This window comes from Ammospiza nelsoni, chromosome Z (assembly GCF_027579445.1).
Source record: "Ammospiza nelsoni isolate bAmmNel1 chromosome Z, bAmmNel1.pri, whole genome shotgun sequence".
Classification (NCBI taxonomy): Eukaryota; Metazoa; Chordata; class Aves; order Passeriformes; family Passerellidae; genus Ammospiza; species Ammospiza nelsoni.
In genome coordinates this window covers 74,805,181-74,877,047 of record NC_080669.1, presented here as the reverse complement: position 1 = coordinate 74,877,047, position 71,867 = coordinate 74,805,181, and the positions used below count along the sequence as shown (strand labels likewise).

Sequence of the window (71,867 nt, the reverse complement as noted above, 5' to 3'; positions counted from 1 at the left end):
CCTGCTAGTTTAAGTGTAGTAAACTAGGAGGTAACTAACTAGCATTTGTGTTAGTGGGAAGATCCACACAGTGCTAAAGCTTATGGATGATAAGCTTTATGATCTCTCATAAAGAGAGATCATGACCTCTCTAGTCAGTGGAAAACTCGGAAATGAATCCAACACATTTCCTGTGTACAGTATTGTTAATGGATTGATTATCTGCAGGTGTCAGCATAACAGACTTGTACAAGTGTACCTCATCAGGCTGGAATGCACTCATTGTGAAAAAGAAGAACACAGAATGCACCAAACTGGATGAACTGCTACGGACTTCTTCAGGTAAATGTTCAGTGGTGACTCACACAGTTGTTGTGTATCCATCTCTCATCTCATCCTAAATTGCTGTCAAAATGAGGAGCAGGTGTTGATAACTTTGATGAATTCTGTCCTAATATGCTAAACCCAGACATCAAGTGTTTGGTTTAAAAGGCTCTCTGGCACTTGTCAATTATTGCTAATGCTTTCCCAGAAAATAGCACTTTTCTGAATACCCAAAGTTAGAGCTGCCAAGCCACCTGGAAAAACAGATACCACCTATATATGATCATTGTAGGCACAGGTGGTTGAATTGCACCAGTGAGTCCTTTCACTACTTGCTAGCAGAGTTTTTGTGTGCATTGTTTCTATTTCCATTTGTAAACATAGCAACGCCTACATTTTATCTATTCCCCATCCTGAATCTGCAGGAAGCACTGGCAATAAAATTAAAGGAGACCCTTACATAGAAGGAGGAAGCCCAGGTGCTGTTGCTGGCCTTAGTTATCTAGACCTGGGTAATCCTGCTGGGAACAGTCGGATGTACACCTTGTGGGCTGCATCAGTGACAGACTATCCCAGAGTAATTAAAAAAAAGGTAAGGCTATTTTCCTGAAGCAGAGGTGAGTAGATGGGATCACCTCAAGGGGAGAAATTAGTAAGCTACAGTTGGTGATTAATCATGCCATGATCTACACTCATTTTGTTTCCAGATCACTTTGTAAAACAAGGAAAGTGCTCAGGAAGAAAATGCTGTGAAGCTAATATGATCAGGTGCATGACAAATCTAAGTCCTTTGGCAGGTCAATACCTGTCTTCAGTGACTTAAATGGAGTTCTAGTTAGGACTAGAGGGTCATGTTTGCGTTGGAGAAAGACCGAATTTGAGAGAGCCCCTTTCCCAAAATGCATATGGGCATGTCAAGGAAGTTGCTTCCACTTCACTTGCCGACTTCTGCATATTTCTTTTACTTCTCCTCCTTCACTTTGAATCCAGAAGTTTAGCATAACTGGAGATTCTCCAAGTCAGACACTTCAGAGCTGGGCATGGCCCTATTCACTGCTACATTGTCTATGTCCCTTTTGGGAAACACCTACATATTCAAGAATGGTATGAGTCCCAAATATTTCTATTGGGAAGTTTTAGCTAAATGTAAAAGCATATAATATCATAAAGTAATCAATTCAAAGGCAAAATAGTTTCAATTTCTGTTACCTTTGATCACTGGCCAATGAAATGCCATAGTGGGCTCACAAAAAATAAATGTGTTTATTTTTTATGTTTGGAACATCAGGGAGAATTCAAGAATTCAAGTTCATTGGTGGTCTGTGTTGTACTTTTATGTCAGCTGCATCCTCATAGCTCAGATATGTTTAAACATGACTGACATACCAGTAGCTTTAAAGGATGCTTTTATGCAGGACTGGCTTTTCCTAAAAAGGCTAATATTAACTGCTGAGATAAGATTTTAGCTAATTAGCAAATTAGAGCATCTAATGTACTAAATCCCATGTGCAGAAGCAAATGTCACAAATTATTTTGCGTGATGAAATGTGCTTATAAACTCTTATATTACAGTAATAACGATTTAATATGAATGTTTTCCTACTGTGTGTAGCTAACACCATTATATGAGCTGGTAAAGGAAGTGCCCTGCTCCTCAGTCAAAAAGCACTACTTAAAACAAGCCATTGAAGAATATATGGCTGAAAATGATCCCTGCAAATGTCAGCCTTGCCAGAATGGTGGTGAGGCGGCTGTGGAAGGAACACAGTGTGTGTGTTACTGCAAGCCTTACACCTTTGGAGTGGCTTGTGAGCTGGGAGCCCTCGTGCAAGATCAGCCAGGTCAGCACTCTTTAAACCCATGAGAATTCAGAAGTGGCACAATATGTTCTCCTGCTCCCAGAGTCTGTCTGTCACACTGCACACCCATGCAGTGGCTGCTGGGGTGAGACATCACTGCGAACAAACAGCATGGGGAGGGTCGTGCCAAGCCTGAGTCTTTGTTTAGCATGTCTAAACAGTCCTCAGCCAAGAGCTGGTTTTGTTATTAGTGTTAAACACAGTGGACAATACTAACTGCTCAATGCAACCACCTATAAGTAAGTACATTACATAAGTAAGTAAGTCCTAAATTAATTATCAATGACTTAAAAAAAAAATTCCTTTTTAATTTTATACTTAGTAGTAGCTGGTAGCTATTTTTATTTTCTGTCAGGCACTGATAATACACAGCCTCTGTGGAATAATACCTATGTCAAAGCTGAGTAAAGATGGAAGATTGGATTATTACAATCTGGAATTTTCTGTAAGGGCACAGTTGGAGCCATCACTAGCTTTGAGCAGCGCGTGACTTTAAACCCTCTCAGAGAGAATGCTTTAATGAGAGAGTGGTTTAAAGAGAGTGGTTTTCACGTTAAACCAAACATTGCCACAGGTGTTGTTGATGGACACTGGAGCTGCTGGTCCTCCTGGAGTCCTTGTTCAGGGGGAAGGAAATCAAGGACTAGAACCTGCAACAACCCCTCCCCACGTGGTGGTGGGAAGGCCTGCCTGGGAGAGCAGCATGAAAGCAAAGCGTGTGAAGATGAAGAGTTGCAGCATCTTCGGTAAGTAATAAAAGATACTTGGATATAACTGCTGAAAGATTTAAAAATTTGTTTCCGAGGGGTGCATAAACTATTGAATTCAAGGAGATCATGTACTGAGCTTTAACATTTAAGTTGAAAGAAAATGAAATTCAGAAGCTGTGAATGTCATAGAAGATAAGGCTAGAAAATGGGGTAAGAGCCAGTAAACTTGACAGCATTCTATTTACCACTCTCTTGGATAGCCTGGCAGCGCCTGATTTCAATATAATCGTGATGTAAATGTACGCATAATAGTCTTGAAAATGGGCTTCACTGAGGAGTGTAGCATTTTGAAAGGAAAGAAAACTAAATTCAAACTAAACTGTACTTTTGTTTGCTTCACAGCTTGATTGAACCACACTGTTTTGATTTATCCATAAATCCTACAGAGTTTTGTTCACCTCCTCCTCTCTTAGAAAATGGATTTGTTCAAGTGAGTTATTTCTATTGCTCTGTTATCTGTTCTATCCCTACCTGCAATGTCTTTTCTACAGTTAATATAGATGTTCACTTGCAAATTTGTATTTCTCCTGGCAAGCTTAGTATCTGACCAAGTGAATAGCCCCTCTTGCAGCATTTTTCACTGTCTGATGTTTACATGACAGTATCCAAAACTATTCAAACTAAAAGTTAGATAAAAGCAAAAATGCCCCACCCTCACAACCAGAACAAGATCTTTGCTTCTCTGGACCATGGTACCTATACAGAAAAGTCATCTACTTGTCCTTTATTCCATATATGTATTAAAAATTACTGAGCCACATGGATTACACATAAAATCACAACAAACTAGAGAGAAAAATGCTCAGTCATTCATGAGTCCATAACAAAATCATAAACAGATTTTAGGAATCTTCCCTCTGTAACTCACTATTGTGCTTTTTCTGGTGAAATGAAGACCTGGCAAGGTACTTGGTTCACCATAGCTTAGGCCTATTTTGACAAGGGGGACTAATTCTTCCCTTGGAGGAATGGATTATGCCTTCTTCATATTATCAGGCTGTCATAAGTCTCTTTGCTCAATAAATAGACAAAAGGATTAGTTCAAAATTCATTAGTTCTCTCTGCACAACTGCAACATACAGCAAGATCCAAAATCTTGCCCTCCTTCCTTTGCTAGGGTTTTTTTTTTTTTTTTTTTTTGCAATGAATAGTTGTCTCCTACATTGATATTTTTGGTTCACAAACTAAAGGTAAAACCCTGCAATAGTCTCAGTTTTTTGTAAGATCTCTCCTTAGAGGACAGTGTAATATAAAATGAGAAAAAAACTGTATATTCAAGTCCATGTTAACCTTTAGAAAGCTGATAACATGCCATCCTAAAAATTTGCAAAACCAGCGCAGTCACTATGATCTCCCCCCAGGCCAAGGCTGTTCAAGGTCTTATCCTGCCCTGCTAACGTTTGATAACAGCCATTATTGGAGTTTGTTTATACATCATTAGGAGAGCACTGTTCCATACCCCTTTTCATCACATTTGGTGACTTGATAGCCAGGATTGCCCCCAGTATTCCAGACTCTCTCATCACTTCATTGTAGAGTAGCAATACTACTTCTCACTGTCCTCAGATACTGCATTCCAGAATCAAAGAGTGCTGCTGGTAGTTCTTATATTTTATATCCAAAATTTCACCTGTTTATTTTCTTTCAGAATGCTGAAAACTCATACCCAGTTGGGAAAAACATTGTTTATGCATGCAAACATGGATATTCTCTTGTTGGTGATCCTGTTGCTAAGTGTAGCAGTAATTTACAGTGGCAAGTTGGAGAGAGATATTGCCAGGGTATGTCTAACTGATTCTTGTTTTGAACTACAACTCCATTTCTGAATTCCAATGGAACATCTCAAAGCATCTGCTTTCCAGCTACAATGAGGAGAAAAGACACACCTGTATTTCCCATTTCCCTAGACGTAATCAAGTCTAAATTGACTTCTAGTGTGAATCCAGGTATTGTAATGCTGCATTAGAAACACATTCATAAAATCTAGTTTTAAGGCTATCTAGATGTGTACCAGGACATGTTCTTCCAGGATCCCATATGTGTGATATCTCTCTACTAGAAAACTGTTGCCTAGTGGGAACTGTCAACAGAAACATGGGTCATAAGGAAAGGGAAGCCCTCATAAAGCTAGGCTGCACCTGCAGGCAGTAGGAGAATACATTGTCTGTGTGTTCCTAGTTTTGCATGTTTGACTGGTGTGATGAGTTCATATCCTGACAGGTTTCTACAGGAAAGTCAGCTAACCTCACAATTCAATTTTTTATGGAATTTTTGAGAAAATAAAGTATGTGACTGCTTTATGCAATCCACTGATTTTCTGTGGCTGTCTCAAATGCCTCCATCCACAGAAACTGCTTGTCTCCTGCCTGAGCTGGAGGGAGGTTTGCAAGGAGAGCCATGGAAACCTGTGTACGAGATTGGTGAGAGAATAACTCTGTCATGTCCACATGACATGCACTTGGAAGGGGCACGCTCCATTTTGTGTGAGCCCAGCCTCAAGTGGTCTCCTGATGTGAAGACTATCCAGTGCAAGAGACCAGGTAAGCCACTGCAGTCCTCAAGTACAATGCAGGAGTTTCTTTCCTAAGCTTAGTGCAGGTTAGACATATAAAGAGCTATTCCTGAGATAGTGATAGAGAAGCCATACTTACATTACCAGCAAGAAGCACAGAAAGCATGGGGGTGTGTTTTCTGTGGTCTGTCCAAACAAGATGCCTGAAGGCATTTCATTGAAGTTTCATTAAGGCTTTTTGCTTCCCACTCCCCTATTGCTATCTAGTGTTATCACTAACTGTTTTAAGAGATTGCCTGGGATTTATGCTGTCTATTCTGCCACCCAAATATATTTCACTTTTCACACATTGTGTAACACTCCCATCATGTGAACTACATCTTAGAGTTTTTCTATCTGGAAGCTGTTCAGTGCACCAGAGCCTCTTGTGAAAGAGGATGACAGGGCTGGGTGACTGCTTTTGCTGATCTGGCACTCAGACAGCTGATACAAAGGAACTGGAAGCAATGGGAAAATGCTGCTTTCAGTTCATGCTGTCTAAGCTCTAGTTTGATATGGGCAGGTAGTGGCAGAAAGGGAAATAGCCTATAGCTTCAAGCAGCTCTAAGATATCTTTTCCAGCTGTGGAAGACAGACAAAAATTTCTCTTGAGCACTGTTGTGATGCTGATCAGTGACACAGAGGCACCCAAGCAGCTTGTGCTTCCAGCATACCCACATCTTCACCTGAGGCCCTACATATTCACCTGGGGAGACCCTTGACTGGGGACTACAGGCACTGCTGCAGCAGACTAGGCACATCTCCTACATTTTTTTCTGTCCTCTCGTTATCAGCCAATGCTGCTGACATTGCCTCAGCTGCAAAAAAAGGAAGGTGACAGTCAGGCTTAGACTTAAAAAGGCAGCAGTCCTGTGAGATTCCTGGTGTAAGTCATTTGCTGTCATAAACACATCAACAGAAGGGTAGTGATTTCTGAAGGAATGGCATAGGTGTACATAAATGACTTGCTGCTGCTAAACTGCCAGAGCAGCAGTGCTGTTACCAGTTACTTAGGCTTAGCCTCAATGACTGATTTTCATTTGGTTTTTGGTTTTTTTGCTAACATCAGGTTCTCAAATTCCAGCAATAATTGGAAAGTTTCAAATGCTTCCATCAGAAAGAAAAACAGCTTCTGCTTGGCTGTACAGAAGCATTGTATTAGTTAAATAAATAAATAAAGAAAAATAAAATAAAATAAAGAAAGAACAACAATTGGATTAATAACAGGTAGAAACTCAAGGAGTATGAGATAAGAAGGGTAAAAATTATGAAGATAAGTACTCATAGACACAATGGCATACATATGTTTGGATGGGAGTGCTTAGTCACTATGCAACCAACTGCCCAGGGGATAAAGAAAATGCAGTGATTTTTGGTGAAAATTTCTCTTCTGCAGGAAGACAGGGTTATGCTTGCTGTCTGTATCATAATGCACTGAAATTCTTACTTTTTCTTTTTTTTTTTTCTTTTTCTCTGATAATTTTTCTGTTTTGCTTAGCAAGTCTTAATCTCTAAGGGAGCTATTTTTTTAGGAAAGGAAATCTGTAGTACTAAATTTTCATGTTAGCAGACACACAATCTGAAAAAAAATCAGGATAAAACCTCCTTGGAAGCTGTGTGGATATGGATTTCGCAAAGTCTTGCTGTTAACATGCTACAGAAACCTACAAAGAAATGTTTAGCAAAATTTGGAGTACAACTCTCTACTTAAAAAACGGTACACCTGTGATCATGAAAATTTCCCAGTCATTTCTATTATTTTTATTTTAAAAACAAACTGAGGACTGATGATGGAACTTGTAATTTTCATTACCATCAGTATATAAAGGTATTTGGGTTCACATAGGGTTTTGGATCCTTAGCTTTTCTAGTGAAGTCAATAATTCTGAAACCCAATGACAAAACTGTTCCCAGCTATGATTCAGCAGTGCTAAATTTAGCAGAAACAAATAACTGCTGCAGAAATGAGATTAGTGTTTAAGTTTTAGTATAATACCTGTCTCTTTCCATCTGGCTGGTGACCCATGGATAAATTACTGAACAGTAAATTTGCAAAGTGTATCATATCTTTTTAATATTGTTGATTACTTCCCTGTAGTAGATACTTTTAATGACCATGTAGGATGTGACTTTATGTCATGACTATATAATTCAGTGCCTTTTAAACTCAGCTAATAATTTCACAGCTGATCTTGTTTTTCTGACCCTTTATATCTGTGTGTTCTTCTACTTCAGTGACCAGTGTGAAAACAGAGGTGACAGAGCCTAAATGTCAGCCATGGGAGAAAGTACATCAGTCACAATGTGTGTGCAAAATGCCCTATGAGTGTGGGTAAGTTCAGGCTCCATTTGGCTATTAGATTCTCACTTCATTCAAGACCAATTATATTTCTTAAGTTTTCAGTCTATGATAAAGGAGAAAACTTTACTTACATGAGGAAGAGACATACTCGGTTTGCTTTACACCTCAATCAATATCCTCTTCATCACTTACCTGCCTTGTCAGAACTGTCAGTGGGTTTTAGCAGTGCTAAAATTTGGTTGGATGACAGAAAGTGAAGGCATAATTTTGCTTGATCTGTGAAGCAGATGAAAAAAGATAAAATTATATTTTCAAGATTTAGAGGATTAAGGAAAAGTTACAACAGAGGCCCTTAGGACACAAACCATCAAAGCAATAAACTAGTGAAATAAAGCATATTTATTTTCACTGCTGAGAGACTAGGGGGTTATGAAAGACACAATAATCTAATTCATCTCACATTTACACAGCAGTTTTCACAGACCAGTCATGTCACTTTTCCTGACTTTATAACTTGCAGATTAGAGTTTGCTGTTTCCTGTTTAATCTAAGCCTATATTCTGCAATAAGCAATGCAGAAGAAATAATGTAAGGGAATGAGTGAGTCACTCAATTCTTTGAGAGACACAAAAGGAAGAGAACAAAAATGGAGGAATAACAAGAAGACACCTGAGACCAAATAGTGCTGATGAGCAGATGTGCCAATGAGTTCAGCACTCCAGCATCTGGGCTGGTTTGCATAGACTGGATGATGTTTCCCATCAAGTCACTCCTATAAAGTGGGTGTGGGCTCTAGATATGAAATCTGGCCAGATTTATGTGACTGAGTTGAGTAGTTTGGAAACTTCAGGATAACAGACCAAATATGCGTTACCCATATGTAATAAGAGGAAAAACTGTGAAAATATTTCAAGTGATTTCAAGGTAGAGCTTTCAGTGGAGCATGGGTACTTCCCATCAGGCACATAGACCAAGAGTGCTCTCCATGATGATTCTGATTTTAAGAGAAGATTAGCACTCTGAACATCTCAAAATTAAAATTGGTGAGCTTAGTTCAGATGCAGATGCACTGCATAGTTCCCTAGGGTCAGAGGCCATTGACCTGTGTGCAAAGGTAAGTGCCAGGTTTGTAATAACTCTGCAATCCAATGCTATTCCTCTGCTTAAACACCTAAATGCTGCAAGTAATCTGGTCCTGCTCTTTTCTCTCAACAGTTATTTAAAAGAATCAGCAACTCCTTTTCTGGTTTATGTATGTGTTGAGGTCAGTTACACAGAATACAGGGGAGTCAGAGCTAGGGAAGGCTCTGGGCAGAGTCACAATAACCTTGGTGGTTTAAATGAATTATATTTAGCTATGCATTGAAGCTTCATTTGTAATTAATCTACTACTTGCCTATTTCTATTTTTTTGTAATTGTGCTTAAAATGGCAAGAATATAGATAACAGTCATTTTGGTTACCTCATGCCCTCTTTTCACTGTCTTGAAATAATGCATCTGATGATGGAGGGATAAATCATCAGCTGTCAAAGCAGACTAATCTTCCAGCCTGTTATAAGGCCGTAGGAGTAAAGCATGTAAGCAGATCTTGGTCCAATCTTTCCTCAGAGAGCAGAATTAACTTGCTTTGTTTTGTTAGTGACTTTCAGCAGTAGCCTCTTCTCTGAAGAGTGTTTGGAGCAAGAAGAGTTCATGTAGTAATTCAGGAACACCACAGTTTCAGACCTCTCCCCCATCCTTTCACTTTCCAAGAGACTAGCTACAGAGGCTGCCCGTAACAGCACAAAAACCCTAGAACAGGCTGGTGATTTGTCCCTCTTGGTGGGGTGCCTTAGGCTACATCTGTCCTCATCAGTGAGAGCAAGGCAATGATCCCTAGGCACCAGAGCAGCTAAATTGGTACAGCAATTCTTGGTAGACCTTTGACAAGAGCTAGTTCCTGTATAATTCCCAGGAATGGCTCAGGATTAACCAGGATGAGAGACCATTCCAGTTCTGATGTAGTCCCCATCCTCTGGGGCAAAGAGGGACACCAGCTACTCTTTGTAAATTGTCCCTAACACATGGAAGGAACCAGACCGTGGTGTGTTAATACAGGCAGAACCTCAGCCTCCAGTAGCTGAGACCTATCTGCACAGTGAAACATGAGCTTTGATAATTTTGAAGTACTATCCTCTCTTTTTTTCTTCAAATTTGTTTGCAAAACATCTATGTCTCTCCTGTGTCACATTAAAACTTCTCATCTCAAATGTAATTCCAGGAAGTTAAAATCATTCCCAGCATGATGAATTTTTCACCAAAAGTTTCCTACCTCTTTTTGCAGGTGAAAGGTAGTGAAAGTAATTAGGGACTTAACAGATATTATTTAATCTCTCACAATCTTTGCTTTAGTAAAATATTGTTCTTATCCTTAACCTTATTTTTTCAGGTAAAAAGTATTGAATTTCTCACATTCACTTTGCACAAGGATTATTCCTTGCCTCTAAAAATTTTTTATTGCAATGATGTGATATTCTCAGCCTTGGGAAATATCCTTTCTCAGCAATGAGTGCAAATTATTAATTTCTCTTATGAGTGGAGATTCTCCATCCTTTTTCGTATGCATCTTAACATGTTGATTTCCACTGTCTTTCTTCTGCCTACCCAGCTGTAGTAAATATGTAAATCACTCTCAAGACAGTGTGAGGCATTGAACTCTAGTGAGAGTTTGGCAACATGGTTCCTGAACTCCTGGATTCAAACTTTGGCAGCTGGTTAAATCATCTCCGGTTCCTCTTTTGGGTGTTTCTAAAGTGGTGCAAAGCAGACAGATTAGTGCAGATGTCTGATATTAATTAAGCTGCCTTCTCTGCAAGATTTTGATCTTAAGACTCAGATATTAAGATTTATCACTTAGGCAAGTAAAAAAGACATCTGAACAATTTTAAATATAATAAAAAATTGAATTACAGATTAAATACAATTGCTTCCCCTGGAACTCACTTTGTTCTTTAAGATGATATATAAACAGGGATTTTTACTTCTGTCTGTAAAGAAAACTCTCACATAAAAATCAGGGCCCCACTATCTTAGAGACTGTGCTGCCAGATGACCAAAGAGTACAATGCATACAAGTGCACCTGTTTCCTTTATCAGGTGCCTCCTGCTATATATCCCTTGGTCTGTTCTCTTGTGCCTCAGAATAAGAGGGTTAACATCATTCTTTCTATTAAAAAAAGAGGATCAAGGAAAATTCATGCAACAAACTTCATTAGGGATTTAGTAGCTGTCATTTTGACCCAGCGCAGCAGTTAAGGGACCTCAACCTGTGTTTGAGGATGCTAACCTAAGTGGAAGATATAATACAGTTCATAAAAATATTTGGTCACAGGTAGATGCACCAAACTTTTCAGACTCAGCTAATGTACTCCATGCTATATTTTAAATACCTTAAAGATGCACTATGCTACAGGTATTTTAAATTTTTTGTAAAGCTAGCTCTTCTACAAGGCTTCAAAGTCATCTTTTTAAGAATCTCTTTAATTCCCAAAGCTTGGAGAAGGCTCTTTTCCTTAGTACCTTACTTATAGATTAAAACCCACTTCCTAATTCACAGGAAAAAAAAAAAAAAAAGAAAAAAGGAAAAGAAAAAGAAAAGTTATCTTAATGTCTGACTATTAAGTCAGCAATGTTTGAGTTCTGGGATTCTTACTAGGCTTTTCTCTTCCCTCCTCCTACAGGCATTTCCCTTCCCTTCAGTGAGCCCCATGAAGCTCATTAGGGCCATTTGCTTGTACCTTATCAGCCTCTTCTCCCCACCAAGCCCCTGTTTAGCTGAGGTTTATGTTCTGAACTGGCCTATTAGACACCAAAGGTTTCAGTGGAAGTGTTTGCGAGCTTAAAATGAGGAGCTGTGCTGAAGATTGGGCTTTGGGTCTGAATTTCAAAGCTCTCCATCCCCTGGGAGCCTATCTCTGCTCTCTGGTACCCTGTGAAGTCCCTTCCCCATGGCTGTAAAGTGCGTGCAGGAGAGCACGGGCATGCTCTGCTCCAGATGGTCACTCTTTTGTTCATTCCACACAAATACTGCTGATTGCATTGAGAACAAGTGGAGAAGCTAGGAGTTCGAGATTAAAAGTCAGAAGTAATGGAAAGGGTTTTTTTCCTCCTCTCCTACACTTGGAACATGAAACACAAATAATGACAGCTTCTTGGAATTGAAGTAATGAAAGGGTTTTTTACTCACCTCCTACACTTGGAACATGAAACACAAATGGTGGCAACTTCCTGGAACTGTCCCCAAAGCAAACACCATTTAAGATTGCCCAAGAATTGTTATTACCATTTTTAAAAGCTCATTTATGTGGGTGTTAAAACTCTACCTGCATTTCAAGAAATAAGCAATTTTTTGGGTAATTTTTTTCTTAAGATTTCTGTGGAGATGTATGTGTATTTCCAGAAATATTTTTGCTTTCTGACGGTCGATTATAAGGTATTATTTAGTAAAAGCTGAGCATTTGAAAAGATAACAGAATACAAATCTTAAAGTATATTTGAACACCTTAAAATTAAGAAATACTTACAAAATATTGTATGTGAATGTTTGTATATGTCATATATGTATAAGAAATGCTTTCTGTGTGTGTACTTATGTTCATGCATGTGTCATAAATTAGAGAATAATTGAGATCTGAAATACTTTTAACTAAAGTCTCTCTCTCTGCTGCTGGGGTCAATGGCAAAAAGATGGTAATATCCCTGTCTTTCAGATGGGACAGATCTTGACTCTGCTGAGCATACTGTAGAAAAGGAAAAAGTCTGGACTGTGTCTATGTTTTGAGTTCTTTACTGCACTCTTAGGAGATACTTAAGTGAACAAAGAAGTTACTACTAGACTCTGAATGTTTTCCAGTCTCTCAGCTGTTTTTAAGTTACCAAGATAAAGCACATTTAAATAGTGCAATTCCTGCCTTTGTTTTCAGTCCTTCTCTGGACACTTGTGCTACTGATCAAAGAACCAAGAGAAACACACCTTTAACTGTTTGCAAGATGCATGCCTTGGAATGCATGGGCAGAAAATACTCTCTGACTAATGCAGAAAACTGCAAAGTACCCCAGGCAGGTGAAATACCATGTGGATCGTGCCGCTCATGGGAAAAATGTAATGGTAAGAGAACTTAAAAACTGTAAGCAAAATTGTTCATATGCCGAAAAGGATATCTTTATCGCTACTTACTCATTAGTAGTTGGGCAGTTGGTCTGTCCTGGTATGGCATCTGCAGTCCCTCCCAGAAGCACCAGGCACTGCTAAGCTGGCTCAAATCATTAGCCAGGTCTTTGGTATCCAAACACCAAGGCAGGAGCCTCCACCAGGGAAAGAGAACCCTGCAGGATATTGCAAAAAAATGTACTATGTACAGGAAAAGCTTATTCCTAGTCCCTGTTAAGTGAATCATCATTTTGGTCCACTTTGTCCTCTGGGTGAAACCCCTGCCGTAATCTTTTTCACTGTATCTACCTGTTCAGATTCCTAAAAACAGCAATTGCAGGAACCCTTACTGCCCACGGGAGTAACTAATCCTCTCCTGAAATTTGCCAAGCAGTCTCCCCAACAGGATCCTGTGGTTAGGAATTAAAAGTCTTATTGTATGGTAGATGGGAAAGCCAGTTACTGTTGTAGGTTTGTACAGTTTTGTTTACTGTCTGTCCCCAGTTTCTCGTATGATGATTAAAGGTGAGGTCTCTTCCCTCAGAGGAAATAGTTCCTGTTTTTTGTAATCAGTCTGCAGTGGAAGTTTTCAAATCGCTGATTTATTTTCTTTGAGTGTTCTTCGCTGCATTGCATTTAATGAAGGTTGCCAGGAATGGAAATGTGAACTAATAAATTAGGGTTTTAGAAGTGCCCAAGCTAGAGGCATGGTTATTGTCATAATTTGAAAAGAAAAAGGATTACTAGATAGGAGTTAATCTGTTTTGTCTAGCAGGGTTGAACAGACAAAAATAATAACAACCACAAAGTCAAAACTGTCTGTAGCTTCAGCAAAGACAAACATAGGCAAAAAATTGTATAAAATACCAAAAAAAGGCCACATTTATGAAAAATAAATATCAGGTGGAATCTTCTTATCTGAATGTCACTGATATAGCTACACATATTTATTTATAGGAGTAGATCCTTTGATCTTCATGAAACTGTCTGTATGAAAATATAGATACCAGTTGTAAGGGTTTGCATGATCAGCTTGTTAATGTCCAAAGACAGATCTCTCATCTTACAAGTTATCTGAGCTCTAGAGTAGTAGATCCATGGACCAGTTCAAGAAGTAACATCAGAGAAAGCTTTGAGTACAGCATCTGAGATAGCTTGAGTAAGCTTTTCCCACAAGCATGATCAGACTCTCCAAGCAGAGGAAGCCCCAGCAGTGCTCAATTAGTTTCCACTTCTAGTTTTTTTCACTGAACCTGAATATCAGCTAATGTTACTGAAAGAATTAGGGAATTAGGTTAAGGAAAGAATGTCAGGAAGCTTTGGGTTGGAAGGGACCAGTAAAGATCCTCTAGTCCAACCCCCTTGCAATGACCCCGGATGTCTTCAACGGGACCAGGTTGCTTAGAGCCCTGTTCAACATGGTCTTGAATGTTTCTGGGGTGGGCCTTAGCCATCTCTCTGGCCACATTGATCCTGTGTTTCACCACCTTCATCCTAAAAGTTTCTTCTTCATATCTAGTCTGAATAATGGTCCCTTTTAGATTAAACCCATTATCCCTTGTCCTAGCATTGCAGTCCCTATTAAAATGTCTGTCCCTATCTTTCTTATAAGCCTCCTTTAGGTACTGGAAGGTTTTATAAGGTCTCCCCAAAGCCCTCTCTTCTCCAGGCTGAACAATGGCAAGTCTCTCAGCCAGTCTCCGTAGGAGAGGTGGTCCAGCCCTCTGATGATCTTTGTTGTTGCCTCTGATCCTGTTCCAATAGGTCCATGTCCTTCTTGTGAAAGCTGACCACCCTCCAGAAAATTGCTTTCGGTCTTACAGATTTCCTAGAAACGTTTTAGTCTGGGTTTTTTTTTTTTTTTTTTTGTAACTTTGTTGCTATGCTGAGTGTTTTTCCTCTGTGCTTTTGCTTAGTGCCATCCAACACCTGTGTTTGTGATGAAGATGGGCTGTGTGAGGAGGGAGGTGCCCAGCTCTGTGCTGAAGTGAGTGGCTCTGCTGCCCGTCGGACCATGACCGAGTGCGAGGTTGGGCTGCTCAGGTGCCGGGGGGAGACTGTCACCCTTGTCAGCATAAGGCCCTGTGACACGCAGAGTAAATAAGATATGTTACGCTTTATTTTGCTTATTGCTGAAGGATATGTCAAAATGTGTCAGCTCTTGGTCAGGACATACTTTGAACCTTGCTCTGCCAAATGTAAGCTCTGCTGTGAAATCCATCACAGCTGATGCGACTGTGCATCTGGTCAGCTCTGAATCAAGGCCTGAGGCTCTCTGTTAGACCGAGATACACTTGCCACGACTGCTCACAGCAGAGCTCTTGCTTAGGCACCAGCCTTTCCACTGGCAGATTTACTTTGTATTTCCATCAGAATTAAAAAGTATTGCTGAAGTGTGATTGCCAAAGTAGCTATTTTAGTGATGGATTGCTATGTCTGACACTGTCAATATGTTTTTCTTAAAGTCACACAAGCATATGGTTGCGATGAGTAGATTTAGATTAGCAAAACATACAGACTAAACTTTACAGAGTAAGTGGTATGATCCTTCTCTTTTAATAAAGCAGCTTCTTTCCACCATACGCTACTCAGCTGAGCAAACAGTCTGCACAGAACTGAACATGCTGTTGAGCCTGATGCACTCAAACACCAAAACAATATGCATTAATAGTAAAGCCATATTAAAGTAATGAGAATACATCTATGCTTGAAGATTCTTATACACAGAACCACTTCATGAAAAATCACCATTTTACATTGTCATTATTAATATTATTATTGTAATGATCTACACCTCTAAGCACAGGTAACTCAGTTACATTTGTCACATGCATTTTTGTTTGTGCCAAGACTAGTTTCTTTACAGACACTTGCACAAAGAGGCCTTCTGCCTTAGCAAAACTTTCTCAAAGGCAACTATTAGAGAATCTTTACAGCAATGAAGATGTTCTGCCTGCAGTCCCCTCGGAGATACCACTGGATAATCTTCAAAGACTATTCCTGAATAAAAGAAGTCTCCTACACTCTTTTCTTACAGAGCTAAGCATTCTGTCTGGCATAGTTGGACCATGACAATTTTGCTTACATATTTCAAGTCCATTCGGATATCCATGCTAGCAGTCCTATCCCTTCGAACTATTCTTGGATGCAAAGAAGGATAAAGGGCTGGATAGCAAGTGGGTGTTCAACCAAGGGCAGTACTATCAGCATGTATGATATGTATGTATGCTTTCAAAGCAACAGATTTTTTTTCTTACTATCAGTAATATAGTAAGATTAAACATCTCTCTTGTTTATCATGTTTCTACCAGTAGTTTCCTTGTATAAATCTTACCATCAGCTGGATAAAGCTTTGCTTTCTTTAATGCTGTCAATAAAGAGTGAGCCAGAACAGGAGTGGCTTTCCTTGGAGACTCTCTCTTGTGGAACCATCCATCTTGGAGGGGAAGGTTGCCACGCACTAACTGAAAGGACCTCCTGGCCTTTATAACCTTTTCCAGCTGTCTGGAAAATAATATCAGGTTGTGGGTTTTGGTTATTTTTTCTTCTTGAGCAAATAATAAATTTTTGTGAATAGCATACAGATGAAAATTAGTAGAATAAAATCCACATAAATTTAGTCATCTATTTTGTCTTTATAATTTGCCATGGAGTAGTAAGTAATGGTTTGTAGAGCACCCAAATGTTTGCTTACTTGATTACTCTCAAGTCTCTTGTCCACAATTTCTAACCTTTTTCTTGTGGCATTTGGCACAACATGTGATTGGACCATGAGTCTACTGGGTAGCAATAGCTTCCATATCTGCTCAAGGCAAGAAAAAAATCACCTGGAAATTTCCTGATAGATAGCACAGAGATATGGTGACTTGGTGATTCATGTCTTCAAACATAGGGGAAGGGGGAAAACCAGCACAGCACAAGAAACATTGATAATTCCTCTTTCAAAAAACAATAAAGTTGCCAGATAATCATCTCAATACATCAGCAGGAACAGCTCTCCATGTCCATAAAATAAATTAGTCTGAGATAAGGCAGCCAAAATATTAATGAAGCCTGCATTTCAGATGTGGTCCCTGACATCTCACTGTTTATCTGACCCATCTGAATACTTTTTCTCTCTCCTTTTTCTTTCTAATTACCCACTTCATCTTTCCCCCTCGTCCTACCTCTAACCCAGTCAGCTCCTTCTCTGTGGGCTCCTCACAGACACATTTCCTCCTCCTGCTAGACTGAAGGTGTCCAGCAAGGATCTGCTTTTTGTCCTACTGTGGTACCACGTTCCTTTCCCTGCCTGACTTGTGATTTCCCTGACACATCAGGGGCATTTCAGTTCCATCACCCCTCCTGAAAACCTGAATACATCTTACAGCGTTTTAGAATAGATATTATGGGTTTTTATTTATTTTTTAACCAACTAGCTAGCTGCCTATTGTTGTACGAGAGGAGAAGTAAGATGAATTGATAGAAGTTTTCTTCAAAGGAATATAACTATTCATTGAAAGAAAAACAGGTTCATGTTTTGTTTTGAACACTGCCCAGTCACACAGTCTGTCCAGTGACACAGTCATTCCTATGGTACGTGTGTCTGCTGGCCACACTTTGTCCCTTTCCGTACAGAAGCATCTCCAGTCACTGTGGTCCACCATACTGATATTAAACTGACAAATAAATGCAGGACATTTTTTCTCGGTAAGAAACCAAAATTACATGAATGAGTGTCAGATGAGGGGAACAACAGGGATTGTTCCATGGTACCATGGAATCCATAAGCTTAGCAAAATTACCTGGCAGAGAGTGGTAAACCTCTTTGTTTTACCTGAATTAAATGACCATGCATTTTCCCTATGACCATGTATCAGGATACTTGGGAGGAGGAGTTTGATGTTAGATGACCTGAGCTTTGAACAGCTGTGACTGATTAAATTTAACTCAGATCAAGGTAAGCTAAACAGACCTAGGTAGGTAGGGTAAGCTTGTTATCCACACTGCTAAGATCATCTGAGACCAGTGATTTGGAAGATATCACAAACTGCTCAGTAAAAAGACTTTAGAGAGCAGTAGGTACAAGATCAGAATGGAGGGATCTCTATAAAACAGGAATGCTGAAAAAATTCCTCCTAGTTATCACTATTTGGTAAACATTATCAGAATGTGGGATGAAATTCAGCCTTTGTTGCTTTCTCACAAAAAGGTGATCCACTAAACAGCAGCACTATTAAACCTTGGTTTTCTAGGAATTTATATTTGGTGCAGATAATCAGAGTAATAGGAAATAAGTCTGCGTTGTGTCTGTCCCCTTGGGGCAGATATAGGAGACATCTTCCTCTCCCCACCTGCCTATTTTCATGAAAGATAATGAAGAATCTATAACTTTCAGATCTAATCATGCTTTATCTGTTTTTAAAAGATGAACTACAGATTCATATACTGTTGAAGGGACCACAAAACTAGACTTCTGCTCAAATAACCATGTGACAGGCTCCCTTTGTGAAAAATGACAAGCTGAAAAAAGAAAGGGGTGCCCTAGAAGTGAAGGTGGGAAGGATACATCAGGACTATTACACAGCAGTAGTGTCTGCAGGTTAAGCATAAGATGTGGAATATTTCCAGGCAGAACAGCCAAAAAGCTAATAGAAACCTAAGAAGGAATAAAACTCTTCTGATATATTTTTTCCTAACCTGGGAGCAGAAAATAAACATCTGCAGAGTTATAGGAAATTTGTCTGCCTGTACAGTGACATGGGAAAATCTTCCCAAATTCCTGCCAGATGGGAGTTCACCTGCATAGACAAGATTTGGGACCAGTGTATATCTGGAGACTAACTAAAGAATAGCATTTTGTGTGTACCAATCTGCTGCTGTTAAAATAGTAATAGTAGCAGCAGTAGAGTGAGGTATCCTTTGCAAATTTCTTTTTCACTGGAGAATATATTTCCTCAGTGTGCATCTCGTGGCTCCTTGGGCTCATCCCCTGAGACCCATAGGCATCCTTTACCTTACGGAATGACAGATGCATGAAGCAGGATGCTGTGATTCCCAAAGCACTCTCTGATTTGCAGCCCTGGGCAAGACCCTCCCAGGTGAAAACAGATCAGCAGTTTAGTGCCCTGCCAAAAGCAAAACACCATTAGCTGAAAGAAAAATGTTTTGAGGTAGAACATAACTTGGAAACATGAAAAAGCTGTCAAAAATAACATTTACAAGATGTATTTTTCCCCACCATTGAGAAGTCCCCTTTCTCCCTGTTCTCTTAATATCTTCTTTAGACAGCTTTTGCCAGTGCACTTCCACTCTTCCATCTCTTCTTGCAGGGCTTAACTTGCTGTTTCCCCTCGCTTGCCAGTCATAACCTGACAAAACATCATCGCAATTTCTCTAGACCTGACAATTTTGCCAATTGCTTTCAGTCTGAGAGCTGTTGTATCACTTCTTCGTTCATTCTCTCTCCAGCCCAAATTGAATCTTATTCAATAACCTCTTGCCCTGGTCTTGCTACCACCTAAAGCCATTGCATCACCATGTTCATAACGCTATTACAGATCACCTCCTTTTCCAGCACACTCTGGCTCTGCCGCATTGCTCACTATGATGAGCTGCCACTGTAAGTAACAGCAGAGACATTACTGTGTTTGACAGGGGCACAGGAACATAAACTGCTATTGATTTCTTTCTCTCTCTACTGCAAAACACAAAGGAGTTGTTTCTGACCAGCAGAAGGATGCTGTTGGCACACTGGATCTTCTGGCTTGCCTCAGGAGACGTGCTGATTGCTCAGAGCTCAGCGCTCCTTAGGTGGCTCTTTTCACTTCTTGTGGTCAGGGGCCCATGAGCAGAGTTCTATGCCACAGCACGCAAGAGAAAACTATCTACTCACTTTAGCACTTCTCTAAATGGACTTTTATTATGGAGCCTCAAAGACCTGTATCGTGTGAATATGCAAAATGAACTTCAGCAAGAGATAAGCAGTGGCAAACAGCTGCCAGCAGTGCTTTTGGTCAGTGATTGTTTAACAAGACTTGATCAGTAGCTTCTGGTAAAGCAAAGCCACGGTTTTACAATTTACTGTTGACATCAATTACACTGAGACTTTTAAAGTGATTGTGTTACTTGCTTTCTGAATAATTAAGCTATTTATGTTGATAGCTGAACTTGCTCATACTACAGGCATTACTGATTCCCACAGACAGCTAACCAACACAAGCAATGTTCTTTTATTTTGGGAACTAATGCTCTGGTTATCAAATCTTATGATGAGGAGAGCTGTGTAAGTATTGGGAGGTACATAAAGCTGGCTGTAGCATTCTACTTGTGCAGTTAGTCCAGGCACATATAGAAGCAAAGGCTGCTGCAAATCCTCTCCAAACAGAAAAAGATGCCAAAGCTGGCATTTCCTAGTGAGAGTGAGTTTATTTACATAATCTCCCAGGACACATACATGTTGATACTGACCTGAAAACAGGATTTTCATCTTTTTTTCACTATATACCATTGTTCCCAGAACACACATACTGGATATTGTCTTTCTCAGTAAGCGAAGCTCCCACCAAGATGGGAGCTGTCAAACTACTCCTGGTCCTTTGAACACTGGTTGTAGCAAGAGGAAGAGGTATTGTGTCTCTCAGATGGAAAATTTAGGAACATTATCTACAGAATAATTGGGCTTTTATTCTTTTTCTCTCACTACATTGTTTCTTCTACCAGATTTTATGGAAACTCACCAATAAAGTCTCATTCTGAGACAACTGGATCCGTGGGAATCCCAAAGACTGTTTTAGGCCATGCATACCAACTATTCCTGCTCTTTACACTGTCTAGACAAGACAGCCTGGTCTGGAAACCGTGTAGCTGCATGGGGGAAATACATTGGCTAGCTAATAAGCACTGAGGAGGTTGGAATGGATTAACATGAACACTAGGCAGCGCTTTGAGACTTCAGCCATCTTTAAAGCTGTTAAGAGGTGGCACAAATAAAGAGCTGGGGCCAGGACTAACTGCAAGGAATAACAAGGACTGACAGCTTGTGCTGCTTTGCTGCTGCACTCAAGGTTTTTCTCAGGTCTCATTGATTTTAGGATGATATGACAAATATCATAAGGCTAAAAACTAAGCCAAGACACTAAGACATGTACTGGTGTTGGCCAGTGCTAAAGTGTTTCCAGTCCCTCCAGTAAATGTGCAGTTTTGCACCTGTGGGCACACCCATCAAACCAGTAAGGAATGCAGCCACTACCCAGATGTTTTCAGCAGAGCCCTGCAAGCTGTGTCAGCCAAGAAAAAATTTACATTTACGGGAAAACTCACTGCTGGTCTCACCCTGTTACACAGCAAATAAAAGCATTGCACAACAAATGTTGACACAGTAACTCTCAGAGGAATTTCACAGACAAAACAACCATGTGTTCACAGATGCTAATCCAATAACCCAGGATTTCACATGTATTTATTAAGGAATTATTCCCTAGCAAACAAAACCAAGGATATGAGGTGATTATAATCTGATACCATCAGCTATTGTACCATGCAGGTTTTACTTAAAAGAGCTTGAAGACACATAGGGAATATTGCTTGAGGATTTGGTCAATACTGAGAAGACATCGTGGTTTCTTAAAATTTCTCAGCCCCTCAGATGACTGAAACACTATGTCATGTTTAATTTATACTCCAAAACCTGGAACATTTCTCTGGCCCTGAACTCTGACCCTTTGGACTGTTGTTTGTCCCTAATGGACTGCTGTCCATCCTTAATGCATGCTAGGGAATTTCATAACAGTTATGGGCATGTGGATAAAGTAAATCAAGTCTAGGAATTCCTGGGAAAGAGAAAATAACCAGTGATTGTAACAGTAAATAAAACTGGACAGGCGTCATTTTGCAGTCCCAGAGGCAAAGGGATGTAGGTCTGCTCACATCCAGCCAGCAAACCCCACAAAAACTGTTGTATTGCTGGAAACAGTCCCTGGCCCATGTGAGTGGTTTAGTTGGCCTCAAATGCTCTTTTGGGAGAGAACCAGTTAGTACAGACCAAAATCACATTAAATAATTCAACAGGAAGGATAATCATGTGCCACTTTCTGGACCCCATGGCCTGGTCCTCTTTCGTTTTAGCAGCACAGATACTACCAGGCTGCTTGACAGAAGAGAGAAATGGCTGCAATGTTATGGTGACCCTTCTCTGCTACTTCTGGGAACACAGAACAAAACCCACTTCTCTATAAAAGTATCCTGAACTTAAACAAGCAATAAAATCTTAACTGCTACTGCTTTATAAAGTAACTGTTCTGAAATACTTTCAGGAAATTAGGCCATTGCTGAAGTCCAACTCTGAAGTGCTATTTATTTGCTCAATACTTTTTTAGCTCCCAAATTGATTTCATGAGAGGTACTTATTTGTCAGGCTCATTTCTACCTTTCAAACCTTTGCAAATGAAATCAGCAGGTCATTACATGCAGTACAAAGCTTTGTAACCAGAAATCATAGAACTTTTGTTAATCCAAGGACTGGCCATCAAATTTAGCATTGAAAATGTGGACCTAAATCAAGGCACTTGATAGTTATACAGAATCCATTCCCCAGTGGTAGCAAGTCTCCATCCAATCTTCACTAAGACTTTCTCTTTTCAATAGCCAATTCATATCAATGTCACAATTACAAGGACCAAGATGGAGAAAGAGAGGTTGTGGGTCATTGAGACATTTTCAATCAAGTATTGAGCACCTGGCTTCATTATCTTCTATTCTACAGCTCTGACAAGGACACAAGTGACTCTAGAGCTCTGTACTCCCCAAACCTGAGAGAAGGCCAGCTTATTTTTACCTTCTAAAATCTGAAGAATACCTGTTGAATCCAGCAGCCTGGCTGGTGTGGGTCATGGTTCTTTGTTCCTGTAGTCCTTGGACAAGATGTGTTTTTCTAATAGATCTTTTTCCTGGTAAACCAAGATCACCACCTTTCTGTAATCTTCTCTAGCTGTGCTGGAGGAAGCATTGATGGGCTTCAATGAGGTCAGGGCCTTCGTCAGTCCTGCACCCCCAGAGTGGTTGGTGGTGTGTTCAGTGACTCATTTCTGGAAAAAGGCTTTGACAGTGACACATATGCCACCTCCTTAATATAACCTGGATCTTCCTGATTAGATGTGCCTCATAAACAGCAATTGTGGAAATTGAGAAAAACAAAAAATTAAGTGCTTTCAACTAGTCATGGTTGATTCTGCTATAAGTTTCAATTGCCTCTAGCTGAGCTGATTTCCAGGAACAGATCTCATTTCTGTTTATTGCAGCTCTCTCTCGGGACTGGTAATATGAAGCTACAGATCGGTTGCTTTACAGTGCTGTGTCAGAAAGCCTTCCTGAGATGCACATAAACAGCCAGTGAACTGAGGAAACTGCAGATAATCAGCTTTATTTTCTCCCTGAGTGGGCTTTAACACATGGGTCACATTGACCTTAACACATGGGCCTGAAATTCACACTTGGTGCCCAGTTACCCACAATCACTTGTGTGATGATTTTTTGTAGTTGATTTCTCTGAAAATTGAAGTATCACGTAAAAGCTAAGGCTCTTCTATCATCCACACAATTACACTGTACTCACAGAAGAATCTAATAAAAGAGGAAGACTGATTCTATTATTTAGCAAGGTCTCAGCAGTAGAGAACATGAGAGGAAGAAAGTCACTGGTAACCAGGTTATATGTCCAGTAAAGAAAATATCATTGTAAGTTTGCTCTTGCTGACATGTTTTGGATTTACAGATAAATGTGCACTTCTTCATCTTGCTGTGTGCCATAGGAGCAGTGTCCCCCTAGGGACCCCCATGGCAGCAAGCAATACCTGGTGGCTCAAACCAATCATGAAATCATAAAACACTTGTCGTCGGAAGGCCCTTTAAAGATCTTTTAATCCAGTCTCCATTACATGGGCAAGGATATCTTTCACTAGACCAGGCTGCTCAAAGTCCTATCCAGCATGAGGTATCCACAATTTCTCTGGGCAACCTGTTCCAGTGCCCCACCATATTCACAGTAAAGAATGTCTTCCTAACATTCAATTTAAATCTGCCCTCTTTCAACTTGAAGCCATTTCCCTTTGTCCTACCACTACATGCGCTTGTAAGAAGTCCCTCTCCAGCTCACCTGTGGGCCCCATTTAGATGCTGGAAGGTGCTATAAAGTCTCTCAGGGGTCTTCTCCAGGCTGAACAGCCCCAACTCAGTCTTTCCTCATAGGAGAGATGTTCCAGGACCTGATCACCTTTGTGGCCTCCTCTGGGTTCATTCCAACTGGTTCACTCCCACCCCACACCCTGACAGCCAGGCAGCCCCAGCCCTAGGCACCTTCCAGAGAATGGAGACAAGCCAAGGCCAGCCTGGTTTATTGGTCCATGGGCAGGGATCCCAACCAGCAAGGTTAACGACCAGGAGGATCAGGACCTGATGGCCTTGAGAGGCTGAAACAGTTTGTGACGGTGGTCACAGGGGTCTTATATATTTCAGAAGGCTTAATTTATTATTTTATGATATATATTACATTAAAACTATAATAAAAGAATAGAAGAAAAGGTTTCATCTCCATCTTAGAAGGTTAGCTAAGCTAAGAATGGAAAGGAATGAATAACAAAGGTTTGTGGCTCGGACAGAGAGAGAGCCAGCTGTGCCATGATTGGCCATTAATTACAAACAAGCACATGAGACCAATCAAAGATCCACATGTTCCATTCCACAGCAGCAGATAACCATTATTTACATTTTTTCCCTGAGGCCTCACAGCTTCTCAGGAGGAAAAAAATTCCCAGGAAAGGATTTTCATGAAAAGATGTCTGTGACAACAGTTTCCCGGGCCATGGATAGATGAGGAATTCCCATGAGAAGCTGGTGTGGGCCATAAGTGTGCCTGCAACCCTCATGTCCTAATGCTGGAGATACCATATGTGCTCTGAGTAAATTATTTCCCCAGATAAGGATGATGCTAGGTGAAAGACTCTGCTATCCTACAAATTACGGGAGTAATAGCTTCCAAAGAGAAAATGCGAATTTTTAGCAACAAGGCTCAATTAAAAAATGAACAAAGTTTAATATAAATTTCTGTCTGCTCTGGGCTTGGTTACTGCAGGTCCAGGAACAACCCAGGGCTCTCTGGGTGATGAGCTGGGCAGGATGCACAACAGCCACCCATTCCCTATCCGTGTTCTGCCCATGGCTGCTGCGTCTCATACAGACACCTTCATCTCTTCCACCCATGTGCAAAGAACTCTGTCTGGTTTCTGGTCGACAGAACATGTGAAGGGAAGGATGCACAGGCACCTCGTTTGGTGCTCAGCACCCTTTCAGGAGCCAGCCTTAAGTTATCACATTGCTGAACCCCACAACAGCTTTGGTCTTTTGTGGATGGAGCCAGTTATTCCCGAAAAGTGATAATAAAAATAGTGCTGATCTGGAAGACAAATAATTTGGTACTGGAAATAAGGTATAAATTAAATATCTTAAACATATACTCTTTCAAAAACAGGAGTAGGAAAGTTTTATCCAGTGTTGGAAATCTATAGCATAAATATTTGTATTTGTCCTCATCACCCCCTACCTTCCTTCAAAGTCAGCACAGGAAGACGGGCATCATTAGGGCATGACTCACCCAGCTTGAGATGTCTAAGACAGAAAGGGTCTGTTTCTTTCCTCAACTGACTAAAAGGAGAGCCAAAGATTATTAACTTGGGTGCAGCCATACACCTTTAGGGGCCGTCTCATTTGTGATAATCAAGGAATGAAAATCAGCTTGTTCAGATCAGATTGCGTTGGAAATCTTCATGGCAACCCACATATGAACACACAGCCTAGGGAGCTGTTCAAACCCCCCACCACCCTTGTAGTAAAATTGACATCTGTGAGTAAAAGTTTCAATAATTTAGTTAAGTTTTGGTTCTAAAAACATGCTGTTTGTGGCATCTTTATTCCATAACCTTCATCAGTGAGACAGAATTGTTTCTGTTACAGATAGAGTTGAAGCTTCCCTTTTCTGAAAAAAATAGTCAAAGCTTACTGCTCAAGGACATCTGGGTGAGGAGAAATGTGAGGGACTTTTGCTCCCTCTGAATACACAACTGAGAATGTTGAGCTGGAGCTACCATGAGTGCCACAATTTATACTGCTGCTGGAGATGCATCCCTGCCCTTTCTGGAGTGCAAACCTGAGAGTGCAAACTTGAGCATGCACTGGACCGCAATGGCATCTGCCAGAACTTACTGGAAAAACACTGGCTGAGACAGTCTCTGTTTTATCATTCACTGAGAAATTGTTACTAGCAAAACCATTGGTGCCTATTTTCTACTGTCTTCACAATGTCTAGCAATTTTGCATTTAATAGTTTTATTTTGCAGCAAAATCTTAAATCAAGAGATAATTACCACTCTCACAGCATCTGAAATATAAAGCCACCAGGATACAAACACTTAATACCAGATGTTTTCATATTTGCAAGAAGGAACAACAATTGCTATAACTAAGCCGTGGGTCATTAGCAAAAGTTTGGCAGTTGATATTTAAACCTATATATTTGATTTACCTTCAAGCCTTTGAAGAAAACTCTGGATTAGCGCCGTCTGAGGTTGCATAAGGATAAACATTATAACAGACACTATTCAGTTCTTTTCTATGTTTTCTCAAATTTTGCATTCTACATTACAGTAAGTATTTATACAGAAGCTGGGGTGAGACAAACAGCAGTGCTACTTGTCCAGCCATTGAATCATGCCTCAGCTGTCGCAGTCCCTGGTAAGTGTAATCTATACTCATTACATACACTCTTGTGCTAGTGAAAAATTAGGTATGTTGGAATTTGTATGGATAATTGTGTGGAAATGCTCATTATATTTATTTTGAATGATGCTTCCTCTCTAATGTTAAGACCAAATAGATGGGTTTTTTCTGTGCAGTTGAGAAGCTGCATTACCAAGAAAGATGTCCTTTGAGAATTGGCAAGGTCTCTGTGACCTAGGTTACCCTGACAGATGCACTTCAGGTATGCTGTATCTTCTCCAATTATAAGTTATGGCCCCAGGAAATGGTACAAGAAGCCAGGTATGTTACTTGGAACTTACAGTGGCAAAGGAGGGATGGTTGACAGTGAACCAGAAAACTATCATTACCTGATATAAGTCATCACTTCTAAGAAAAAGACAGATACTGGAGGAAATATTAAAGAACTTCAGTCCTTGATCTAAGGATTGGGGACCCCTGTGACAGAGCACAAGAGCAAACCCAAAGTCCTTGTGAAGTGGAATCCTGACCCTACTGAAGCCAACAGTAAAAATCCCACTTGCTTCAGCATGCTGAAAATCCTCTGATTCAGCATGCTGAATCCTCTGGATTCAGTATATGGCAGAATCACCCCCTTATTAGTGAGGGGCAGGTGATGTCTCCATTCTGTGCTGTAATGCTCAACCGCAAAACAGAAATTATGAGAATAATCCCCATCAGCAAGAGAGAGCAAAGGAAATCTCACTGCAAGCACTTGCACAGCATACAACCACTCTGAGACCAGAGGTGATGGAGAAGTGGGGGCAGTCAGAGAGGACCTGGCTGCCTTCTGTTTACCAGAAAATAACTTCATCTGACAATTTATCATGGTGAAAAATATCAGGGATAAAAAATTCCCTTTATCAGAAACTTTCCAAACAAACTGGAATCAGAAGCCTGTAATGAAAGGTTAGTATTAAGGTTAGAGGATCAGGAGCAAGAAATTGTTTGTTGGTGGTGCAGAGAGCGTACACAACCATTCTGAATGATTCTTTCTCCACAGAACGCAACCAGCAGGAAGAAACAAGGGCACTAAAAACCAATCTAAACATAATTGAATTTGCAACTCACTCCTAGGTCACCACTACGGTATTATTATAGATTTTCAGCTGGAAGAAAGAGCTATAGAACTGCAAAGAAAAGACTATCTCAGGCTTTTATAATAATTTTTACTATAAATTTTAAGCAAGAAAGCATAAATTTATTGTATTTAGCATCAGGATTAATTTCTTCTTTTTCTTTATTAATTTCTTCTTTTTTCAATCAAGTTGAGACTAGCTGCTGCTTTAGGGAGCTTGACAACATCCCAAATATGTTTCTTTGTAGGGAAAGATAACCACTTCACATCCAGCTCTCTCCCAGCTCCCAGGTGACTTTGCCCAGCCCCTGGCAAGGTGTGACACTTACACATAGGGCAGGTTGCTCAGTAATGGGCACTTCTTGGGCATCGTGCGCCGGGTGAGCAACTGGCTGATGTGTCAGATGTAAAGGATTGTAGTGAATAGAGTCACATCAGAGTGGCAACTGGTCACCTATGGGGTTCTTCAGGGCTCCATCATGGGCCCTGTCCATCTTCAAAAGCAACTTTGGATGCAGGACTGGAAGGGATACTACATCTGTAGATGATACTAATTTGGGAGGAGAAATCCTTGTTGAAAGGGCTGGTCAATCACCAACACTATGAAGTTCAACAAGGAAAAATGTTCGATTCTGCACCTGAGACAGGGCAATCCTGAATGTATGGACAGACTGGGGAAGGAGGTGCTGGAGAGCAGTGCCATGGAAAGGGACCTGGGGCTCCTGGTCAATGGGGAGCTGAACAGGAGCCAGCAGTGCCCTGGCAGCCAGGAGGGCCGGCCCTGCCCTGGGGGCATCAGGCACAGCATCACCAGCCGGGCAAGGGAGGGGATTGTCCTGCTCTGCTCTGAGCTGGGGCGGCCTCACCTCGGGTGCTGGGGCACCTTTGGGTGCCACAACATAAAAAAGGCATGAAACTATTAGAGAGTGTCCAAAGGAGGATCATGAGGATGGTGAAGCATCTGGAGGGGAGGCTGTACAAGGAATAGCTGAGGGCACTTGGTCTGTTCAGCCTGGAGAAGGCTGAGGGGAGACCTCACTGCAGCTACAACTCCCTCATGAGGGAAAGAGGGGGCACACACTTGTCTCTTTGTTGTGACCAGTGACAGGACCAGAGGGAATGGCTTGGAGTTGTGCCTGGGGAGGTTTAGGTTGGCTGCTAGAAGGTTCTTCACCCAGGTGGTGGTTGGGCACTGGAACAGTCTCCCCAGGGCAGTAGTCACAGCACAAAGCTGAGTCCAAGAAGCATTTTGACAATGCTCTCAGGCATATGGTGTGATTCTTGGGGTGTCCTGTGCAGGGCCAGTTGGACTTTGATGATCTATATGGGTCCTTTCCAGCTCAGCAAATTCTATGATTCTTTTCTATGGAGTTTTTTCCTGATTGTCATTGTTTTAATGTCTGTTGGTAAAGAAAGAAGCGGAGTTCAGTTTTCCCCTTCTTAAAAGGCAGATTTATACTCAGATTTGTGAAATTCTGCGTGCTGAAGAGAAAGTTCTAGTTGCAACTGCTCAGAAATAATTATTTGTGACCAAGGAATGCCGGGGCATGGACTATGGCTGGGCTGGGGTGCCCCATACAATTGCTCTCAGGTTTGATGCTGATGCAGGTATATGCAAGGAATCTAATTGTGATGTATTTCTGCAGACTCCAAGTACAATCACTCCAAGTAGAGCCACATATTGCAGTAGGACTCTGCCCAGTGCATTGCTCATTAAATATTTATTTTATATTTAGAATACAAACATTCTTAATTCATGCTGAGGGGTACTATAGAAATTCTCCAAGTTTTAGGCTTCAGGGTTTCTGCCTAAAGCTGAAACCCAGTGAACAAACACAGAAAGCAAACACCTCCTCCCTTCAGCCACTCCAATTAAAAATCACATCATTTTGATAACTTCACTCAGTCATTGTGTAATTGTGGTTTTCAGTGTTTGGTTTTGCTCCTTCCATTTGTACCATGACTGCAGGTAGCTTCCTGCTACCCCTTTCCCATTTGATGTCAGAAGTGGTGCTGAAGTGCTTGCTCTGTCTGCCTGTGTGATTCAGCCAGTGAGACAAGAGTGAACAGCAGTCGCAAGCACAAGGACAAAGCAACAAATGGCTGAGGAAAGGAAAAGTCTCATCCAGCTCTAGGGGAGACCAAAGGCAATATTTCTTTTTCTCCCTTTCCATTTGTTCCCCTCCCTTCCTCTGTACATTTCCAGAGGTGCCAGCAATGACACAATGACAAGTTACACCCTTATACCCCTGAGCCCAGGTCATTTTCAGACAGAAAATCTCACTGCCACCCTTCTCGCAAAAAGCTGTTAAACAAGCTGGATTATTTTTTTTTCCTCATCCTTTTGTTCTGATCCACTTCACTTATCCTTTCGTAATCAACCAAGCTTTTCTGTGGGTGGCTCAGTTTGCATTTGATGCAATGATCATGGTGTGTGCAGAGAGCAAATGGGTTATTGTAGGCAGCTCCCCTGCTCCAGCACCTGCAGTTTGACGCCAGCACACTTCATGGCTGCCAGCATGCAGTGACTGACCGTCCTCCTCCTCCCTGTCGTCTCCATTTGGATGCAGTGAGGGCGGATCTCTCCTTTGGGGCACTGGTAAGGCATCAGGCAGGAGCACTGGGTCTTTGTATCTGGGAACGAATGTATGGAAATATAGCAGCCAATGTGATGACTAAAGCCAGATTTTATGCTTTGATGACATTTCAAAGTCCAACAGGGAAAAAACACTAGTGGATGTTTGTGATATATTAGTTACGAAAAGCCTCACTAGATGGTTGGATATCAGGAATAGAGGCATAATCAGCTTTATGTAACTGTTTTTTCAGCAATGGCCCATACAGAAGGAGAATCGATTTAACTATTTTTACCCACTGGCTTTCCCTGACTTTTCTTCTAAACAAAGATATATTAAGTTGACTTTCTTTTCCCAATTATCCTTGAACACAATCTTGCTATGAAATGGAGTCTTAAGGTCCATATTGTGTCAGCTCCTATTTCATTAAAGCTCTCTTTATGAATACTAAGCTACCTACTTCTGGCCTGTGGTAAAGCTCTGTCCTGCTGGTTATTTCATTACCTATTTCTGATCTAATCAGGTTCTGACTCTTTATATTCTTTCCCAGAAAGTCCCTAGGCAGAGTTTCTGCCTTCAGTTTTTTAAAGCATGAAAAATGTGTGCTTTCTTCCATTTAGCTTCTTTCATGGTACTGCAGTATCTTCTCTGCAGCATGTTCTGTCCCTGTATTGATACCTACTACTCATTTCCAGGGAAAACAAAATATTAATTTCCTAAATATTTGTGCACACTCATGAAAAGTGGACTTCTGTGGAGATGGTAAAGAGTCCAGTTCTAATCTCTTGAGCACCACACTGGCAACTAACCTTATTTCTTTTTCTCCACCTTCTCTTATTTTTCTGAACAGAGCCCCTCTGTAGGCTTTCCAGAGAAAAACACTGAAGTGCTGGCACAAGATCTAGCTTGAAGACACTCGCACAGTAGAAGCAGAACTAGGCCTCTAAGAGGGTCTGGAATAAGTAATTTTTTTAAAAAATACCAGCTTTTCCCCAGAAGCCCATGGAACCTAGAGGTTCCACCAGAGCATGTCCATTGATGGACACACCTGGTCATGCCCTCTGCTTGAGCCCACAGGGGACAGCAGGCCATGCAGTAATTTTACACCCATATTTACTTCAAATTCTCTGCTGCAGAAATCTTGCATCTTCAAAACAGAGGGTTAGGATTGCTGCACACTGCTGTTGCTTTGTTTGTCATTAAGCAGACCAGGTGTGATAAGAATCAGATTTGTCTCGGGCAGCAAGGGACAGGGTGAGTGTGTCTGTCACTCAGCCTTTGCCTGGCAAACATTTGATATGAGCAGAGCCAGTCAGCTCCTGAGACATTTACAGAAAAAACCTACTGCTCATGTCACCTGGTTACATAGTAAATAGCCAAGATGCACAATGTTGTTTAGAAAATAATCCTCTTAGGTTTTTTTACCAGCTTAGCTAGTTCATTAAAATTCTTGATAACCACAGTTTTCACATGTGAGTGTTTGCAAATTTTGCCATTAAAATCCCATTAGCCTGATGGCTCCAGTCTTGCTTTTGAAGTAGTATCATGATTTAATTTCCAAATTTAATTATATGTTATAGAGGGTGTGGCCCCAAATTAATTCCTGAAGTACAAGCTAGGAGCTAGTAGCCTTACAAGGAATGGGTGAAAATGTTACAAACTACATTTTTTGTGATTAAAGATTCAAATATTAATTCTCCTGAAAAAGTTCTCTTAATTTCCAAGTTCCTCTAGTGCCTTTCTAATGGGAAATGACAACACTACTAGTTGTGAGTAAAGGGAAAAGGTACATGTCTAAGTGTAACCCTAGGTAGCATGGACACAGGACTGATCACACTTTCACACTCTGTGTGCCCAGAAGGACTATGACATCTGTAAATCCTGTTCTTGGAGCAGTGAAAGTCAGCACATTTTACTTTCAGATCCAAAGGGATGGCTGAACCTCACCATTCAGAAGTCATACCTTGACAATCCTCCCAGTCATAGCAGGTGTCATAGCCACAGGGTTCTTTCTTCAAGCTATTTGCAGAGAGCTTTGCCCTCTCAATAGCCCAGTCTAGGTTGGAATTACCATGGCAAGGACCAGCATGCAAGAAATGAAATGACTGCACTCCAAGGCACATTTCAGCTGAGTACTGACAGCTGGGCTTGGTCACATTCTGTTCAGAAACAACATGTAGCACACAGATGTCTTCTGAGTAGTGGCTGCCCAAAGGAAGAAAATAAAAATTATTTTAGCAGGCTATGGAACAAGTCCATAATTTTAAACAGTACATCAGCATTGGATGAAACACAGCAAAGCCATGGCCAGGCTGGAAATTCACCTGAAGACCGAAGACTGCCCTAGCACTGCAGGACCTGGACCTGATAAAACAAGTGCTGTGAGATGGGGAAACTTTGGTCCTATCCAGCCATTGGGACGTGAGGGACATGTGTCTGTACAGGAAAAAGGAGAGGCTGTTACCTCCACAAAGATGGGAAATTTCCGCTGGGCCTGGGCGGCTTTTCTGAGTTAATGCATCCCTGCAGCTGTGTGTGCAACTCACTGCAACACACAGGTGTCTTGGGACCAAGGGGAGGCAAAACCAGTCATGTGGCTTGTCGTTTCCTTTTGTTCTGTATTGCTCTCAGTTACTGACTGAATTCATTCCTTGAAGGTGCATGCATTTCCAAGCAGCATCATTTTGTAGATCTTAGTCATTTTGCAAAAAGAGGATAATAAAATCATAGAATGGTTTGGATTGGAAGGAACCTTAGAGATCATAGTTCTTGCATGCTCTTTGTGTATGGTTATAACATTGGAGAAATAGAGAAGAAGAGTTTCCAGGAATTTCCAGGAGGCTCTGTTTCCAGAGGTCTCCACGAGCAGAGAGCAGTGTAGATTAAAAGGATGAGCTGTGGTGTCTCATTACAGTAATGTAATTGGGCTCATTAGAGAGAGCATTGCCCACAGATCGTGGGAGGTGACCCTGCATATGAACTCAGCCATGGTGAGGCTCATGTGGAGAGAGCTGTGTCCAGTTCTGGGCTCCTCAGCAAAAGAGAGGAATGGAACTCCTGGAGCGGGTCCAGTGGAGGGTTACAAAGATGATCAAGGGACTGGAGTACCTCTATTATGAGAAAAAGCTGTGGAAGCTGTCCCTGTTCAGCCTTGAGAAAAGACAACTGAGAGGGGATCCCATCAGAGTCTGTCAGTGTCTGCAGGGAGGGGACAGAGCAGGGGCTGGGCTCTGCTCGGTGCTGTCAAGCAAAAGAACAGGAGACAATGGGCAGTGAGAGGTGCACAGAAAATTCCACCTGAACATGAGGAAGAAGTGGATTACTGTGGGTGGAACAGGGTTGCACAGAGAGGTCGTGGAGTCTCCCTCACTGGAGACACCCAAGTGCCATCTGGATGCAATCTTGTGCTGTGTGCTCTGGGATGGCCCTGCTCGAGCAGGGAGGTTGGGTCAGGAGACCACTGGGGACCCCTCCAACCTGACCCATTCTGGGATTCTGTAATTTTTTATTTATTTCATAGGCTACAAACAGGACTGTAATTTGAATACAGAGGAACAGCTAGCTAGCTAATATCTGAATAGAGAGTAGTCTTGATTTGCAGTTGTCTTTTCCTGCTTTTCCTGCTTTTCCTGTTCAGTGTCACAATGGCCTCTTGGTCTATCATTAGAGAAATTTTGACTTCTAATTACAGCACTTACCCACAATCTTCTTCTGGAGACATACAAACACATTGAGATCCAATCTGCTTTTGTCCTGGACTGCAAATACCTCTAATTTTGGTTAGCACATCTGAAAAAACAAGTGAGAACTACTGTAACTAGTAAGGAGTGAACAGAAATATCTTACACTCTTACCATAGAAGCTAAAATGGATTAATTTCTATTTGTCCTAAGTTTCTCTTTTCAAAAGCTCTCTGGTTGGCATGCTACAAGTATTTTCATCAGTCTTTGTAAAAATCACTGGAAAATAACAAGAGTAGCTAAAGTTTCAATAGAATGCATTTTCCTACTTTGCTTTCATAAAGCCTGGTTAATGCAGTTGGGGTTTGGTTTGATTTGGTTTTGATTTTAAGCAAACAGTTGCAGTGTCTCAATTACATTATTAAATTTTACAGTACATTGCATTCAAAAATTCTGAACTTAATGCAGAAGTTTAGAGCTGAAATTCTGTCACCATGGGAGACACAAAGGAAAACTAAAATTAATGAACAGCTGCTATATGTCTTAAACCCAGTCATCAGCCTCCTAGCTCTAGCTAGCTGAAATAAACAGCACTGTTAATACCAGCAATATGGAAGCAGTAAGTATCTGCAGGCATACTAACCTTTTTCACATGTAGTAGACATCATAACAGGAGGTGTCCAGGACAGATCTTTCCCACAGGTGTACTCTGTGTGACCAGTGACTATAAACCCAGCTGGGCAGCTCAGCTTCATTGTTTCACCAATGTTGTACTGCTGCTTAAATGGGGAAATTGTGACACTCTCAGATATTGGTGGCCTGAGGCATACTGAGACTGTAACAAACAATAAAAAAAAGCATAATTCTACTTAGTTTAATGCTCTGTAGATATTTACAGAAAGTCATAATGCTTTATCTGAAAAACCATATTAAGACACTCAGTAATACTGAACATTTGTCTGACATTCAAAACTAATAAAAATTTAACATAATCAAGTCTAGAAATTCTCAGTGCACTGTCATAGTCTTTAAAATATTTTTCAAGTAATAACTAAATAATGACAAAATGTTTCTAATGTATGCCAATATAAAAATAGTAAGAAAATGGCATTTAACAACATATTTTAATTTTTCATTTGTAAATGGAAGAAAGTCAATGGCAATAGAAAGCTCATAAGTATATTCAGGTACTTATTTTTGTTAAAATGAAGACTAAGTCAATGAAATTATACCAAGGTTTAGAAAACTTCTGAAATCTCTCTTGTTAGCAAACACAAACCAATTTGATCCTTAATTCCTAACTGACTTATAAATCTTTCAAGGTATTGATTTATAGTAGAGATTTTCAAGGCAGCCTGGGAGGTTCATGTTTAGAAACATATCATCCATTTAATATAGAAGATAGTAGACAAGTTTCTGTAGGAATGATTTCTTCTTCATAACTGTATCAGCCTAAAGATATCTATGTAAGTCTGAAAACAAAAGGTGAGTGCTTTTGTTAAAGCTATTTAAAACTAGAAAAGAGAAGGATCTTGCAGCATCCATTTGAGGATTTTCTAATGCACTGCATATTACAATTTCCTTACAAAGCACATAACAGAACACTTCTAAATTGAAAGACGAGTGATGTAGTGACTCACGATATTTTTACCATGTCTACATTAAATACCTTCTTAAAATGTTATCTTTTCAGATATGTTAGAGATTTGTTTTTAAAAGACCTTTATTAAAATCTTTTTTGTATGTTTTCTTCCCCTTCTATTTTGTTGGTGTGCATTTTGTTCATTTTCTCTTTCTTACGTTGGCACTCAACATGTTGCTGTGTCCAGGTTTGATCTGGCAGGCACCGAAGGTATTGGTAGCCAATGAGGCTATATCCACTCACACAAGCAATTTCAACTTCCTCCCCAACAGCATAATGGTTCTTTTCACTCTTAAAAAAAAAAAAAAATTTAAAAAAATTTAAGAAACCCACACCAAAAAGCTCTGCAAGGATCTATGGTAACGAGACTGGGAATTGTCAAAGGAAACAATAGCAAAATCCTGATAAGATGTAATGAATGCATGCATTTCCTACTCTGAAATATGAGTCATCCACTCACCAATATAATGATAACTTTTTCCAGTTGCAGTAACGGATGTCATGGTTACCAAACAAGGATTCAAGAACCACTTGAAATGAATTTTACCTTGACTTTTCTTCACTTGCTGGTGTAGTGTGATGGGCTAGAGTCCTGCAGCATTCTTTAAACACAGTGCTTTCACTAACGCAGTAACTAGATTGGATATCAAGCACATACAGCAGAGAAGCTGCAAAATTTCCAATCTCTGCAACTACTACACTTTTCTTCTGTATCATTTTTCATGCTCACCCTGATAAAGCCGTATTCTGGTGGGCCTGGTCTAAAGCATCCAGACTGAGGTTCACCGATCAAGACATTCTCCTCTCTCCTGGCTTCATCATCATTTATACAAGGAGCACCTCTGAAAAGTGAAAATTTGCTGTAAGGCTGTTTCTTAAGCATTCATGTCACCAAGTAACCATGGCAGAATGCCAGGAGAGTTGCAAGTGGGTCATGTCATCCTCCCCCTTAGTTTTATTCTGTTAAATTAAAGATGGTGGATAAAACTGCAGGTTGATAGGGGGGAGAGCATGAGAGCAGTGAAAAAGTGCTAAATACATCTATCAACATAATTAATTAAAGATTTTTTTACAGCAAGAACAAGAGGCAGCAAAGAACAACATAACAGGAAATCTCTTGATAATCCATGTAATTCCTGTTGCCCCCAAGCAGTGGTTAAATGTGGCTGGTCTCTCATGGTGTCTAACTGGGTAACAAAGAACTGTGGAGCCCACTGCTTGTAATTCTCTCCTGTTCACTGCAGAGAGGAAAAAACCTGAAGCCTTGGGCTTGAAGATGAAAAAAACTGAGCCAGTTTGGGGCTAGGATTTGAAGTTGAAACCATGCTAAAAAGGTACATCAGGCATACTTGAAATTGAAATATGAGAAACTTGGTAGCTTCATCCAAACTCTCTCTGTGACTGAGTTCATATCTAAACCTCTAAGAAAAGAGGGGATAGGGATAAAAATAGCAACAGTGAACTCCAATGAAGAGAAGAAAAATATTTTCCTTGGTTTTGGAAAAGAAGCCACGCAAAGTATCAAACAAGATCTACAGGCATACTTTAGTATGTAATTCATCAGCAATTTTCTAGGAATAAAAAATTATTAAATCCAAATGTGAAGCAAATTGCAGAGATTTTCAGAGTATTCCTTTTCTATGCTCCACCAAAGAAATTGAGAGGGAAAAGTTGTCTGCAATTTCTCCTTGGCAGTCACAGAGCCACTGTGGAGCACTTCTTAACCATCCCATGACTAAGGAGATCTTTTGACCTTCTCACCTGTCTGTGAACACAGAGATATAACAGTCCTCCTCTTCTTCCCTCTGCCCTTCACACGGCTTCCCACCATTCATTGGGGAGGGGTTATTGCATTCCCGGGTCCTCCTTCTTTTGAAGGAAGCATCACAAGGACTCCATTCAGACCAGCAACCCCATCGGCCATCAACAGCAACTGCAAGGAACAAAAGAGACACCATCTTTTATTGGCAGGCCAGTACCATACACAATATTTACTTTAAGGCCACATATGAGAGGGATGATGGTAAATTCATATTAGCCATTTTCAGAAAATTTAAAATTGTTAAGTTTAAGGGAATAGATTGCATCTATTACATAAAATTTTCCGAAAGGTGTCCAGTCAAATTCCAGCTGCTTCATAAAACACAAAAATACATTTACCTTTCTATTTTGGTTGCAAGTAACATTAAAAGTCAGAAGCAGCATATTTTATACTTTTATTGCACTCAGAGATGTGTGTGTTTTCATGGTACCTACAAGTTTCTTAGATAGGTCATTATTTAATGAGTTTTCAAATAAATCTGAGTTTTAACACCATGTCTAAACCCAAAATCTACAACCTATGCCACTTACATTTAAAGATTACTATGACTCTTTTCTCTTAACCCCTGGTATCTGTTACCTGTACCACCATGCACACCCTTTCTTTCTCTGAATGCAATAGACTGTCTGTATCCATCTCTGTCTTCAGTTGTTTATTTCTATCAAAATATTCCTCCGTCAGGGTCAGATAATGAGAACTGTACGTGCCTGAGTGACTTTAACTTATGTTTCCTTTTGATTGGGGAATATAAATATATATAATGTCTCCTTTGTTTCCCTTAGGTATGGCACTAGTGCAGATTTAATTCAAAAATGTTTTTGCATTAAATTGCTCTTTAAATTTTCCAGAATAATTATAGTCTCTGTCCTTATGACAACTGAGTTTTCCTTCAAAACTGTAATCAACAATTTTTATGTTCATTAGCCATTCAGTCTTAAGCATAATAGGCTATAGGGAAAACTAGCAATATTAAGCAATGAGTTTCTTAATTTTTTGCATCATTTATCTTTGATCTCAGCTTCACCCTTATTGCCGAATAGCTCATTTCATGTTACCTTAATTCTGTAGCTAAGGAATATTTTACCATGCCTTACACTGTCTTTGGAGTCGTGGCCATTTTTCATTTGTAATCCCCACATTTATCCTTATGCTTTTTGGACATCACCATGTGGTGCTGTGGATTTAGAAAGGGCAGGCTATGGCAGATCAGCCTCCATGAGGAGGCTCCAGAAGACCCCGGTTTGCAGGCCGTCGCCATGGCCCAGTACCTGCGGTGTAGCCAGGAGCCCGCGTCTCGCAGTTGGCGCCGTAGGTGCCGGGCGGGCACAGGCAGAGGCACCGTGTCCCCAGGAGCACGGCCCGGCCATTGTTGGGGCACGGGGCGCAGCGGCACGGGTCCAACATTCCCGCCAGCTCGCGCAGGGCCCTCCGCAGGTGGCGGCGCTTGGTCACCGCGCACGGCACGTTCCTCACCAGCTCCATGATGGGCGACACCTGGCAAAGAGCTGTTCCGTCAGCAGGAGCCGAAACACAGCAGGGCCTTCACCAGAGCAGCTAGAGCTTTAAAAGGAGCTAGAGCTTACATATGAAGCTGTATCACACAGGAATTGGGGATGTTTTAAATGAGCACAGCAGTGCTGTATACATATGAAGGTTATCATGTTCATAATGCTTTTATCTCCCCAATTTAGGACTCTGTGCGCCAGGGCAGAATCAACCAAGTGGGATATTATGTCTTAAAATTCAGGACACTCTCTACCACACATCATATGTATGTACATGTACATGCGCCGTAGGGTTTGCCTGCATCCAGTCCCTGTCATGTCAGACATCCCTATGTTGCCTTCAGGAGTTCAGCAGCTGCAGCAGGATGTGGTCAGCCAATCCCTCATGGATCCCATCCCTCAGTGGATGCTGCTTTCAGGCAGGTTTTGCTGTTTGCCTCGAGTGCTGCTGAGCAGCTGCTGTACCAGCTGGGGAGGGAGACAGCTCAGTGCACCCACAGCAGCACTGGCACACTGCACTAAAGGAGCAGGACACAGACAGAGAGCATTGCTGTTTTATTTCAGTTTAGCTATGTGACACACTTTGCAACATAGGCCCGACAAGGGAATGATGCCATGCAGTGTTTTCCTGCACAGTAACTAACCCATGCCTATGCCTGAGTTCCTGCTGGTGCCAGAGCAAGTAATTCACATTCCTCACTCTTAATCCCGCTGCCCATGGACAATGAAAAACTGGTGTGCCTTATAAACCAACATGCATAAGAAGCTATCCTAATAGAAGTTCTGTATGTTTATGTTATGCCCATATTTATGTACATTCATGTCAGACACATCATCATCCCTGTTTACAGGAAAAAAATATCTGCACAGCTCTGAGGAGCAGTTAGTCTTTGCTATCTCAGTGTTTTTCTTGTTCTTCTCTTACCTCAAAATCAATCACCACAGGATTGTCCTTTGTTGATTCCAGCCAGTCTGTGAAGACTTTGTGTCCTGGAAAAGCCCCCTTTTTCTCCCAGGCCAGAGCTGCTGCATACTCTGACCTGCCACCTTTTACCAGGGAAATTGATCGTTCAGCTGACTCCAAAATGGAACCTGAAAGACGATTTCATTACAGTATTTTCAGACAAAGTCTTCCAAAGACAGCATATGTGACAACACAACTATAAGAAAAAGTGTAAGAGGATATTAAAGAATATACTAAGATTAATTTTCTGGAACTATCCTTGAAAAGATGAAGTCAAAGCTCAGAAGAGCTTTGACTTCAGCCTGTGATAATATTCCAAATGAAATTGTTTGAGACCTGAACCATGGGGAAATACAGAGTGTAAGACAGTAGTGGAAAATGCAGAGGATGCAACAGCCTCCTCTAGAGCACACAGCATAGTAGGAGGATACCTCTAGAACACACAGAATGGCAGGTTTAGTCCTGGCTGCAAACATCCAAGGCACTAATCAATTACTGAGGACAAAAACATGGTGGAAGTGATAAAATTCCTATCCTTAGTGATGCAGAACATGACTCTTGCCATTCTCATGGAAAATGCACCAGCCTTCTGCAGTTCTGAGACACATTTCTGGAACCCTGGTACCTAAATGTCTGCTTGGCATGAGGAAGGTGGGAAGGGAAAGCCAGGGACTGTGTTATTGCAGCCCTGTTATTCTCTCAATGAGCTCTGAGCAACCCTTAAAGAAGATCAGGGACTGAGTCATAGACACAAATTTCTAGCTTTGCTCATTTATCAGTTCAGCATTCCTGGCCCAGGACTCAGGGTGAGGGGTGGTGTTTAGCAGATCTGTGACCAGCTAGAGAGCCAGTGACACCAGATCCCCAGTGACGGCACTCCAGAGCAGAGAAATAGCACACCTATATCATAATTTCTTTTGCAAATGAGAATGTGATTTCAGTGCTTGTATCAGAACCAGACACCGAAACACTGGCTGCTCTGACAGTAGTAGAAGAGCACCTGTAGTTCAACAAAGCTGAGGGAAATGATATCTCTCAGGGTAAGTAACAGGACATGGCCCTGTTCTCATCATGGTCACCTTCATGGGTCACAGTCATCCTGTTTGTGGTGCATCTGGTACTGACTTTCTTTTTCTTCCGGAAGACCACACGCCGGGTTGTTTCTGTGCGGACACACTCTGTTGATTCCTCAACTGACAGGCCTGGAAACACCGCAGAGCAGCATCTTTATCAGCACAACCATGACACATGGCAGGCACCATGCCCCGCTGAGGTGAGCCAGCAGCTTCCCATGCTCCTCACCCGCCCCTGGAGCCCTCACTGCGGCAGACACGTGCTGCCCCACATGCAGTGCTGGACAGAGGCGTGCTTCAGCTACACTCCAATGCCCATGCAAGTTACAGCAGTGCCATTAAAGGTCACACCTTTTAACTTTAGATTTCTGTTTTTGTGGTGTTGTCTTTTCATTTTGAGAGTCCAACAGTCATGGGAAAATGTTAAAGTAATTTCTAATCCAAACCATCAATTTTGTTGACTGCATCTGAAAAGTACCCCTTATACCTCTCAGACCTCAGTCCTATGCTATAGGAACAACTTTTCCTGGTGGCACCTGGTCTTGGTCTGAAGATCTTAAGTGGTTTCACTGAACACAGTGACATGTACCAAATAAGGAATCTCCTGAACTTTTCAAATACAGTGTAGAGCAAAAATTTCTTCTTGCTCTATATGTAAGCAATGTGAGTAATTAATGAGTCTTTGAAAGTCTAAAGAATTTTTTGCTGTTGGAGATCTTACTCTGTGGTGTAAGACCTAAAAAGAGGGATAAGAAAAGCTGTTAAACAAATAATGATATTTTCTTGTTCAAGATTACGTACCCGAGTTCTGCAGTTCCTCAGAGCTATACTGGTAAAGAATATCATAGGAACCACCCATCTTCCCAGAGGTGTAGTAATGAGTGCCAAAGTCATCAAATATTCTGCTGTATAAAGCATAGTTGTACTCCAGGGGCAGGTGGTTAAGTGCTTTTAGAAAGACGTCTGATAGCTGCAGATCTGACTGTTTCATTGTGAAGTTTGCAACAGAAATTACTTTATGGACTCTAATAAAGTTGGAATTCTAGAAATAAGAAAAGGGGAGTCTTAGCACCTTCAGTGGGAGGTGAGTGCAGAAACTAGAGAAGCCAAGAGTATTAATATCTTATTTATACGTATTTTAACATATAGGTCTGAATGAGACGCCCCAAAGTGCAGGAAAACTCCTCTCTCCTCTTAAATGATCAGTATAACCTTCTTTTTTCACTATATAAGAAAGTGTTGCAAATTTACTTGTAGGTCTCTCAAACATACGCAAATACACATCTACCTACCAACACTCACTAATACAATTTATGGAGACAGAGATAAAAATAGAGGCTTCTTGTCTGATACAGTACATAACACAAGGAAGATCCAAGGTAATAATCCTGCTGTGGATTTATTAAGAAAGGACTTTAAACCATGTCATCTTTAGCCAGCACCAGACTAAGTTATTGGTGGGTTTCTCTGGTTTCACAGAATCATGAACAGGGTTAGGTTAGAAGGGACCTTAAAGACCACCCAGGTTCAGCATCACTGCTGTGGGCAGAATCAACTTCCACTGGACCAGGTTGCTCAAAACCCCATCAAACCCAGCCTTGAACACTCCCAGGGATGGGGCACCCACAGCTTGTCTGGGCAACCTGTTCTTGCACCTCACCACCTTCCATGACAACAATGCTGAAAACCAACATATACCCAGAATAACTTTTCTGTTGGAAGTTTAACCTAAATTAACATTTTCATAATTAGCCCTGATCTGAGCTTAAGCCAATAAGAAGCCACTGCTCCCCCAAAATAAACTTGCCAATTGTACAAGAGAGCTGCCTGATGTGTGTACATGGGCATGAAAAGTGCACAAGTTTCCAGCAGCTGGAACTTCAGGATAGTTGTATTCAAACTAGAAGCAATGGACTGTTCAAGCAATCAAATTTCTTAACCATTAGGATAAGTGAGGAAGGCCTGCAGCAAACTTCCATCATAGGAAATCTTAATGTTAAGACTAATATTTCCACAAAAGTTTCACTGTAATTGCATTAGAACTCCTGGGTTTCAACAGGACTTATTTTAGTTCAGTCCTGTGGCCTTTCCCATGCAGAAGTGCAAACAATAGCCCATCATTTACTGTCATTAAGTTATAAAAATACATAATCTTTTACCCTACCAGTATTCATTTGCTTTCAAGGCACAGAATCTTATGGGAAAAATGTTATCTGTTCTGAGAAACTTTTCTGTGGGTGTTTTGTTTCTGAGATTATCTTTATGACCAAAATCCATCTTGGCATTTGATACTCCAGCATGAGACTTCAATATGCAAGTCAGTTACCAATTAAAAGATAATGTAGATTCATACCCAGTACGTGCATATGTATAACATTCTTGAGTGCACGTCCTTTATTTTTTGAGTTGTCTGCTGCTGTTAGATATTATGCCCTCTTAATCTGTAATTAGGATAGGGGAAGGAGTGGCCTACCCAACATGATAATGTCAAATCTATACTTTTTAAAAATGGAATAAGCCTATGTTTTCTTTACTAAGTGCAGAAAACCATGATGCATTACAAAAGGTATGTTACAACCAGGAACAGGTTGTAATATCAGAAGAGATTTTTTTCAATAGCTAATTCTAGCAGGCCAATGTCTTGATAGGGAAAGTAGACTTTAGCAGCTCAGTTCTGAAATGAGCAGACACAAATCAACTGAAAGAAAGAAACTGAAGACAACATTAAATTACCTTCTCATACGAGGCTTCAATAGCTTTCTTGAAGGAGGAAGAGCTTGTAACCTGAACCCGTGTCTTTTTTGAGAATAAAAATGGGATACCAGAAGAACGTTTACCACTACGAGTGGATGAACCACTGTAAGAAGCGACGTGACTCAGGGGAGTTAAATCTTTGTAGAAATCTGATGTTACATCATCCTCTTCATCTGTTACCTGGAAATTCAGTAAAGCAAAATGCATTTGCATAAATGATAATATGAAAGGGAAAACTATTAAGCAAAGAATTCTTGATTTTTTAATGTTTTTTAATGGAAAAAATACGCCTTGATTATTTGAGATGTGAAAGTAAGCTACACAAAAGATGAGACTGAGAAAGGCTAAGAGGCAAAATGAATACAAGCTAAGAACTAGACTAATAGTTGTTTGTACAACCACAAAAAAGCATGTAGCACTTTCCTCTAAAGCTTCTCACCCCCGGGCCCTAAACCTTAGGAATATTTTTCAACAAGTTCCAACACACTTTTAAAAGAATTCCAGGCATACATGTTGTGTCCACATCATGACTACTTCCCAGCCCCATGGCTTTTATATTGTACAAGACAGAGTTTGGTGCTTCCTGTCCTCTCTTCTCAATTTCCAGCTAGAAGAATGAACAGGATTCCACAGGAGAGTCTCAGAGTATGCTTGGACTGTTAGCACCTATACTGCATGATGGATTGAAGGCAGATGAAGAGGAATTGTGATCAAACCTGCTGACTGAGTTGGTAAACCTCCAGTGGTGGTGTTGAGCAATGTACAAAGACAACCTCAGCATCAGATCAGAAATTATTTATTTCCCAAAATTTGAGAAAATCCCTGTGTCTTTTTGAAAAATTTGGAGGTTTTTTCCCTCCTCTAGACCTGTTTGCTTAATAGGGCTGCTAAGGATTTTGGGAAATGAGGTGGCCCGTTCTCCTTCCCCACCTTCCATTTTTGAAGATATCCTATGCTTTTTGCAGGAAAATAGACTGGAGTTCACAGGAGGCCCAATCCAGTGACCCTTCTATATGAGAAGCTGCTCTAAATGTTAAAAGCTAAAGATGCACTCCTAAAGGTGAGTTTCACAAACCCTTAACAGTTCTGCAAATGGACATCAGTAACTTAATGAACTTTACTGGCTATAAAAAGACCTGGGCAAACCAAAGGTTGGTTTTCCCATCTGAGTATTTATGCAGACAGTAATTTTTCACCACTATTGATAAATCCTACATGTCATGACCAATTCAATTGCACTTTCCGTGAAATGTAGCAGGGTGTCCTATTTTCAGTTGCCTCTGTTAAAGAAATCCTAAAATCTCACAACACCTGTGGTGAAAATAATCAGTTTTCATCCATTAGTTGAGCATTTTTTACATCCTGCATTCTTGTTTTCCCAATGCAACATCTACTGGCTTCAAACTGGGCCTGCTCATATGTACACAGCCAGATGTTGTGCCCCAACCACAGTATTCAAAGCATTTTCTGAAGGCTAGTGTCCATAAAAGAGGTATTAGTGGTTCCTAGATTTTTTATTAGAAGGTTCCAGGTTCATGTTGGTCATTCCCCATTTGGTCCTGTAAGCCTCCTCTCCAGGCTGTGTGTATTTTGTCCTCCTGCTTTCCAGACCCAGTGCCTGCCTCCTTTCCTTGCTGCCCTGTGGAGGGGCTGGGCAGGGAACAGGCAGGACTGAGGGGTTGAAATGGCTCAGGTAGGAACTGGATGCCAAGGCTGCAGGTGACAGGAAGGAAGCTGGAGTCAGAGCTGCAGCCACTGGCTCTTCAAATACACAGAAGTGATGCTGGAATAAACCTTGGAGCTGAACAAACCTCTGCCTAGATGATGTCTGGGTAGGAGAAGGCCCTTGGTACCAAGTTGGAACAAAATAAGGCCGCAGCCACTGGAAGCAGGAGAAGCTCAAATCAATCATAGTGACTCTGATACATGGTGCATTGAATTAATACAGATCTGAAAACCACGAGTGAAATGTGAACATTTATCCCCTTCCCACACACCAACGAAATTTTGTTCTAAAGCATACAGTACTACCCAACACTAATTTGGATTGTGATTACAGCAAGGGTTTCACAGTGGGAGCTGCTGCTTGAGAGTACCTGAAAGCTGACAGCCTCCAGATTTGCAGGGACACGATACAACTTCCTTGTGTCATTGCGCTTCACCGTTGTGCACCGCCCTCCGTTGAATGAGTTGCCAAGAACTTCCCCTCGGCTCTCTCCTGAGAAAATGTGAAATCTAAAAAAAATTTATTAAACAATTCCAGAAAAATGTATGACCTTGAAACATTTCATGGTATACAGCTGCAGTGAGGTGTTGTAGATTCAACTGAGGGCATGAGCATCTGGGTCTTGCTACTGCTTCGAAAGGAATTACAAGAGCTTCTCATTCACACTGAATTCACCTGAAAAATTCAGTAGCATCAATCCAGTTTCCTGCTTTCCAGCAGTGCCTAACCTTACTGATAACCCCAAAGTCAGCATAAGGCAGGCAGTCCTAAGTGGAAAGCCTAAAAATGTTCTAGGAAAATGAGCTACTGGTTCTCTATTTCTACCATAAGTGATGTTACTGGACCACAGTGAGTTCAAAATTCAATTAAAAAATGCAAGTCTGCTAGGGACAGGCATCCCATGCTTAGGCTTTATATTGCTTTAATTAATAGTGTGGAAGTAGCTGGCATCCTGTGAAATGTCACACAGACAAAGAACATCTGTAGAGGAGCATCCTTAAAATCTCTGAAGCACTTGTCATGATATACAGGTAGGTAATTCCATGAGCTGGAAGTTGCCCATACGTGCTCTGGTTGCTGTAGGACAAAACAGATCACCTGGGGACAGTGTTCCTCGACACCTCCTCATCTGATCTACCAGCAGTGCAGAGCAGGACTGGAAGATGCAGCAGGCCAGTCCTAGTCTAATTTTTTGGTTGTATTTTTATAATTTCTTGCCGGTTTTAATTTGAGATATTATATGCTTTAATGAATGCTCTCACATGCTTACTGGGAATTATTTTGTTCATGCAAATTAGTGAGGTAACAACTAAAGCTTACAAAAAGATTAGCAGAATTGGCTTACCCACTGCCTATTAATTGCACACCTGGGATGCTCTCATACTTTCGGTTACACACAGTCTTTTTCCTTCCACAGTTTCTTTCATCAGAGTTGTCCCCGCAGTCATTTTCTCCATTACATTCCAGTGTTTTTGAAATACAGCGACCTGCACCAGAGAAACAACAGCAGCAAATGTTCATCATGTCTAAATGCAGAAAAGGGCAATCTTTTTCCCTTGCAAAGGTGTGAGCTTGCCATAGATGTTAACACTGAATTAGTATAAAGCCAGGATTATCCCAATTAAGAAATTATTATTTCAATTCTGTGAGTTTTGCCTTGTTTCAAAGTTGCAAAGGCTTAATTTTAAGTTTGGCAAAAGGATATGTGGATAAAATTATTTAGTTTAATCAGGTATATAGTCACAAACCTAATAAAAATAGTGAGAATTTATGTTCAGACAAACTCTGCAGTTACATTTTTATATGAAAAATTTGTGTAAAGAAATATAATTGGAACAGTGCTACTGTCCAGCTATCATGATCATAGTGACACCCTGGGCTAGGGACTATATTTTAATTACTTATAGAAGAAACTGAAGAGATAAGCTGTTACTAATACATATAAAATCCTCACATAAGATTTTTTTGCTGGTCCATTTTCCCTGGAATTTATGCACAACATGTATGGATGTCTTTTGCCTCACCACCCAAAATTTGACTAAATGGTAACGCTGCAGTTACACAATGGGGATTGTCATTACCACTCTCACACCGAAACTTATTCTTGCAGTCAACTTCCACTATGTTGCAGAGCTTGGCTGGGAAACACGGACGGGACTCCACCAGTGGCTCGGTACAATCCTGGCCCCCAAACTGGGATGGTCGCAGGAGTGGCCGGGTACGGAACTGAAAGGCAGAGGAAACCAGCCCAGGGCTGTTTTTGTGAGCTGTTTGTAGCTAAGTCCCACCCCAGGCAGAGCCACACACTTCAGTGCTGCTGAAGATTTATCAGAACCAGAGCCCTGAAGGAAATAATCTCTCATTCTTGTCCTTCCATTCTGCCGTGCCATCCTCCCAGGTGAGGCAGGCAGGGAACTGGTATCCAAGAGCCTCATTAGTCCTGATGGAGCAAAAATTATTCAACTGCAGACTACTTGGTCTGCATGACCAAAGGAATCAGAAATTCCATCCCTGTATCTTCAAGATATACAGTAGGAAATGATGTGAGAACAGGTTTACAGAGACTTTTCCTGTTCTTTACCATCTCTGTTGAATTAGAAATATCCTGACAGTGACAACCCAGCTGGTTTGACTCCCACATGTGGGACCACTTGTCTGAGGAGAACTGGATGACTTGAGAGGACAAAAAAGCTTTTCTTGAAAGTTTCTGGGAGCTCATTGAGTTTTCTTTCCCTGAGGCAGCACCCTCCACACGAAACAGTAAAGTTGGAGGGTGGTAGATAAACCACTTCAGATGTATTTTCCACTCCACTTCACAGGACTTCCAGTGAGACCTGTCTGCGTCTGCCTGAACAGTTTCTCTTCTAAGAATTTTTCCCAGCAGTAGAAAAGTACAGTCCCTTGCAGACTTCCCGCCCTGCAGACAGACCCTGGAGACAAACAGGGTAGGAAGATTCTAGTGAAAATCAGTAACCAAGTGACTCTGAAGGGAGAGTGCAAAGAACAACACCAGAAAGTTTTCAAGCTTGTGAGAACCATTCCTTACACTCCATTTTGGTCCTCTAACACTCACTCATATTATTTGTCAGAGCTTCCACTTCTTTATGCCTCCCCATCGATGGGAACTTGCTACACTAAGAGTCGACTCTTAGACTGTAAGCCAGGTCCTCCATTCTGTTGGTTATTCCTATTTATAAATGACACAAGCAATGATCTTTATTGTTTGTAGGGGAAAATGGACCACAGTCCACAGAAACCCCTTTTAGTTTTCAGAAGCAAATATGTTGCATCAATACTTAAAACTAACAAAAATTAATACATTTATATAGTATTATAAGGTAAGAAACTTGGACTTATAAGAGTGTATTGAAATCAGTTCAGTTGAGAGGAACACTCCCTTCCACCTCTTGAAGCTTTCTGTCTCCCAGTCTCTCATTGATACTCCATATTTTGCTCTCATACTGCCCATCCTACTTGCAACCCCACAGGCTGGTTCATGTCTCACACATAGAACTGCTTTTTTATGTCTTTCTCACCCTATCTGGGCATCAGAAAGTTAGATATTTATGTAAAGATATACTTATGATGTCTGGCAGATTTTTCAGGGCTGCTTTTCAGGCATGGATTTCTGAAACCAAGCGGTACATGTGGAGGGACATGGGCTGTGTCTGAACCTCGGAGCTGCTCCCATGATCAGCTTCAAAGCTCATACCCACCAGCCATACAAACTACCCCACACAATCTGCTGCCACTTCCCTCTATCCTCTACAACTTTACATTTGACAGCCCTTGGTCTGTTTAGGTCAAATTCACTTTAACCTGATGTTTCATTTCTTCCCTCTCTACTGACTCACCTAAAAGTGTACCGTCATCAACAGAGAAAAGCCCAAGGGAAAAAACACCATGCTGGGTGTTTGTCCCACAGATACTAGCACATCTGCTTGTGGAGATGGGGGGATTTGTACATGCTATGAAGGTCCAGGGAATGGGGCTCTGTATTTCTTAACAGCAATCTCAAACTGATCCTGACAATCAGCGTAAGATACAGCCTGAGAGTTTCTAGCCAACAGCACTTAGGATTTGTTGACTCTTTTCAAGAGATTATTTGATTCTATTTTTCTTGTCTTTAGAACTTAGAGAATGTCATGGATAAGCCAAGATTCTGTGACATTGTCCTGCTTAAGTCTACATGAACACTCTACAGTTTAGTTGATTCTTGGTGTGAAAAATTCACCTTTAAATATGGCAGTGGAAACTTTGAAGCAAGTTTATGATAAGCATCACAAGCAGTCTCATAAATGGATTTACTCTAGTAAAACCCCTTTCTGGTTTGATCTGCTTATTTTAACTTGTTCTCTCCAGCTCCTACTGTATAATTCATAACCAATTTCCCTTGATAAGGTAAACTCTCATTTTCCAGATTAATTGCTGTAAAGCTGAAACAAAGAGATCTCTTTAGCATAATTTCTTGCATTTAGCCCATATAATGCACTTTCTACCTACTTGTTTTTTAACACATGGGTCACATTCTGACCAAGGGCCAAAGTCTCCAAGCTGACAGTTGATAGGACATGTTTGCTGGTTACATGTACGAGATTCTTGCTTTGTGCACAACTGGTCGCAGAAGTTTTGGCTATAATATTCATCCATTCTTATTTGCCTAAAAAAAAAGTTTAAAAAATATGCTAGGAAAGAATAGACAGAGTGTAGGTGTTCTCTACTTGTAGGTGAAGGCTGACAAAATTATTTGAACCCAACTAAGAAACCCTGAGAGATAATATGCATTTGCAGAATGTTGATTACAAGAAAAATTCAAATATGCCTTAAGTTTAAAGAGCAATTCTTTTTGATTCATGTCACTTCAGATGTCCCAGAGGATAGCTACAGACAGAGCCAGGAAGAAAAGAGGGGATTTCTCACAAGTTTAGATTACACCACAGTGCTGCATCAAATTTGATGCTGCTGAATCTTTATTTGACATCATCTGTTGTCATATAACTAATGGTGCAGGGAGAAAATTTGGAGCTCATTCCTGCTGTGCCATTGTGCCAGTGCAGGGCCCCCAGAGCCTCCTGTGTCCACAGGGGCTGAGCACCCACAGCGCTCTGCCAGCAAGGCCACTGCAGGACCTGGCTGTCATTGCGCTCCCCTCATTACATCCATTAGCAGGTACATGTTTGTTTGGAGCCATTGCCTCCTAGGATTAGAATGGTCCGAGTTGGAAGGGATCTCAAGGATCATTGAATTCCAGTCCTCCTCTTCCCTCCCTGCCTCATGGGCTGTAATGTTCTAGATACTGAATTTTGTAATTTTAAAGCATTGCAATTAAAAGATTATCTATTTATCTGATAAACACTTGAGCATGACAATTTTTCTCAATATGTTGTGGAAGGTGGAGCTTTGGACACGGGTGCCACTCTCCAGAAGTGTTATTTTTCACAGAGAAGAAATACATAAGCAGTGAGGTGTCTTGGCCCTACCTGTGCCTGGTCTGTGTGCCCAAATTACAGGTCTGTGAGCAAGCAGACCACGACCCCCATGGGTAATGCTCACAGTAGCACCCCTGGCTGCTCCCAATCACCAGACTCAGCAGGACCAGGAGTGCTGGCACAGTCATGCCCATGCCGAAGGCGTCCGTCTGCAGACACAAGCAACAAAAGCTGAGGAAACCATCACTTAGTTATGCCACAGTTCTTCCAGAGATGCCTCTTCTAAAATGCAGAATCTATAAATCTGCTTCAAAATACAAAGGTGCTAAGCAGGGCACCTAGAAAGGGAGAATCATGCATGACAGACATAGCAGTTACTCAGGCAATACTTCAAGGACCAGAAGTCACAATCGTTTTTTTGGCCACTTATTTATCAGGAGTACTAACACAATTGTGCGTTATTTCTGTTTCAGAATTTTATATATTATTTTGAATGTGACAAATAAAGATCTGTTATTGTTCTTCATTGCTTAGAATATCCTCAAAAATATTTTCTAGAATAGGAATAAAAATATGAGAGTTTATCCTATACAGTATGTAAAAAATAAACAAGAACATAAGACTAGGCAGCCACATCTATTAGCCTGTTACCAATTAATTTTCACATGCCTATAAACACCCCTTTCATAAGCATTTTATTGCAGTGAATTCTCCCTTCTCAAAGTTTTGACTAGCCTGCAAACAATCACTATTCAAAGCTCATCTGAATTTTCCACCAGAAAGAGAACATCTAGCCTGTTTCTCACTCCAGTGGTCAATCAAACTTTATTTGCTGGGACAGAGGGTTACAGCCAGTGTTTAGGAAGTAACAATACTTGGTAAACTAAAAAAAAAATCCAGAAAAAATATGTATTAATTAAAAAATGCAAACCTCATAATGAGGTTGAATCAACACTAAATCTGATAGGCTGTTACAGTAGAGAATTATAAATTTGGTTTACTTCAAAACCCCCCCCCCCCAAATTCAGCAGAACATTTAAAAATCAAAGTATTGGTTTCAAAACAATACTTCAAAATACTTTGTTTCCAGAAATTTGAAATTAATTGTGCAATTGTTTTTTCTTTAAGGTTTTTAGCCATGTATGCTATTATGATTTTTATACTTTGCCAAAAAAAAAAGAAATTGCATCAAATCCAAACATTGCTCCCTCCCTTAGCAAAGAAAGGCGGTAGATTTTCACACTGTTGTGCAATGAGAACTTGCATGACTTTTTACATGGAAAGCTTATGAATGAACAAACCATTCAGAGAAATTTAAGTATAATTGAATAAAAAATACGATAAGGCGGAGGAAGTAGTAGTCATGCCAGTGAGAAAAGAACAGATATTTTCTTTTTCCTTTCCTGATTTCCTGGCTTCTTGCACCCACAGTGCCGGCTTGGAAAAGAGATGAAGCCCTACACAACAATTACTGGCTTTATTCCGTCGCTGTGCTGTACATGGAAAAAACTCTTTATTCTTATCAGTGAGCAAAACACCAACCCATCAGTGCATCAGAAGCCATATGCACCCACCAGTGCATATAAATACTAGCCCATGAGAGAGTAATTAACATTTTAAAGAAATAGAGCAAACCCCACAGAACACTTTTCCACAGGTCTTGTAACCCATGTGCATTGAAGCCAACAAAAACAACAAAAAAGTCCTCCTTTCTAACTTACTGTAAGATTGTTACCTGAAAAGTCAGTGTACATTGCAGCCTCATGCCACCCTGGTGTGGTTTGCTGCAGTCTTTCAAAGGAAAGGCTGAGGCTTTGTTTGGTTTGGTTATGTTTTAATGAAGGCAAATTGATCTGGTGGGAGGAGTGCTCAGAACGAGACCGCCTCTGCACCTACACGCCCAGGGAGATGCGTTCTGCAGAAGTGTGGAGAGCCTCCTCTGTGCACAAATGCAGCTGCCCAGGATGAGCCAAGAGGAATCAAAGCACATTTGCATCAGGCCACCACAGTGGCTCAATGCTCTGCAGGTCTCCTTGTGCTGCCCCAGGGAGCTGCACAACCTCTCTGCCTTCAGTCTGACAGCGGGAGAGTGGGAATTTGGTAAAAAGGCTCATGCTCATTTCTGCTTTCACAAGGAAACAGGAGACAGAGTCCAGGCTCAGGCAAGACACCTGTCTGCTGCTGCACCATCTCCACCAAAGGGAGGCTCCCAGAGAAAGCAAAATACATTTGAGGTTATTTACAACTGTTTGCCTTTTGCCCTCCATGGTGAGATCTCTTCTCTGACCCCGGGTAAGTGCTGCCAGCAGACAAGGACTGTGAGCCTCTGTCCTGCAGCACAGGCACCACCTCACAGCTGAATGCCAGGCAGGGATTGGAGTGGTAAATGAGAGAATACACACATGCAAAACAGAAACAGAGATGGCAAGGACAAAACAAGGAAGTCGTTTGCTCTAAAAAAATAATCACAATATGAAATATTGAATCCCTCACCTCCCAGAGGGCAATCCTACATTGGGTCCCCTTGATTCCATTGGACTGGTGGAAATATGCCAAGATGTCAGTCTTCAAAACATGTTTCCCAATTTGTTGGGATCCAAGGTCATCTATATCCTTGGAAAAAAAAACTCAGAGCTTCCTGCATAGCTTTATTTTCCAGTTGCCTTTGCAGATTTTTCTTTCAATTCTGAGCTTGCCAAGAATTGTTGTTGCGCAACTTGAGCACAAAATTAGCAAAGTGATGTTCTGCCAGATCCTTATTACATTGTGTAAACTTGTCATAGGAAATCAAAATATTCATCACAGGCTCTATCATTGCTGCTGGGTGGGATTTTTAAAGTTATGTGAAAAATATTGTGTTCTACCCTCCAGAGAACATCTTCTAAACCTCAGCACTCACAGCTTACTGAGGGCAGCCCCTCCAGCCCCAGTGGGACCCCAGGAGATGCCTGGTTTCTCCCAGCCTTGCAGAAACAAATCACAGCTGAGAGCTGCAGTCAGTGTTCACAGTACATAATGCAGATGGCTAAAACCTTCTAGGTGAGAAACTATTTCTTTCACTTCTTCATATCAGAATAAATAGGAGTTACTAAAGAGTTATTAAATTTTAAAAGAATTCAAAGGAAAGACATGTCACGTAGTGTAAAAGCAGTCTTTTACAAAAGCAGTCTTATAAGAAAAGCCATTTGCAATTAGAGAACAAGCTCTGTTAATGCTAAGTGTGGTCTAGCACCACACTTATCATTAACAGAAATGTTAGGTGGAGATGGGCACAGGTAGACCTCACACCAAAGCCAGGGCTTGAGAACAGCATGGCTGCATCTGTATTGAATGCTTGGATGGGAGGTTATGTAAATCAGTTGCCTGAAACTTAGAGGCCATGGAGCAGAGAGCACTGTGTGGGCTAACTCACTTTTTGCAAAGCTGCTGATGTGCCCCAGCAGGCTGTCAGCTCCTCTGCAGGCTGGCAAGGGGACGAGACCAATGAAGGGTCTGGACCAAAACAACAAAGTAGGCACTCATGTTGTCACCAAGGTGACTAAAGGAGTTTTTCACAAGCGTGGCACCTCACTGCCTGTCACTGAAGGACTGCTCTCCATTTTATACCTGTTTCTCTAAGATTTTGTCTACAGGGTATCCTCAAAACTATCTCACTCTCTGCCATAGATGGAGGTTAGCACTTCCATAAGTGCATCTTTCCCTTGAACCATGGGATGTTCAAGGGCATCTTAAACAGTGGACAGTACCCCAGTGCTCATGTTCACCTTCTGTCCTGACAGCCAGCAAGAGATAGAAGCACTTAGAAATTCAGTCAGCAATATGGCAAATGATGGCTCCTACAAACCAGGCTACCTTCCAGAAATTATTTTCACACAGAAAAGCATCAACATGGAAAGGTATTCCTGTATCTGCTGTGCCTTACTGAGACTCTGGTCTTAAGTTCTGGTGCAGTATTCCCTAAAGACCAAAGCACCAACACTGGAATGGAACTGGGGGCGGCCCAAAGAGGTCAGGTTATTGCCCCCAGACTTTGGAAATGTCTATGTACATATTCATGGCATCAGTTTCATTATTTCTACAAGAACTATTTATCCGGGAAAACAAACACATCTCTTCAACTCTGCTGCAATGTCTGAATAAAAGATCATTTTTCAAACAATCTGAAAATATTACCTCAAAGAAATTCAATGAGTATTCTGCCTGACCCTGTAGCATTTCTAGCTGGGTTTCACAAGGTCATGTCTCATCTATTTCCTCCTATATCTAATTCCTCAAACTCAGAAAAACTGTGTAATTCTCCCAATTCAACCTCTAACTCCCCTCTTAGAGAAGCCCATATTCCTACTGCAAACCTCCCTGAAGAAGAAAGTCTGGGACTGCAAAGGGGAAAGAACACAAGGGAACAGAAAGGACGGGGGCAAACACCACAACATTTTCTGAGAGATAAGAAAAACAAATCAAACAGATCTTCAATTTAAGTGACATCTCCTGGCATTTTCCATATTTCCTATGTACAGGGAAAAGCTGTTCATCCTGTCCCCTAAAATTTGTATCTGTCACCAACCACCTTCAGTTCTTCAGAAAATGCATAGCAAGAGTTTAGTGCACTACATGCCTCATCTCACACTGGTCTTAGCGTCAGCTGTCTGTGTTCTGACAAAATCTGGAGTTTTAAGAGCATAAAGTGATATTATTCACTAGACATTTTTTGCCCTCAAAATCCTCCTGAAAACAAAGCACAAGAGAAATCTTCCACCACTACACCGCAGATGAAAATTTACTCTCAGGATGGAGCGGGAGGAAAATACCCCTTGCACTTAATTTAATAATTCAGAGAGTTGTTTTGCCTCCATATATGCCCCCCATGAGAAGGGATATTCAAAAAAAAAAAAAAAAAAGAAAAAGAAAAAGAAAAAAAGACAACTTTAAGCACAAAGGCTATTCTGAATGGCTTCAATACTGACCTGTTCTGACACATCCTGTGGCAATAAGAAAAGTGACCCATAGAACATCCTATACCCTCTGTCCCTCTCTGGGCTGTCTGAGGACAGGTGTGGCAGTGCCACTGGCATGGCACAGCAGCAGTGGGCAGCCCTGCATGCAGCCTGGCATCTGCCACTTGTGCTCTGCCTCACAGGGATCCCATGCCTCTGCCTCCGCCCTGGCTGCCTCTGCAGAGCTGAGGGAGGTGTGGGATCGAAGAGCAAGATCCAGACCTGGAGAACAGGGACTGAATCAGCTTGGAGGGTTCTGTGGAATGGCAGCACCTGTGAAGAAAAACTATTTATGTCCAAGGATTGGACAAGCAGATTCAGGTTTTATGAGGCAGAGTTTGGAATCAGCTTCCCTCTTCAACTGCTTTGTTGAATGAACAAAGTCAGGCATTCTTTCTGTTATGCAGAATTTTCTGCTTCCTTGAGTTCAATTAATAATCCAGAAGTATTGGGAGCATCAGCAGGAGGAATAAGGACTTCGTCATGTTGGGGAGTGTGGGTGTGGGTGTGAGTCTGATGAAGGTAATTTCAGGACATCAGGAAGCAGAACTAGCTACCACTTCTGAAATTATGTTCAGGATGTTTTGCTCTGGATTAGCCCCAGTTCAGGGTATTCAGCTCTGAAAAGCACATTCACTGCTTGCACCATCAGCAGGTGATGCAAGCACTAATACTTTTTGCTGGGTTTCTGCCTTCTTGCTGGTACCCAATACTAATGATTGGCCTGGAGCTAAGGATGGAAACACCAGCTCAGAAACTTCCCTTCTTTTCTGAACACTGTCTCTTCACTTCTTTAGGCCACAGGATACCTGGAAATTAACTTAAAGCATCTCACTTTTAGAAGTTACATTGGATTTTATCCCCATTGAGAGTGCAGCAATGGCTCAGGCAGACAGAAGCATGACTACAGGCCTGCCCCAGCCCAATAACAGCATAAACACATTCCCTTAAACAAAAAAAAAACATCTTCCAGGGCCTGAGATGCTTAAAAAGTGGGTTTCATCTATCACACAGTGAAGGACCAAAATTATGGAGAAAGCAAATCCCAGGTTCCATGCTTGTAAGGCACCCTAGCAGCAGAAGAAGGGAGTGGAACCAACCAGAAATGCTGCAGAGAGGTGTCCACCACTCAGTACTCAGCCGCCTCACCTGACCATGAAAGGTGGGTGGAAAGGCAGCCACCTTTGCACAGTAGCCTGCTTTGCAAACCAGCCTCCAAGGGAGAGGGAAGCACCAGCTGAGTGAGAGTCTGAGCTGGTCTGTGCCAGGAGAGAGTCACTCGTCCTCCGTAGTACTGCCTGTAATGGAGAGCACCTCCTGCACCAAAGCAAGGAGCCTGCAGCAGCCACCACTGCGAGGCCACAGAGGGAGGAATGCAGGGGAGGGATGGCAGCATTTTGGCCACATGTTCTTGTTCTGCTTCATCAGCCTGGCCCACAGTTCATGGCTGGACCATGAGCATGATTGCACATGAGCTTCCACCACCACTTTATCCTAAAGTGTCTGTCACATGGCAGTGTGGGACCACAGTCTCCCATTTGCAGTTGCTGCCTAAATTACTTCCATCACTGTTGAAGTCGTTCAGCAAATTAACTCTCTCTTGGTACCCGTAGGCACTGGAGCACTGGAGTGAGAGAGGGATGCTGAGGTCTGAGACAGGGAACAAGACCAGATTTGGAATCCCCAAAACATCCCCAGCAAGACATGCTGGAAGTGCATCTGTGCTTAGCTCTCCTGTGAGAAATGGCACTTCTGGAGTGCTCACAACAGAGTCGTGAGGCACTGGTACCCCATAGCTTAACAGATATTCTAGATAAAACACAGGATAAAATCCCTGTCATTCCACACAACAACTCAGCTGGACTCAGGTGTGGGATCCTGAGTACCTGCAGACATACCTAGAGTGCAGGAGGCAGCAGGCTGTGCCACAGCTGATTCCCCAATGTCATCTGCAATGTCTGTCAGCAGCAAGGAAGCTCATACTGCCTGTCTACGGGCTTTAGGTGCTCCCTGGGAACCACCTCTCAGAAGCTGGGACAGGCTCTGTTCCAGGCCTCTGGAAATATGCCTTGCTACTGCAGGGGCCATCTGCTGTGCTGGCCTTTCTTGCACGGGGACAGAAGGTCTAATAATGTGTCTATGTAAGGCAACTGCTAGAAACTGAAATTTCCCTTTACAGGTTCCACAGACTTATTTCAGTTTACTTCCAGACAGTTTGCTGGTAGAGCTCAGCTTCCTGAAGGAGGCAATGTTGCTGAAAACAGAAGATTGGAAGATAAGATCCTGCCTGACAGAAAAACAAAGGCACAGAAAAACTTCAAAAAGAACAAAGCAAAGCAATGAGGATCCTTGATAAACAGTGATAACTACCATCAAACAAGTCTGATAATTATCAATCAAAGTCACCTTGTTTGATTAAAACAGCATCTGAAAGCTGCCTCACTGGGAAAAGGTGGAGGGAACTGGGTGCACCCCTAACCTGGGCTCCTTCCCAGTGCACCCATTCCTAGCTCAGACTGTGTGCAGAAAGTTGGGATTCTCTGGCTCTGCTGTTTTCTCCAGGGCCTCTCCTGGGACAGAGTTCCTATGTCTGCAGAACCTGAGCCAGTCAGCCTTGCCCAGGATTACAGCAGTTTCCATGAGGCACAGAGCTGTGGTTTGCGGCTCTGTACAGTTGTTTCACAGGAAACAGTTGACATGTGTTCTGGGGTTCCCTCTTCTCTTAGATAATTCTCAAATTTGTGAAGTTCAGCCCACGAGTGGGGCCAGTTTGGCATTCATCAAAGTCCTTTCCACAAGTGTTTGTCCCCAGCCTGGCACACCTACAGGAAGGCAGCCAGGCACACTGCATTGGTGCTGGATTTCTTTCAGACACAGTGAGAAAAAGAATAAGAATTGTATCTCATCTTATTTAGGACAGTAGCACATTATCACTAAGGACAGGAATGAACAAAGCCTGGGAGGGAAAAAGGATTTTCTTTGCTGCAATGTACATTTCTCACATCATAGAGGCCCTGTGCCGCATGAAAGCTCAACCCTGCACATCTGTAACGTGTGAATGACCTTACGTCTCCAAAGAGGCTTTTTGGGTGACTTGAATCAATTAAGATATGGAATTGCACCATAACTAGAGAAATTCCTCCAGCTCTACTGAAGGCAAACTTCACCGCTAGGGAGCACCAATAGACAAAGGTTTTTACAGCTTTTTTCTGTTGAAATCAAACCACGACTATAAACTACAAAATGCATTTAACAACGTTACAATAAATATTTTAAATTGCAATTTTTTTTATAACTACCCACTGAGAAACTAGATGAATCAGAATTAATGGGGCAAGAGATTTTAGTTTATTTGATCACTAGGCAAGTCCTGTAAATGGACACCTACTAAGAGCTCTGCTGATTCATTTCTGCAATTCATGGGTAATTTTTTTGAAGTTTCAGTATGATTGGTAACTTTATCATCATAAAAAACCCACAAATATCAGGCAATGAAGGAATCTTTCTCTACCAGAGATGAACTTTCTAGGTCAAATCCAAAGAACATTACAGAGCCAAGGGAACAAACAGCTTGTTTTTTTTCTCTGGCAAATCAAGATCAGAGGTGCCTGTCAGTGTTTGGCAATGACTCAGAGGCAGATAAGGAAAATTCAGAGCTGGAGCTCAAATCCCAGTTCACACAGCAGAACTGCCTGACCAGAGATGTTTGCTACCCTGTACTCCTCCAGTTCCTCTTCCTCTTCCTGGCACCACAAGCCCTCCTTATCCTCTCCGTCTCTCAGAGTTGGACACAAAATATCAGCATTGTTGCTGTAAGCCCTTGTGCAGAGTGGGGAGGCATTAAGGACCTGTCAGACTGTGCTCTGGCTGCTCTGGCTTTATGTGTATGCTCCATCAGCCAGGTGGCACCAGGGTGTTCAGGGGCCTCACAACAATGAAATGAAGACAAGGGCTCAAGTCAACAGAACCTTTTCTACTAAATGACTTTGTGGATAGAGATCAAAGCATAAAATAAGTCAATCATTAAGGTAATATTTCAAATCTTATCTTCTGTTTCTGACACTAGAAGATAGGGTTAGGCTTGATCATTCAGGGAATCAGGAACCACTCAAGTTGCCAGTCTTCCTAGTCTTCATTCTCCCCAACAACCAGGACGTGCACCATTTGGGACACTGCCTTGGCATACCTCAGACCAATTCCCACAAAACAGAGGAGGTTCAAATGGAGGCTGTTCTGTGGCCACTGCTCAAAGGGAAACTCCTGTGTGTTTGAAGGCCTGGCTGCAAGGACATCCTCCAAACAAACATGTTTGTGCCATAGCTGTCAAAAGATGGGTGATGCAGAGCGCTACAGGCCTGATGCAGTGGATGATGGCACTCTGAGCACTCTTGTGTAAGGTGTAGTGGTTATTTCATGGAAACTATCCTGCATTCATCAAGCCTGCCAGGACAGCCCATCTTCAGTTGCATTAAGGCTCTCACCTTCATCTGTGGCCATCATCATGTTATTTCTTACCTTGTCCTTCCCAACAGTCACATCACTGTAGTAAATGTGCTCTAAATACCACAAGAAGGTGTAATTGAATTCAGTAGGAAAGCTCCTGCTCACTTGTATATTGCAATGACACTTAAGGTGACATTCATGATCACATATAGAGGGGCAGTTCTGTGCTGTGGTGCTGCTGGGCTGGCCAGGGGTGCCTACCCCAGCTGAGGGTGCCTTGGTCCACCCAAGCACTGTGGGTTTGAAGCAAATGGGACTGGAAAAAGAAGTGGGGCAGCTGAGGGGAAATTAAACTGAGAACAGTAGTTGCATGCCTGATTTATGCTTGATACACTCCCCAAAACTGGATAGGAGAAACCATACAGAGGGTGAAAGTCTTGAGGGTTTCTGGGCATTGTATGGACTACAGAAAATAGAAATGAAACAATGCCCTATGTTGGTAGATGATGCTTCCCTTTTAATACAAGAACTACTACTAAATTCCTGTTTTAGGATCCTGATTTCTGACCTGCCTTTATAGCCATAGCACCCATGTAAAGGTCTGCTCCCCAAAGTTCTTGTGAGCCACACTCTCAGTGGAACAAACAGACAAAATTTGGTGTCAGGCAGGAGTGCAGAAAGGAGCCCTGAGTGGTCCCAAGGTCTCTGTTGCAGCTCTGCTGTGATTTGACCGGCGTTATGTCTGAGCAGACCTAAGAATCAACCATGGCTCTTGTCAGCTGAGGTGCAAATGCTTATCAGGCTTCATGAACACTCTTCAGGGAAGATGTTCCTTTGGCTGGTTCATGTGTCACCCAGTCTGTAGATTGCAGGGCACTGCCAGCTACCAGAGAGCTGAAGATCAGCCTCAGCTTTGTACAGAGCCTGTGCCTGACAGGACTGCCTGCCCTGCAAGGTCCCAGAGCCAGCAAACACACAGGGGGTGAACTGCCAGGGCACATGCAGGCTGCTGACCTCTGCTCGTTTGCCCTCATGTGCTGAAATAGCCCTGCATGCACCAGCACACCCTGTTTGCAGGGCTGCTGACCGTCAGCCACAACGTCTGCTCACAGCTAGCCTTCTTCAAACAAAGCATTACACGGATCCTACTGCATTTTTCCAAGGATACGGATTCCCCTTCACTGCAATCATCCCCAGGGGAAGAAGGGCAACGGACTAAGCTCTCTGTCAAAGCTCTCAGTTCTCCTGGAGAGCTCCAAGCCCCCATCACAGCAGCAGGATCTGGTCCTGGAGACAGGCTGTGTTCCCAGACATCATCTGCTGCAGGACAGTGCTGTTTGCCCAGGCTCCAGCCCTGCTGAACCTGCATTTTGAGAAAGGCCCAGGTGAACAGGAGGCAGCCCTGATCTGGTGCTAATGAACCCAGTCACAACTGCATCGCTATCAAACTGCTTCAACACCATTCAGCTCAGATGAGATATTTTTGTTATATGCTGGTGCAAGTGGGAAATGTTGAACTCTAATGTGCCTGCAGTGATTGACAGGCTCACAAGGGGATCCAAAGATATCTCACTATCTGTCTGAGACAGCTTTTAAAATCAAGCTTACAGTAGTCAATCCCTCTTTAGAGACTTAATGAGTTTAACAATCATCCCAATAAAACAAAACTCACTTTACAAAAATAAACCCAGAGGGCAGGGAGTGAATTCAGGTAGGTTTCAGCCCCCTAAGCAAGCCCCACTGAAGATGAAAGATGGTTTATGGTGTACCTGTTTTGCAGATAAGCAGAAGACTTGAGATAATTCTATAATTACATGTGTGCCCTTGTCTGGAAGCTGTGGCTATTTTCATACCTCAGCCCAATAAAGGAAATGTGAGAGGCATCTGTGCTGTGTTTATAGCTCCATTAGCCTTTCTTGAACTGTAAATTACTTGGCAATGGCTGAGACAAAAGGGAAAGGCAGGACTGGCTTGCAAAGGAAAAGTTTGAAGTTCACAGCTAATTAAAATCTTTCAGATTTTACTGCCTAAAGTTATAGTTCCTTTGAAAATTTACTCCATAATTATAAAGCTCATTAGAAGAAATCAGCACATTAATATATGTTTAGTTGTAGGACAGACTACTGTAAACCACACTTTCGCATATATTTTCTTTATAACCTTTCAACTATGATAGGCTTCTGTGGTAATCTTAACTCTTCTCTCTTTCTCACTCTTCATCAGTCAGTGAATAAACGAATGAGTTCAGGCTGTGCCTGGCACAGTTGAAATTTTCAGAGCGAAGGGAGTTAGGAGCAATAAATTGTACTCCCATTTTCAGTTCCCTGGTTTAACCACAATGACAACACTAGGAGAGCATAAAGGCGCAGCCTGTGAGGGCCAGTAGCAGGAGGCACAGTGCTGCATTATCAGTAGCGCAGTTGTGAGTAATTGCATTAATTGCCTTTAATTACACTCTATGACCTGAAGCAGGCTGCTTCCAAGAAACATGACACAATACTAATCACGATGGGTTTAGAAAGTAACTCGAATAAGAATGTGGTTAGATCTTTGTAACGAAGCTGCAGCTGGAGCGACAGGCATCTGCATGTTGGACTTGTGTGCCTGTTCTACAGGTCACCATGACAGAAGTAGAGGATGAAGCAGAAGATTTTTCTTCATAGAGTGAAACCTATACAAAGGGCAAATCTGGAAATGATGCTTTTCTTTCCTTTTCATAAATGTGATCTCTTTCTTCTGCCATTAGTGTCCCTATCCCTGTGGGAAATTTTCAGAGGTGATGGGTTTTGCCACAGCCCTTGCTGGATAGTAATATCTTTGCCATGGGCACAATTCAAGTCGTAAATGACCACAGCTTTCCACAAATCCTGAAAGGATTCTTTTTCTTCAAGGATTATTTTTTTTTCCTCAAAGGATTCTTTTTCTCAGCTGTGTCCCCTTTGCAGTTGCAGTTTTGCAAAAGATGAATAAATGTTTACATGTATGAATTTTAGCATTGAGGCTAATGCTGTTCAGTGCTGAACAGTTCAATTGCATTAGAAAGGCATCCTCCAAGCTCTCCAGCCAAGCCTTGGGATGTCCCTAAACTCCCAGTCTGCCACCCCATCAGAGCTGGGATGTTTGCCCATGTGCCTCAGCAGGCAGACAGCCTCTCGGGGTGGTGGAGCCAGCATCACTGTTTCTGTCACTCTCATGTTCTACAGCAGGAGGAAGCTGCTGGTGTTGCCATGCCACCTTTACATCACTCACCTGCAATTATGGGAGCTGCACTCTTCTCCGTGACTCAGAATGTTTTATTCATGATCCTTTTATGGTAAGACAAAGCACAGGGAACTCTGATGATACTGGAACTCCTTTGCATGCTAATGGCAAGGGTTTCAGCTGTGAGTCCCTAATTCTCATGCCTTACACTCATTGCATGTTTGAAGGAGAGTTGCATTCTGAACCTGCTGTGTGTGCATTTATCTGCTTGTGACCTGCATGCAGAATGCAGCTGGCAGTGTAAATTTGGTGTGCACACCTCGGTATGCAAGGATAGCTGCATGCATGACTGCTTGAACACCTGTATGAAGATGGAGGAAAAAATTATTCACTGTGTCTTATGGTTCAGGCAGTCACATTCCCACTCTTCCCATCCATCTCCTTCAGAGTGGTGAGATCCCCAGGCTGACCCCAGCTTGGCTCCTTCTGAGCTGTGCTGTACGGCCTCCCATAGCCAGGAAAATAAAGGGGGGTCTGAATTATGCCTGCTCATGCTGCTTTTCCTCTGCAGAAGGCATAGGTGGAAACCCGTAAGTTATACTGATGAAGAAAGAAAACCAGCTTCTGCCTTGCCCCTCATTGTGAATATTCCTGCAGTCACAGGCTGTCCTTTCCCCTGCCCAAGGTGTCAGTAGATCCTTGGTGAGTCCTTTTTGAGTTTCTGATATTCAGCCTTACCTGTATTTTGAGGTGTACATTTTGTTTTGAGGTGTACATTTTGAGGTGTTCAAGACATGGATCCAGTAGGACACACTGTGATTTTGTTTAAGTCTACCCATCACATGATTCATAGTTTTACATTTATTTTTAGTTGTCTTAAAAATGTACTGCAGGTGGCATATGTATATATTTATAAATGAACTCAGTGGTTATATGCAAGTGCCAACAAACATAACAATCAACTGACAGCTTGACCAGGGTCCACATAAGTCTTCTTAACTCCTACTTTGGAAGCAGGAGGCAAATAAAGCAACTTCAAATCCCCCAAAACATCATTTACAAGTAACTGAAATCTTGACCTTTCTAATTGGTTTCAAAACCAAAAAAATCATTCCAGAAACTAGCAGCGAGTCTCTGACTCTCTCAACTGTCCCTGAAAACCCTAATCTAAGGCCTTGCTCCTATTGTCATCGAAGTAATTAAATTAATGGGATTCAAGATAGAGCAGCAGAGGGAAGTGTAGTCCAGACAACCAAACACTGGGTTAGGAACTGGAAATTACAACACCCAGTCCCACACCTCCTTTTCTGTGTATTGTACCAAGTCACTCACTTTTCTTCATCTATTTTTAGACTTGGGGGTTTATTCACCTACTCAAAAAAAGATCTGTTCATCTCTGTGTCCCCTACATGATCTTCAAGTTATTAATTTTTTTTGATAAAGACATCACTGACAGCCAGGTCTGCCTCTCGTGACGCATTTTGGAACAGCCTTGACTTCCCTTTTCTCTGCCTGCACCTGCATGAACTCACACAAGAGACAGAGAAGACAGTGCTGTGCAGGAAAGGGGAGTATACCATGAAGGCTTTTGTTCTGTGCTTTTAAACCTCAGGGTGCAAGAAATCTGCTGGTGGAGGAAGCTGGTGAAGATCCAAGCCCTCAGTGCCTCCGGGATTTAACCCCACGGGAAGGAGGCCTCATGACTAACACGGCACCTTCAGGCCCCTGGAGCACCATCAATGCTAACTGCAGGCATTTTGAGGCTTGCTTTCCCACCCACACCTCCTCCACTAAATCCACTTGCTCCCAGTGTTTGGGCATGGACAGCCCTGCTCCCAGATCCTTGATACACTCACAGTGGATAACCAGCACAGCTGTAGTACCCATCTTTCCTTGCCCAGAGGGTAACGCAGCCATGGCTGCTGCCACTGCCCTCCTTTCTCCCCAGCCCTCTGTGCAGGCCCTCAATCCTCTCTGCACAGAGCCTTGGCACCACTCTGGGCTGCCCTGGCCAAGGGTTCTGCTTCCCAGGCTGCCCCACACTGTCATCGTAGCACCACAACTGCATGTGGGCCTGGTGGGGATGCCTGGAGAGGCTGCCCAGAGCAGAGGCTAGGCAGAGTTGGAAAATAAAGTAGGTATTTCCTGAAAGGCCTTCAAAGGGTACACCTTGGGCAGTGCAGGAGCCTTGGAGAGGCTACAAGGACAACAGTCATCGGTTTTCTCAGGCAGATAAAAGTTTGTTCTTCTTGCATATTGGGGGTTAATTGTTCAATTACAGCTTCAGGTAATTAGGTCACATTTCCCCAGTTTGCTTCCCACAATTCACTTTTGTTTATACTTTTTGGGCCTGAGGCTGAGATGATGACCTTGATTCCTATCTGCGAGAGGATTGTTTTATCTGACCAAACTGTGAAGAGAACTTACTAACACTATATACGAAGTTAAGAGTTATACACTAACGCAGCACAGGATATGAAAAATATAAAAGCTAAAACTTAAGGCATCAATGGTGACTACCAAAGGGTGCTCCAAAATGGTGGGTTTGGCTATACCGGTTCCCATTTCAACATTTGAAGTCAGTCTTGGTAAAAAACCTGGAAAAAGCTGAACAATTAATGCAGCATCAGCATATTGAAGTTGCCAGCCACAGAGAACATTACATGAACACTTGCTCAACACCACCTTTGCCCCTTAAAGATAGTCATAATGAGAGGGTTTTCAGCACTGCTAATGGTGGTGAAGAAAGCTGACTGCATCACTGCAGTAATTTAGCCCAAGGGAACCTGTAGAAACAAATGAGGCAACACAAATCACAGATTTGGTTCTTTTTTCTGCTATTCACCCTGGCCAACAAGGTCATGCAAAATATCTTTCATTTCATTACAGGCAATTTGAGTCATTAACATCAAGCTGACACTGTAGTGTTAATTCTGTTCTGCAGAGGTAAGAAAATGGCCAGTGGCCTGAATTTTGCATAAACACAGTGAAATTGCAATGCTGCAGCCAAGGTCAGCTCCATCTCTGGGTATAAACAGGCTGTTCTTTCAGACAAGGATTAGAAAGGTCATGCTGTATTGGGTCTGGCTGAAGTAAAGTTCACAGCCCTTACAGTGCTGTGCTTTGTGTTGGCAGCTGGGTGGGTGTTGATGAGAGATCAGGGTTTTGGGGGCTGCTGGGCAGAGCTGACCCTCTGACATCCCTTTCCCCACCAGAGGGGATGGGAGTGGGCAAGGTCCTGGGAGGGGACACAACCAGGCCAGCTGACCCAAACTAGCCAAAAGGACCGTCCTTACCATATGACAACAGCTCAGATATCTAAGCTAAGGGAGAGAGGAGGAATGAGGGGGGCATTAGTGAGTTTCCAGTGTTTGCCTTCTGGAGGAACTGTTACATGTGCTGAAGCCCTGATCAACGGGAAGTGTCCAAACATTGTTGCTGATGGGAAGTAGAGACTGATCTTCTTCCTCTTTAGCTCCTGCACATGCATATCTCCGCTTGTTTCTTTCTTTCTGCTGAAATAAAACTGCCTTACCTCACCCTGCTGGTTGTGCTCCATCCTATTCTCTCCCCTGTCCCAGTGAGAGCGGGAGAGACAGAGCGACTGAGTGGGCACCTGGCACCCAGCCAGGGTCAACCTGCCACACAGGCTTACAAGAAAGGCCATAAAATGACACTGGGAAGAACAGTAAAGGACTCTTCATTTTAAAATTGTTTTGGAATTTTGTGAGAGTGCTGCCTGGATTTTTTTTAATTATTAAGAAAATAAGAGCAAATCAAATGAGAAGATTCTCTATTTCTGTCAGACAGACTCAATGAGTGTAACAAAACACAACTATGAGGAGGAGGGATTAGTAAGAGCAAGTAGGAACTGGAAGTTTGGAGAAGCTTATGACAGCAAAGAGGAGCACATTCCGTGTGACCAAGCTCATGAAGGAATTTTATTGATTTTTGAACAAGATACATAAATAAAAAGGCTTTGTATCACCACATTAATTCAGCTTCAATGTTCCTTGTGAATAAACTAGCTGACATTCAGCTTTACTGTCAGGAATTTGGTCTTCCTGTTCTGATGACCATAAAATCATGGTGGGAGAATTAGAACAGTTGAGGAAAGGAAGGAGCTATGGCCTACAAAAAAAAAAAAAAAATTACCCACAATACAAGCTATCTATTTAAACATGAACCAGTTGATGTCTCATAGTAGCTGTGGATATAGATTGCCCTTTCTAGAACCCTCACAGTCTGACTAAAATGAAAGATGATGTAATACAGAAGGAGTTTTAGGACTACTAGATTAAATAAAGCAAGATATCACCAAAACTGTTAATGTTGCATTTGTAAGACACATTCAGCACAGTGCTGTACAAGAGGGAGCTTGTGCTGAATATCCTCCCAAGAGGAATCACAACTTTCTTGTTACAAATATACCCTTGAGCATGCGTGCATGTTTATTATAGCCAGGTTCACTGTTTTCTGCCTAACACAGGACAAGAATGCTGAACATGTGCTGCTATAATATTGATTTCATTTCTTAAATGTCAGTTGAGGTCTCATTGCACTATTCACTTAAGAATTTATAAATATGAGCAATAACCAATCTTTTTCAAGTTGTCGGGGACAGCCATGAAAGATAGGTCTGTAAGAAGTCACATCAGAACCTTGTTATCTGCACTCAGGAGTGTGATTTGCAGACCCACCACCACTCCCTGATTCCATAAGGGGAAGCAAACACTGCTATTTAGTGCCTTAGTACTCAGTTCTGAGTCCAGGGCTAACATATGTATGGATCAGTGTAAGCATTCTTGTGTTTTGTAAGACGTGGCAATATTACGTTTAGGTCACAACACGGCTGAATCAAGCAGCAGCTTACAAAACAAGTCATGCCACCCTTAACAGTGAGTGGCACTGGAAATAACGCAGTGAGAACTTGTAGAGCAAATTATGGACTACAGGACAAGACAAGCATGTCTGGTGTTTGGGTCCTTAATGTAGGATTTTGAGGGTTGCTGACTGCTGTAAAGCAGAAACTCATCTTGATTTGTTCAAAGTACCACACAAACAGGCTTCAATGTCTGGCTGGTGGCACTAAGGTAAATTGTGCCCACAGCCTCACAGCTGCTCACATCACACATTCCTTGTTTGTCAAAAGCCCCTTTTCACCTGATTTGATCCTTGAGCAACGCTGTGAAACGAATTATTACAGACTGATGCAACCAAGATCTTCTAAATGCTATCAGAATTGAGTGCATTTTGGTTTCACAAGCACAGTTTTGGGTAGGGAGAGGACAGAAAAGGAGGGGATACTGTCCTGAAAGTAGATGTTTTCTTGTCCACTCCCATGAAGAAAAAAGTCCATGCTAGTCTTTAGCAAAATATAATAAAATAGAAAATAGAAGAACCAGTAGAGATGTCTGAGGATGGCTCAGTTCACAATTAGCCACTGCAAAATTCCTGTAAAACTATCAATACCAGTGAAACAATCTTTTCATGGGAAATGCAAGTCAGTCTGACATGAAGTATTTTGAACCACTGATGATTCCCAAGGGGATGGATTCAGTTTGATTAAACATAAGTGAGACATAAATACAGATGAGACCCAGACAATAAGCTAATACATGTGCTGCTTCAATAACAGCAGTAGGATCTCATGGATTTTGTAATTACCGTGAAGTGGGTCCTTAAAGGATGAGATTTGCACAAGCCCCAGCTTAGTCTGAAGAATGAGCTCATTACAGAGTCAGACATCTCTCCCGAATTTCCTGAAAATTCTTTCAGCGACACACAAATACGCTCAGAGTTGCACACTTCATCACCTTCAAAGCAACAGGATCAGTGTAGCTTGGAGACTGTTTCAAAGGAAGTATTCTTTCTGCCATCCAAACACACGGCAGCAGCACCTGGATGCGCTGTGGAGCCACGCTGATATCCTGACATGACTGGGAGCCATCAGGAAGGTGTTACCCAGACAGGAGAGCCAGCTGCTCCTTTGAAGACAAACTTTGAGGTACAGTGAAGAAATACAAGAGCCTTCTCCATCAAATATAAGCAATTAACAGGATCTCAAATAACACAGCTTGGAGACAACAGTGAATCAAAGAAAATGCTGCTTTTGAAAATAGCTCAAAGGCATAGAAACTGACAGTCATTTTGTACTTTAAAATGTACATAGTATCCTTTGCAAAATGATGCAAAACCTCCGCCAGCAGATGGGGAGGCTTCTTCTTTCCACCCTTGGGCAGCTGGGCTTGTGAGGGACCACAAGCCTCCACCACTGCTGTCCCCAGCTGTTTGAAAATCCACAGAGAAACTCCCACCCCCGAGGCTTTATGCTTTTTCCAAGTGAATACAAAGTGTTTGCAAATTAAAACAGCCATATTTTCTATGCACTTTGCAGAGGTATAAATGCCTATGAGGCAAGCTGCAAGACAAAAGGGGAGAGCCAGGGCACAACCCTGCACCAGAGATGCTGTAAGAGGCAAGCACAAGACAACTACCCACTAAAAAATTGCACATGACCCCAGACAGGGTATGCAAATACATATCAGCATCAGCATCTGCTTGCAGAGGGTTTTCTGTTTGGAAGGTCAGTGTGCTCTGAACCATCTGCCCCAGAGGTTTTGTACAGCAATTCAAGGAAAGATGAATGAGAAAAAAACAGTAGACCAATGTGTTTTGTCCTCTCTTCCCCTTTACTCATCTGAAGCTACCTATCCCCTTTGTAATCACAAAATAACAATATGAAAGTCCCCAGACCATTTTGTGCCATTACTACTTGTCCAGTTTTTAGGAGAGTACGGACTAGAATCAAGATATTCTATTTTCCACATCTATCAGTATTTAAGGGTTCCACACAACATGAAAGAGCCCCAGGAGGGGGGAATGGAAGAGCTTCAGACCAGTTGTCACGCAGATCTGCTCATGGGGAGTTGCCTGGGGCTAAAGCCCAGTGATCATCTGGCATCACAAAAATAATTCTCTAACATGAGATATGTTGGCAACTTTGTGTTGAAATAGTGTGTGCATCTGCAAACAAACTTCAAAACAGAAAAAAACCCCCAAACCAACCCCAAATTAATACATAATCTTGTAAATTATAAAAACACAGGACAATTCCTCTTTGAAGTGGGTCGTCTCTATCCTTTAAGTGCTTACCCTTGTGGATGCATGATACTTAATGGGGCACAATCACGGTTTCTTATTTTCTGAGACAATAAAATATATTAAAAATAAAAATACATAGACTTGCAAAATGTTTGTAAATATAGTTTGGTTCAGCTCTTTAACATGGCTTTTCAGAAAAAATGAACCAAGTTCTTGCAACTCAGCAGGATAAATTCCAAATGTACCAAAATGGCACTTAGATCATTAATGATACAGTATTTATGACTTGCCTTTAGGTAAGAGAGAACTTCTACAAACCTGTGAATAAATCCCATTTATATTTATTAATAAACAATTTCTGGACATGCACTGGGTCTCACCAGATAAAACAGAGTGAAAGTTAATGCTGATATTTTGCCCCCATATAATTCCACTGAAACACTTCCACTCATCTGATCTAAGCAATGCTAAAATGCCATAATAAGAGCTGCCAGACCTTGCCATTACACACCACTGGTTAGCAGCATAAGGTTTTTGTCCTGGTTTTGTCCATCAGACCCAAGAAAGAGAAGAAAATAGTGCCTTGCAGCAATAGCAGGTCCATGCATTTTGTTTGATATGAAAAGTGAGACATTCCAATCCAATTCTATATTATTCTACTCAGAGCTATGTGACTAAGAGTTATTACAAAAATTGTGAACATAATTCTCCAAAGTATTTATTTTATTTTTCTTGAAGGTCAAGAGATTTCTTCTGAACATCTGTGAAAAGGACCAATTAAAAAAAAAGTAGCAGGGGGTACACTGAATAATTTAGTAAAGTGTATGTAAGTTCTCAATGTCAATAACTTGGTATTTCAAATTAGGCTTCATTTTTTTTTTACTCTAAGAGTTGTATTTATTTAATCCAAAATCTTATCTTCATTGCACAAAGAGAACATCAGAGGAAAAGCTCCTCAAAGCTTTCCTTTGATAAACATTATGATTACAGGCAAATTAAAGCACTTTACACATACATATCTGCTAACTGCAGCCTTTGCACAACTGATGCTTTCAACGTACAGAAAGAACAGCCCTGAAAGCTGAAAAGCAGCTTCATCACAAATTGTTGATTTACA

At 41.7% G+C, this 71,867-nt stretch overlaps 2 protein-coding genes across 3 annotated transcripts in view; one reads left to right on the top strand and one right to left on the bottom strand.

The window, feature by feature from the left end:
• Nucleotides 1-16,370, top strand: part of C7 (complement C7) — a 23,330-nt gene extending 6,960 nt beyond the window's left edge. Inside the window, exons 9-18 of the mRNA XM_059492837.1 lie at nucleotides 208-321; nucleotides 729-895; nucleotides 1,916-2,144; nucleotides 2,737-2,908; nucleotides 3,275-3,362; nucleotides 4,581-4,713; nucleotides 5,281-5,472; nucleotides 7,719-7,815; nucleotides 12,748-12,932; nucleotides 14,891-16,370. Coding sequence (XP_059348820.1) covers nucleotides 208-321; nucleotides 729-895; nucleotides 1,916-2,144; nucleotides 2,737-2,908; nucleotides 3,275-3,362; nucleotides 4,581-4,713; nucleotides 5,281-5,472; nucleotides 7,719-7,815; nucleotides 12,748-12,932; nucleotides 14,891-15,078 — 1,565 coding nt within the window. The 3' untranslated portion in view covers nucleotides 15,079-16,370. The remainder of the gene's footprint in view (nucleotides 1-207; nucleotides 322-728; nucleotides 896-1,915; nucleotides 2,145-2,736; nucleotides 2,909-3,274; nucleotides 3,363-4,580; nucleotides 4,714-5,280; nucleotides 5,473-7,718; nucleotides 7,816-12,747; nucleotides 12,933-14,890) is intronic.
• An 11,544-nt stretch (nucleotides 16,371-27,914) lies between these two features.
• On the bottom strand, nucleotides 27,915-52,769 carry C6 (complement C6). Of its 2 annotated transcripts, XM_059492253.1 has the most exons (19): nucleotides 52,744-52,769; nucleotides 51,060-51,217; nucleotides 50,083-50,239; nucleotides 47,661-47,805; nucleotides 46,925-47,066; nucleotides 45,950-46,088; nucleotides 43,833-44,033; nucleotides 41,901-42,141; nucleotides 41,106-41,228; nucleotides 39,988-40,154; nucleotides 38,826-39,051; nucleotides 37,497-37,668; nucleotides 36,466-36,577; nucleotides 35,894-36,026; nucleotides 34,737-34,928; nucleotides 34,112-34,202; nucleotides 32,377-32,618; nucleotides 30,320-30,471; nucleotides 27,915-29,237 (listed from the first exon to the last, which is right to left on the bottom strand). In XM_059492253.1, the coding sequence occupies exons 2-19, from the start codon at nucleotides 51,200-51,202 to the stop codon at nucleotides 29,223-29,225; spliced, it is 2,793 nt and encodes a 930-aa protein (XP_059348236.1). In that variant the 5' UTR covers nucleotides 51,203-51,217; nucleotides 52,744-52,769; the 3' UTR covers nucleotides 27,915-29,222. The 2 variants fall into 2 exon arrangements, with proteins under 2 accessions (XP_059348236.1, XP_059348235.1); XM_059492252.1 differs by having other exon boundaries at nucleotides 27,915-30,471.
• Nucleotides 52,770-71,867: the final 19,098 nt, after the last annotated feature.

Excerpts from the sequence above, each read along its gene's own strand:
- C6 (XM_059492252.1), bottom strand. The coding sequence starts at position 51,202 with ATGGGCATGACTGTGCCAGCACTCCTGGTCCTGCTGAGTCTGGTGATT. Across the intron at positions 46,089-46,924 it reads GTGCAATTAATAGGCAGTGG|ATTTCACATTTTCTCAGGAG; the intron begins GTAAGCCAATTC and ends AATTTTTTTTAG. Across the intron at positions 41,229-41,900 it reads TGAGGAACTGCAGAACTCGG|GCCTGTCAGTTGAGGAATCA; the intron begins GTACGTAATCTT and ends CGGTGTTTCCAG.